Consider the following 60,948-nt stretch of genomic DNA (forward strand, 5'->3'; position numbering starts at 1 on the left):
AGTCTAAATGCCAGCTAGTCCACTGAATAGTTATATCAGACCTGCTCATTGTCACTCTTGTTTCTTGCCTGTCAACCGAAGAACACCCTGAAACAGCAATAAAGTTTGGAACAATAATGTTAAAATAATGAGAAAATAAAATACATGAAACTGTTATGCAGTTACATTGCAACAGACTTGGAACTCACTGAAGATTCACTAAAGCCCTATTTGTAGCTCATAGGGATGTGTGGATAAAACCTTGCAGAAGCTCTGGTCTATGTTTCCTCCTCTTGTTATCATTAATTGTATGAAAAACACCCAAGTAGGATCAAAACGTCATGCTAATGTTGGAAAGTCCTCAGCAAAAATGGTTTATAGCTAGTTCTCCATAACAGTATTTATGAAACTATGGCTGAACAATATAGCATAGGGATAACGCTTACAAATAGTATTTCTGCCAAGCAGAATACTTTCTTTTTCCAGAATTTCGGGCTTGCCTGAAATGACTTCCAGGATGTTAATACATGTTTTTCCCCTTTAAAAGTTATATTTCCCGTGTAAATCCTACTGTACTTTTTGTCAGCAGAAAGATTGTTTTCACATAAGCCATCCAAAATTCTCTGTGGTGCCCAGTGTCTGAGTGGGACTGACTATTGACTCAGGAGGTTTATTTTTTAAAAAATTGATTTGTATTCCATATTAAAGCTGTATGTAACTTCGTATATTGGTAATAGCAGCTAGTCACAAAAATCTTGTGGAGTATATTAGATTTAAGTTGTTTTTCCTCCTTGACAAAACAAGTAGAATCTCCCACAATTTATTATTTAAATTCATAATTTTCCTCTAACATTTTAGATGCCAGGTGCTAGTCAGATTAAATCCATCCTTCCTTCCCATCCTGCCTAGCTGTAATGGTGGAAATTTTATTGCTTTGTAAGAGCAAAAGAAACCTTTCTAGAATGCTATCACAAAAACTACTAATCAGAAGCCAAATGAATGAAAAACTGAAAGGAACTACATTTGCTGAATGTGCCTTTTTGCTTGGTGCACACCTACCTAATGTATTAGTTCCAGAGAGCAGAGAAAATGGAAGAGGGCTCTATTCTTTGTTCTCTAAATTCAGCAGGCCTCTACTGATACATTCAACCTTAGTAGCTTACCTGTAAGGAAAAGGAAAGAGAGTATGAGAATGGAGACCTAGCAAATTGAAGGAGTGAGCTAGGAGTTCTTTTTCAAGGCCAGAGAAGGATCCACATTTTATTTTAGGTGGATTTAAAAACGAAACACACCAACAAGCAATGTTAGAGATAGTATAATTTTTTTTTTAATTTTTTTTGGGGGGGGGCGGCAAAAAGTTTAAAGTTAACCTGCCTTGAACACTAATTTAGTCAATGGTTACTCTGGAGGATTCCATTTGTCAGGTTCACAGGGTAGTAGGTTTTATTTGTTGTTAGTTTAAAAGTACAAATGCAAAATAAAGTACAAAGTTGTTCTGATCTGCTGCAAATAATGAGCCTTCTACCTAAAGTTATACAGACTTCAGAGAAAAAGTTCAAAATCCTAAGAGATTTCTAAGGAAATTATCTATTTGTTCATTAACATAGCCTGAGAAAAGTATGAAGGCTGAAATTAAACATTTTTCCTGGCATGGAGACAGAGAAAATGAGATATAGCACAACAAATAAAACTTAGCACAAATTCTTCCTTAAATAGATGACTTCCTGAAGCAATCAGTGGTCTGCTTCAGTTTCTTGGGCTTCTCCATTTTCCTAGAGATTTCCAACATTAATCTGAGGCTATTGGGATCAAGGAGAACCTTGTTTTTTAATTCATCTTTTCTCTTCTTCAAATATTGAGCCTCTTCATCATCAGCAGAGGGAGATGCTTGGTTGATGTGACTCTGTACATGACAAGGAATTGCCTCTTGCTCATGGGGACATGGATTTTTGAGTCTGAGAGTTTTTATATATATATACCACAGCTACTCATCCTCTACGTGCTAAGCAACTAGAAATACAGTTGATTTCAACAAACCCCTTTCTGCAGTTCAGCCATGCTTTGCTTGGATACAGTGATGGTTTGATGTTCTGTACAAAACATACTTACCACAGCCTCTGATTTGTGGCTTCCTCAATTCTTTATGGAAGGTGATATTATGGTTTTACTATTTTCCTGAGCTAGAAGGGGAATGCAAATTCTTGTTGAGTATAACTGACTTTTTAAAATGAGACAAAGGCAAGTCCATCCTTTCAATATTGCATGAATAATGTCCAACTTTTCACCATTTTGCTGATAACCTGGTTTTTTTAAAAAGTGTAGGTGGAAGGCAGAAAGCAACAGTGAAGGACTTTCTCCCCACAGAAGACATAGCCAATTGAAGTTGAGATGATTGGTTTAAAGGAATTGAAGTGTAACACACAAATTGGGCAATACAGCTTGAGCTGGTGCAGAATGGAAATCACTATTTTTATAGACAGCCAGGGGAAAAAAACATGGTGTCAAAGCTCCAACTAATGAACTCAAGCACCTGAGACTGGGCTCCTTCTCAAAGGTCTTCTTTAAGAATACATCATATCAGCACAACTTCAATGGAAAGCCAAATCTAAATCTTTCTCACAGTTCAGTATAATTAAACTAGGAAATAACCCCATCCCCAGGTGTCAGGAAATTTTTATTTTTATTTATTTTATTTATTTTATTTGCCAATTGTTTACAAGATAATAAGTATAAATGTATACATAGTTGTGAATACATGAAATGGGTACATATAAGAAAAATAAAAGAATAAGAGAAACAATAGGACAGGGACGGTAGGCACGTTAGTGCGCTTATGCACGCCCTACAGGTCTCTTAGGAAAGGGGTGAGGTCAATAGTAGACAGTCTAAGGTTAAGAATAGAAACTCCGCCTCTGCAAAGTGGCTGAAGGTTACTTGGGGGGGAAAGCATTCCAGTAAAATCTTTCCCTAAGACTTTGGAGCATGGTGACACTCTCTTGTGGGTATGTTCCCCTGAAGGTCATAGGTATTCATTATTTTATAAAGACAGGAGAGGCAACAAAAAATACTGTTGAGGACTAGGAACCACTGGACCTCCAGTTTACTCCTGAATTACAAGTTCAGTGCTGCAGTTTACTTTGAGTTTCCAAAACTAAAGGACCATATTGAGTGCTCTTGTCTGTTAGTTGATGGTTACAGAAGCTGAAGGCTAATCATTGAACCCTGGTAAAAAGGGGACCAGAGGGAAGGGGAAGGAGAGATAAGACATTGCCGAAATGTATGATTTTAATAATACCAAATGCTTAAGACAACAACCCCAAACCGAACGAAGACGGTGTAATTCAAGGTTTTCTAGTTCTAGAATTTCAAGTCTGGTGGCATAAGGTATTCTACAACGAGTAGAAGAGTGGAGAACTCTTCTTGTGAAATATTTCTGGACTTTTCTCAATTGTGCTAATATCAGATACGTAGTGTGGGTTCCAGACTGATGAACTGTATTCAAGTATTGGTCTAGCAAATGTTTTGCATGCTCTGGTTAGTAGTGTGATATTACCAGAGAAAAAGCTACGTAGGATTAGGTTAACAACTCTTAATGCCTTTTTGGCTATGTAGTTGCAGTGGGCTCTAGCACTTAGATCATTAGAGGTGAGTATTCCAAGGTCCTTTACAGAGCTTGGGTCATCAACAAGATCTTGACTATTCAGCTTGTATTTTATTTTCTGATTTTTTTGCCAATATGTAAGACAGAGCATTTATTTGTTGAGATTTGAAGTTGCCATTTGTTTGACCACTCTGATACATAGTCAAGATCTTTTTGTAGGGTAGCAGTATTGTCTGTGGTATTGAACAGCTTTACCTCATCAGCGAAGAGAACGCAATTGCTCTTAATATGATCACAGAGGTCGTTTATGTAGAGTATGAAGAGAGTTGGTCCTAGAACACTGCCTTGGGGAACACCACTATTGACAGGTACTGGATTTGATAGTACGCTCCCGATTTTGACCATTTGTTGTCTATTTGACAGGAATGCTTCTATCCAGTTATTCAGTTGTCCAGAGATACCATAGGATTTTATTTTTAGGAGTAGTTTGTCGTGTACCACTGAATCAAAGGCTTTACAGAAGTCTATGTAGATTGCGTCTATTGCTTTGCCCTGGTCGAGTTGTGTCGTCCATATGTTTTTGCAGTGTAAGAGTTGCAGATTACAGGATAGTTTTTTTCTGAAACCAAATTGTTTATTGGAGAGTAGGTTATTTGTCTCTAAGTGAAGGATGATGGATTGGTTAATAATTGATTCCATGACTTTACAGGTGACGCAGCATAAGGAGATTGGCCTGTAATTTTCAACTAGGCTTGGGTCTCCCTTTTTGAAGATGGGGATGACTGTGGCTTGTGACCATAGCTTAGGCAAGGAGCTGGTCCTGAAAGATTTTTCAAAGATTATGCTTAGAGGTTTGGCTATGGCAGTGGATAGCTTTCTTAAGAAGTAGGCACATATTCCATCCGGTCCAATAGATAGAGATGGTTTTAGGTTGCGTAGTGCTTTTTCAACATTGTCTTCTGTGAAATCGATATGTATTAGATCATTGTTGTTATCTGTGGTACGGCTAGGAAATACTGGGCATGATCCATTGCTGTTTACAAATACTGAGCCGAAGAATGTGTTAAAGATGTTGGCTTTAATGGTGTCGTCGTTGCAGTCTTTACCATCAGGTCCTATCAAGGGAGGGATGGACCTTGAGTCTTTTAGTTTGTTGTTTACAAAATTGTAAAAAGCACGGGTGGAATTGGTGCTTAGAAGGTTTTCCTCTTGTTTAATGTGATCGTTGGTGCATTCGGTCTTTATCTGGTGGCATAAATTTTTGTATCGGTTTTTGAAATTGGCAACGTGACCAGATTTGTTTTTCCGCCAGAGTGATCTCTTTTTGGATTGAAGTTTCCTTATTGATATGGGTAATCTGCTTTTTTGTTTTGTTTTGGGAGTTGTTGTTATCTATTTCTTCATTAACATAGCCTGAGAAAAGTATGAAGGCTGAAATTAAACATTTTTCCCTGGCATGGAGATAGAGAAAATGAGATATAGCACAACAAATAAAACTTAGCACAAATTCTTCCTTAAATAGATGACTTCCTGAAGCAATCAGTGGTCTGCTTCAGTTTCTTGGGCTTCTCCATTTTCCTAGAGATTTCCAACATTAATCTGAGGCTATTGGGATCAAGGAGAACCTTGTTTTTTTAATTCATCTTTTCTCTTCTTCAAATATTGAGCCTCTTCATCATCAGCAGAGGGAGATGCTTGGTTGATGTGACTCTGTACATGACAAGGAATTGCCTCTTGCTCATGGGGACATGGATTTTTGAGTCTGAGAGTTTTATATATATATATATACCACAGCTACTCATCCTCTACGTGCTAAGCAACTAGAAATACAGTTGATTTCAACAAACCCCTTTCTGCAGTTCAGCCATGCTTTGCTTGGATACAGTGATGGTTTGATGTTCTGTACAAAACATACTTACCACAGCCTCTGATTTGTGGCTTCCTCAATTCTTTATGGAAGGTGATATTATGGTTTTACTATTTTCCTGAGCTAGAAGGGGAATGCAAATTCTTGTTGAGTATAACTGACTTTTTAAAATGAGACAAAGGCAAGTCCATCCTTTCAATATTGCATGAATAATGTCCAACTTTTCACCATTTTGCTGATAACCTGGTTTTTTTAAAAAAGTGTAGGTGGAAGGCAGAAAGCAACAGCGAAGGACTTTCTCCCCACAGAAGACATAGCCAATTGAAGTTGAGATGATTGGTTTAAAGGAATTGAAGTGTAACACACAAATTGGGCAATACAGCTTGAGCTGGTGCAGAATGGAAATCACTATTTTTTATAGACAGCCAGGGGAAAAAAAACATGGTGTCAAAGCTCCAACTAATGAACTCAAGCACCTGAGACTGGGCTCCTTCTCAAAGGTCTTCTTTAAGAATACATCATATCAGCACAACTTCAATGGAAAGCCAAATCTAAATCTTTCTCACAGTTCAGTATAATTAAACTAGGAAATAACCCCATCCCCAGGTGTCACAGGTCATAATTAATTTAATTGGCTGGCTCTTCGGGCATTCCTTTCCCAACCTTATTTGTTGCCAGTGGAGATGACCTTGATTCTTACGAGAAAGCTCTTTGTTGTGTCTAGTAATGCATTTCAAAGTCCTTTCCCCTTCCCCTCCTGTGTGGCAACTGAGGAACAGAGAGATGGCTGGGGCCAGGTTCAGTTCGAAGTTGACACATGAGTGGAGGTTATGTTCATTGCTGGCTGGAGGTAAGCTGAAGTCAATTTTTTGAGTTTCTGCTCAGGAGAAATGATGGTGGCTCCTGCTCATACTGGGGTAACTTTTGGATGTATGGATCTGCAATCCAGTAAGCATTCACAACATTTTCTTTAAAATCCTTCCAATGTGCATGCTTTTTCACTTTGTCATCATCCTTACAGTCTTCTCACATAGTTGTTAGTTAAAAACAATTATGCTATTAAGACAGTGTTATGGCATCCTGCATGATAAATGCGGTACCATTTGGGAAAGGCAGAAAAAAACTATTTACTTTGTAGCAATTGTGCACACATCTTACATGAAGCATAATGTAGTTTATTTACTTTTGGCTTGGAATGTTCTATGAACTCATTAGTTGTGTGCAAACTATAATTTATGGGGGTGGGGGGGAGCTGTTTATGGTTTGTCATTGTGTCTGAACTTTTAGTCCATGGTGGTTTATTTAACAAGCCATGTTTAAATGAGCTGTGGTTTAACATGTTGCAGAACCCTCCTGGCATGGAATTCTGGGTTAAAAAAAGCAGTAGAAGAATAGGGACATTTGACAAAGGAAAAAGAGAGAGATTTAAGACAGCATGTAAGGCTAAAAAAGCAAGGAAAGTACAATTGGTCCTGTGACTGCTTTGAAATTATGTGACTAAAGTACACTGTTTATATTAAGCTGGAAATTGCTGTTTGTTTACTCAAAGAGTCAGATGGAATAAAGGCCAGACTCAAAACTGACCTAACTGTTCAGCTGGCTAAAGGAAAAACTATAAAGAGCAATGACTTTAAATAAAAAACAGAAATATAACCCAGCATGCTCATTTGGGACTGACTGAAAGGTCATTAGAGGCAAGACAGCTATCCCATTCCAGTGATAGGAAACATCTACATTTATAATGTTGGATTTAAACTATGAGCTTGTTCAAAATAAATGACATGAAATATGGAGAGAAAAACAGTCCATTTCAGTAAACTCCGTCTCGTTTTTATAAAAGTGGCTGGAAAGGGTAACTTGATAGTTTTTTTAATTGGTGAGGAGGATAAAATAAAAGCATTCCAGTGGTTTCAATAAATATCTTTCCCTAAGACTTTTGGAGCATAGGTGATTACATATCGTTCTTGTGGGTATGTTATTTTTCACTCTCTGGAAGGTCATTAGAGCATTCATTATTTTATAAAGATATTCTATGGAGAACGTGCTATACAAAATAATATCTGAAGTTGAGGTGACTAAGGAAACACAACTGGACCTCCAGTTTATAACTTATGAATTATAGGTTCAAGTGTATTGAGAGGCAGGGAAATAACTTCAGACATCCTCCTCTCTTGCTTGGGAGAGCAGATCCCTGCAGGTGCAAATAGCAAAACGGACCAACATTGAGTAGTTCCTGCTCCTGTCTTTAACAGGAAGCATGAATGTTTACAGATTCAATGAAGGCTAATCATTGAACTTCCTGGTCAAAGATGAAAACATTTTGGTCAAATTTTACCGTCCTTTTGGGAGACCAGAGTGGAGGGGGGAGAGGGGGGGAGAGATGCAAAAACATTTGCATTGGCCTGAAATGAAAGCACATACCTCACACGCTTGTAACTAATCCCAAAAGGAGAGAGAGGGGGGGGGAAACAACAACCCCAAACTTCATTTTCTTGGCTTTGAACATTTTGAAACAGGAAGCCATTTGCTGGTGGAATTCATGCTTAGCTGGTCCAAGAGCCACCCGTTCTTATTACACCGGGGCTATAAAAAAAAATCCAGGTAAAAAAAGGCATAAGCAGTTCTTTTTCTGTCTCATTTTGATCTTTGCTCCTTTTCTGCCAATTTTGTTTTACAAATTTCGCATTTGAAAACAGATTCCCATGCTTTTATGCTCAGCTTTCATTTTATTTACTCAGCTGTAGATTCATTTCAATCGGTAGCTCTTCTTCTCACCTGGCTTTATTTCTAAACAAAATGAAGGAAGTTGCAAGATGTATTTGTGCGGTTGCTAAGCCAATAGTAATCTGGGCAAAAATGAAGTTACCCTGGAAATGATATTAAAAAATTTATAGACTTTCTCCTTTGCAGGATATTTCAGGCTATACTTAAAACAGGGGTGGGCAGCCTATGCAACTTTCCCAGTATCTTAAACCATAAAATGTCCAAATGTTGGCAGTGAATTTGGGTTGGGTTTTAGAGGATGTTTTGTAAGATAGGAATAGTAGCAATTGACTCAGAGAGCCCAAACAGCCAAACGGGCTAATTTAAGACTGTTGGTGACACTAACCTTCCCCAAACCCCAAAACAGTCTGGGGGAAAAATGGCCACATTGCTTTTGGTATCACTGCTGCATTACTGAATGTCTTCCTTCAAGCTAAAATATAAGATTCAGTGGCAAGAGTAACCTTCAAACTTCTAGATTATGATTTGGAATGCTTTATACTAAATGTTGCATCTGATTAATAATTACATTTCACATCATAACTATAATCACTTTTATTTTTTATTATTATTGTGCTATATTAGCATACTCCAAAACCTGACACCTGATTGGTCCGCACGGACCGCAACCGGATTGGTTGACTCAGCGGCTGTGATTGGGAATCTACCACGATTGGCCGAGCCGATCGCGGGAGATTCAAAGCGCTGCCATTGGCCGCCGAGCCGGGAGCAATCCCTATATAAAGGGTTGCTGCGGCTCCAGTTTCCTTGTACTGAGCTGAACAAAAATAAAGAGCTGAAAGTTACTATAGTCTCGTGTCTCTCTGGGAACCGATCCACCCCGATCTAACAATTATTAATTTATTAAATTGTATGCCACCCATGTTGCTAGAGGAGATTCTAGGCGGCTTACAGACATACTTGGGTTTTTGAACTGAAGCTACTAAGTGTTTTAAGTCTAAAGAGCATTGCATTTTCAAATTACATAATGAATCATTATTTTTATTAACAAATAGATATATTTTCAGTGTTGAGTAACTGATTCCTGGCACTGCTTGGACCCTGCAATTTTCTTGGCAAGATTTCAAAAGCGGCTTGACAATGCTTCCTTCCTAGAGCTAAAAGACAGGGACTGGCCCAAGGACACCTAACTAGCTGTGTGCTTGCCAACTTGACTCTCAGCAGATCACAACAGTTCTAGCCAATTGGCACAACATCATGATCTAAATAATATCACAATATATTGCCATCAGTTAGATTTTGATAGATGCTAGTGATATCTACCTAAGCAATTGAAAGTGGCAACAGTAATAATAATAATTTATTAAACTTGATTCCCAATGATTCTAAGTCAAACAAGAAATTAAAAAAAAAGTCAATTAAAAAATAAATGATGAAAGATGGCAAATGTGACAGGCCAGAGGGAATGAAGTGTATGTGGGAGAAGGGTGTCTTGATTTAATCTAGGGAAAGATATTTTACTCATCATAGAAGTATAAACAGGACATGACAAGGTTAATGGAATCTAGTCACATTCTAATGAAGTAGAATATGCTATAGATTTTGTGTTAGTAAAGGTAATCTAATCCTACAAAAACTCAATCAATTATGTTTTATTTCAACTACTTACACACTTAAAGCCAATGCACACAGGTAAGGTCCTCACCTTACAATCATAATTAATCCCAATATTATGATCATAAGGGTTATGCCCATTTTTATGATAGTCATTAAGCAAAATGCTATGATTGTTAAATAAATCCATTTTATCCAATGGACATTTTGGGAGTAAATGTCAGAGAAATTGGAAATAAATGTCAGAAACCAGCAAAAAAACATCACAAATTGGGTCATATGAGCACTGGATGCTACAAATGGCAATAAATATAAGCTGGTTGACAGTGTTCAACCTACTGTATAATCATGTAATCACAAGAGATGTGTAGCCAATGTAATTCTGAAAATAAGTCTTAAGTAGCTCTGTGGGTTGTGTTGTAACTTTGAATAATTGTTAAGCAAAAGTCTTAAGTTACCAAAAAATGTTCAGATCAATTCAATATTTATAAGCTATATTTTTTCATCCAATTAATAAATTAGATGTTGAGAAACTAAATCGAATCTTCTGCACTTACCAGTTAAAACATAAGAAAACCCCTCACACACACACAATATATTGAGTTCTTGCTACTTTACTGCCAACAATTCAGTCTGTAGGGAATTCATCCCACCCTCCCACACTGAAGAGGGAATAAAGATCTCTTTGGTCTGTCAAAACCTTTGCAAAACAGTTTTGAATTATGACCTTTTTCTTACAAATGATAAAAAACAGGTCACATCATGGCTAATTCAAAGGGTAAGAATTAACCACTGGGAGTAAACATTTTGAACCAGTAATTTAATGCAAGATATATGGTACAGCAGATGCTTTTTGGGGTCCGGGCTATGGACTCCTGCAATAAAATCCAAGATGTGGTAAAATGATCACCTTATCCTGCTGCCAGAATCTGCATACACACACAGACACAGATAGATATTTTGTTAATAGAAACAGACATTAATATACTTGGAGTGAAGAGCTTTTCTTTACAATGCCTTTGATTATCATTTTATTTTATTTTCTGCTTTCCTCCAAATATTTAGGATCAGGTGCATTATTGGGAGGGATCTAACTGGGGTTAGATCCCTCCCAATAATGGTTTGTTTTAAATAAGGTTTGTTTTAAATAAGAAACTCAAAGAATCCCTTCTGTTTTGATTTATATTATTGCTCTAGCAGCGAAGTTTTTCCTCTAAATTTTGCCTTTTATAGATTCATGGTTAATTCTGAAATTCAAGTCACCCTTCAGCTGTTCATATGTGTGTGTGTGTGTGTGTGTGTGTGTGTGTGTGTGTGTGTGTTAGTTAGTTAATTTCCCACCTTTAAATAACTCAAGGTACACCCAATAGACTTTCTCCTCCATTTTCTCCATAACAACAATCCTATGAGGTGAATTGGGATGAGAGAAACTGACTGGTTCAAAGACACTCTTTCATTGCTAAGACAGGTCTAAAACTTATAGATTCCTGACTTCTAGCCAGGTGCTAGAAATATAATAGAGACACTTAGGAAAAAGAAGCAAATTCACAGATAGGTGGGATATACCTGGCTTGGTAACTGCACCTTTGCATTTTTTGCTATTCAGATTGATTAAAAATTAAAGATGAGTCAGCAGCATGACATGCCTACCAAAAAAAAAAAGACATGAGTAATTTTAAAATGCATCAATAGAAATACAGTTTCCAGATCATGAGAAGGAGTACTTATATTCTACTTCAAATGGTTTATAACTTGAGTTTTGTGTCTAATTCTAAGTGTTTTATTTTTTTAAAACTTCTAAAGAAAGTTGAATAAGTGTAGAGAAAGGTGATTATAATAATTAAAAGACTAAAATCTTTTGTGAGGAAAAATATGGAAAGTGAGCAGGCTTGGTCTTTGGTGCAAGGCGAGGGGTGAGGAGGATAGGATAACATTTTTCAAATACCCGAAGCTGTGTCAATGAAGATTTGTTTTCTATCATCTCAGAATATAAAATGTAAAATAATAGCTTTAAATTTCCAGAAAGCAGAGTCAAGTTCAATATTATGATGTGCTTCTTAATTGTAAGAGCTGATCAAGAATGGAACTATTATTAAAAGAGGTGATTGGTTCCCCCATCACTGGATATGTCTGAGAAGGAGCTGAGTAGCCTTCTGTCTAGATTACTTTAAAGTGGATTTCTGTGCGAAGTAAACTGAGAAGTTTGGCTTCATTAACCTAGCTGGGCCTGTCCACTTCTTTGAGTTTATGATAGGAATTGAGACAAAACAGAATTCCCAATCTCACAGAAAATATATTTTCAGGTGAGTTGAACCCTTTTCCACTGATATAGCAAGATAGAGCTTATAAACAACTGCATATCCTTTTTAGGTGGATGAACAAGGTTTCAGTTCAGCTGACCAAAGTTCCTTAAAAGTCACACTTTATCCATCAGCTCAATTCTATTTTCCCTTTTAAACACATTTTGAAATCCCAGTTCTTCTGCAATGCTGTTTTTGGATCATATGAAGTCTTCTCTAAGCCATCTGGAGTATTAGGAGTATGTGAATTGGCCAAGAGTTGATTTGAAATCAATATTTGAGTTTTGAAGGCAAACAGGTTCCATACGAATGTGCAAGATGAGATGCAAAAACAACATTCCACTCATAATTCAATCTGATAAAAGATTTGACTGTAGCTATTGTAGAGAAGCAGCTGCTTTGGCAGAGATGATGAAAATACAGTAGCAAGAATGGTAGATCCTTTAGACCAAAGCATTTCAAGCTTTTTCAGGCAGTGAAACCTGTTTATAAAAAATTATGAAGCTTCGATCAAGTGACTTAATTAAACTCTAGTAATAGAAAACTGGCTGTATTTGAGAAAATCCCCCCATCTCTCATGGAGCCCCTTCAAGTTCTCACATAACCCTGTGGTTCTGAAGAACCTAGTTTGAAAATTCTGCTTAAGAGAACATTCAGATTGCAACACTGATCTGAATGTTTTAAGAGTTTCATCACACTAATTCTTTGAAATATTGCCCTTGGAACTCCTGTAAAGGAGAAATAGCAGAGATAAAAGATATAAATAAACTGATCTGAACCAATTCAGAAAGCATCCTACTCTGAAACCAAAGTAAAACATTAAAAACTAATTAAACTAAGTTCTTACCAAAAATCAATTTAATCAGTTTAATCCGTTTTTTAATGATTAATCTCCATTTGGTCTTCTAGGTTGCTAAGAAAGCCATTTCTGGGAATGATGTTTTGTGTGCTATTTATGTGCAATAGTTTTTATTTGAGAAGTTTAAGAAGTACACATTATCCCTTTTTATAATATAGAATTATATATATAAAAATTATACTTGAAGTCTAAAGGCAAGCATACTGTCTTAGATCTACAGTGGAGAAAATCCACCACTAATGTATGGAAGCCAGTAGAGTGACTTTGAGCCAGTCACTCTCTCAACCCAACTCACCTCCTAGGATTGTTGTGGTAGGAAAAAGAGGAGGAGAAAGGAGTATTGATATTTTTGCCATTTTGAATTATTTACAAACATAATAAAGGCAGGAAATAAATAAATAATAAAAGAGAATAAATTATTTTATTTTCAGTGGTTTCCTCTAACTTATTAAGATCATTTTAAACTTTTCCCCCCTGTTGTTTAGCGCTCTCGTCTACTTTTGTCTCATCTGCAAATTTGATAAGCATCCCCTCCACCACTTCATCCAGATCACTAGCAAAATACTGAGAAATTCTTGTTTCAGGATATAACTGTGACATCTCTATCACCCTACCTCCAATACCTCTTCTTCCAATTTAACAAGGAAAAAATTTAGTACACCTTTCAAATCATCCAGGAGCCATGGTGGCACAGTGGTTAGAATGCAGTATTGCAGGCTTACTCTACCCATAGCCAGGAGTTTGATCCTGACCAGTTCAAGGTTGCTAAGTGCTGTGGCTATTGCTAAGAGTTCGGGTGGCACAATGGTTAGAATGCAATACTGCAGACTAATTCTGTTGACTGCCAATTGCCTGCAGTTTGGCAGTTTGATTTTCACTTGCTCAAGGTTGACTTAGTCTTCCATCCTTCTGAGGTTGGTAAAATGAGGGCCCAGATGGTTGGGGGCAAAATGCTGACTCTGTAAAACCACTTAGAGAGGACTGTAAAGCACTGTGAAGCCTAAGTGCTATTACTATTGCTAATAAATCCAGAACTAAAGGAATGGGCCATGCAGGAGGTGAAAGATACAGGTGGTAAATAGGACTCATGATAGTTGTAGTCCCATTACTAAAGAGATATCTTATTGATATCCTGGCTGAGAGGAATCAAGTCTTTGAATTAAGGTCACATAGTAATTAAGTCATGGACAAAGCTCTCTACATGCGTTAGCCATGCATATGGGCATGCTCTTTGTTCCCTGATAAGACAGAATTTTGAGGAAAACTGACTTCTTTGGTATGATTAGCCTAAATGGAATGGAATGAGAATTTCAAGTTAAATGAACAAAACTCGCGTTGTTTTTTTAATTCTTGCTGAGGAGAAAATGGAAAATGTGCTATAATTTGCTCAACCAAATTATTTTGTCCAAAGATATCTCTCATATCTCTTTCACATTCACAATACTTGCAAATATGAGAAACTCCCTCATCTAACTGGAATTATGCCATGAATCCAATACCCCTGAAACTATGCAAAAGCCTGGAGCAATACCTGAATTAAATTCAGATGAAAAATTGAAAACAAAACATATTGAGATTCTTTCTTGGGGGGGAGCTGAAATGCTTCTTCTATAAGATTTTGTCCACATTTTTGGTCTCCAAGGAAATTAGCCTGTTACCTTGGAGGTTGTTTCCTTCTGAAGCACCAGAGTAGGTGAGAGGCTGTTTAACTTGGCAGCCATGAACAGTTAAACGCTAGTCTGATGAATGCAGGCCTTTCAGAGCCATTAGCCCTGGCCTGCAGGAATAAACATTCCTTTGGAAAAAAAATGTAAAAGAGGGGAGAGGGGCCTGTTGCACAGATTTTGAAAAGTATTAGAATTTAAAGTATTTCAATATTTCTAGAATCTTAAGGCTATTATACAATATAATAGTATATGTAGTGTGTGTGTTTGTGTGTATACATATACATGTATATGTATATGTACACACACACACACACACACAGAGAGAGAGAGAGAGAGAGAGAGAGAGAGAACTGTCACCCTCTCTTAGCCCTAAGCTGGAGTGTAAAAAATGTCTCTATCTACCAATGTTTGCTGGACTACTGTGGTAGATTAGGACCCATGAACTTCTATGAAGAGGTTTTTGTCCTGCAGCAGAATGTGATTAAATGTCTGGTTCTACTAACTATAGATACAGTAGCAGTTGCATAAACTGTGGACAAGCGGAGAAGGACAAAAGGAAGCTGGAATCTATTATTCTGTTTCTTTTGTTTTGTGGAGTCCTTGGTGCTCTCTGAGCTTGCTTATTTTCTTGCAGATGTTTCATTACCCAAACTAGGTAACCTCATCAATGCTAATCTAGCACTGGTGACATTACCTAGTTTGGGTAATAAAATGTCTCATTTCAACCCCGAGCTACAAATATTTTCCTTTATTGTTTTATTTTGTTTGTTTGTATAGAAAGGTGGATACAGAGAATATTTATTGGAAATGGTGATAAAGGAACTGTAGATGAGTGTAGAGATAAGCTTGAAGATAAAATGAGAAAATGGCTATGTAAACACTGGGTTTAGGAAATAGTTATTTAAGAACCTGAAAAAAAGGAGATTGCGAAAGAAACTCAAGGTTATCCCACTTCGATTCTCTTTATTATGAGAATGGGCAAAGAGAAATTCTGTTTTCAGAGTTCCAGCAGTCCAGTGAAGTGTGTTTCCTGACTGGTCTACCATGAAAGTCTGAGATGAATAATCTGAACCCAGAAAAATTTCTTATAGTGAAGGAATTAGAAAGGATAGAGTGCAGAAAAGATATAAATAAATTACACTGCCTCCATAACCTTTCTAACCCTGTTTCTAGGCTCATGGGAAATTTTTTTATGTTTCATTAGGTAAATACTACGGGCAAAATTCTCAAAATATTTATCAAAGTGCTGTTATTGTTCTTTATTCCTGTAAATGAAGTACAGGTTGTAAAACTAGATTTTAATTGTGTTTTTTTCTTTTCTTTAGCAAACTAGAATATGATCCATGCTGCATCAATCATTTGGTTTCTAAAAGATTCAGCCATTCCTGTAATGTCACAGTAGTTCATTTGGGTGGGACATGGATAAAATTACAAAACAAGAAAAGTACAAAAAGCAAAATGCTACAATTTTTGCTTTAATTTTCCAAATGGGAATACATTCACCCTGCACATCAGAAATTTTTGGGACAAAATATTTACAAGCAAAATGCATGTAAATTTTTCCTACTTTTACAAGCAGAAAAAGCTCTGCGAAACACAAATATGGATGGAATTTAAATTCTCTAAAACTCAAAGCTTAATAGTGTTATTGGGATGTGCTTAAATAACACTAAGCCTGAGACTTCTATGAGTAGAAGCGTATCAGTAGCATGTGCTACAGTTTAAGGCCAATCCAAAAGAACAGAGGAAAATCCATACTGAGTGAAAGTCTATCTATCTCAGCCCCTTCCAAGAACCCAGTTTTTAACGGTGTCTAGCAGTTTTTTCTTTTAAAAAAAAAATTGCAAACTGGTCATGAAGAGCCCATTTGTCTTGCTATTGTGCTTATAAAATCCCCAGAAGAATCTGTACCACTCCCTACCAGTAAAGACTTGAGAAGATCTTTAGGCTGGAGGCACATAAAAGAAGGTCCTTTACTCTACCACATAAATTTACTGTACCGCTTCTGACTATGGAGTATCTTCAAAGGGGTCTCTCTTGTTGATTTAATTGGACAGTTTTATAGTGGAAGAGGTAGATACTCATATGTAGGACTTCAATAGTCAGCACCAACACCTTAAATTGTGGCAGATAGCTAGCAATCCTTGTCCTTACATTGGTCAACATCCTAGCAACCTTTTTTTTGCCACCAATTGCAGCTTTTGTATACATTTTAAGAATTATAGTGTAGTATATGTTACAATAGTCAAAATGGTTGCAATTAAGACATGGATATATATTGTCAAATCTGATCAGTGAAGGGGGGATCACAACTGGAGCACTAGCCATAAGGATATGGTAACAATTGGTTTTTGTAGAGTTAGATGGTAGCGAGCAACGATCCCAATTCTGTCACATAGAGCAGAAGGATAGCATGCTTCTATAGTACTGAAAGCTGTCAAAAGGTCCAGGAAAACTATTAGGCTCATACCAGTCCCATCTAATTACCAACATAGGTCATTCACCAACATGATCAAGGCAGATTTAGTACCATCTCCTAGATTAAACCCCACTCATCTAGATAATCAGTTGCATCCAAATCCATTTGGAGTTGTATGAGGTTGCCATGTTCTCACTAGCCCAACTCAAAAATTGAATTTTTGAGGGAGGTCTACAGACAGCTTTTTCAGGAAAGGTCATAAATGCTTCCTTGAACAAAGAGGGAATGCATCCCACACTCAAGGAGGCATTGCATCCCCTCCAACTTAACCACTGACCAATTTAATCACCCAAGAGGGTCAAAGGTCAAGTAAGTAGGTGATGGTTCTCATCTTTCCAATTACCATCCTCATCCTTATGAGGGAGAGGATCAAGGCAGAAATATAACCTTTTATATCAACTTTAATGGGATGGAAGATTCTAGTACCTTAAACTTTTTAATTTGGAATATAGTCTAGTCCCCTTATAATTTTATTGATACTATACTAATCTTAGGCAAAAGGCTGAGATAATGGTAATATCTTACGATAATGGTAATATCTTATATCAACATGGACCAAACACTCTGGCCATTTCAAAGGCACCCAAGATGCTTTCTTATTTGATAGAATCCATGATAGAAGTAAAGCCTATAATCAAAGCTCAATATTTCTTTTAAAGTAGATACTTCTGGAATATCTCAAACAATGGACTGAAGAACTGTAGTCTCTGATAATGTCCTATCAATGGATGCATGTCCTTAAAAATGTTAAAATGGTATCTATAGTTTTGAGATTAAAGTTCATTCATCAAAATATTGTATTTAAAATTTTCCAGAGTCTAGAAAGAATGTATTTGAAAGGATAAGCATCAGATTTTCTTTGATGGAAGTGTAAAGGAATCGAGGGCTCATTGACCCATATGATATGGTCAAGGGTTATCTGGTACTTTTTTGGAATAATGTTCTAATGCATATAGATCTTTAAATGTTAAATATGTTAATGTGATGTTGAATTATATACCAAAATTTTGCAATCTGAATGCTCATCAGGAATTAACAAATATAGTAATCAGTTACATATGTGTTTACTACAAAGTAACTCTCAAAGTAGTTCAGCCAGAAATAAGATATTTAGGAGGACATACTGTAAATAAATACTATAACAAGAGAGCTGAGATTGTATCTGTTCAATCCCAATTGTAGTTAAAACTAGATCACGTTATTACCTCAGATGCTAATAGAGAAGAAGTGTACTAAAGCACCAGGTAAGGAACTGTGAGTTCTAGTCCTGCCTTAGGCATGAAAGCCAGCTGGGTGATTTTGAGTCAGTCACTGTCTCTCAGCTCAACCCACCTTACAGGTTTGTTGTTGTGGGAAAGTGGTGGGGGGAAGTATGCTAGATAATTTGCTTCCTTGAATTATTTATAAAAATAATAAAAGTGGGGTAAACAAAAGATGTAAGATTGTCTACAAGACTATATACCTTATCCATCTTTCCAGGACCAATCAGCACTTTGAGTTTGTTCATTCATAGTTTTATTCAGTGGTGGGATTCAAAAAAATTTACTACCGGTTCTGTGGGTGTGGCTTAATGGGCTTGGCTTGGCTTGGTGGGCATAGAAGGGGAAGGATACTGTAAAATCTCCATTCTCTTCCCACCCCACTAACCTGCTTTTCAGCTCCGTTCTCCTGTGCAGGACAACAAAAGAAGACCCAGCCAATCAGCTGGGACTCAGGAGGCAGAGAATAGATGGGGGCGGGGCCAGTCAGAGGTGATATTTGCTGGTTCTCCAAACTACTCAAAATTTGTGCTACTGGTTCTCCAGAACTGATCAGAACCTGCTGAATACCACCTCTTGTTTTATTGTTTATTTGTCTAATAATGCAATGTTTTGTATGTAGTTATTCTGAAGTGTTTTTGCCACCTTAAAAGCATCCACTATTAGAAAGCTAAGGATAAATATGTAAGCAAAATAATTTGAAATAGTTGTTTTACATGCAAACTTATTAGTAAAGGCTGTTGCATAAATCTGAACTTTATTTTCAAGATAAAGGCTATGGAAGCTATTGAACGATGTTTAAACATCTCTGTAGTCATAATACTGGGGTTTTGTTTTTACTTTCCAGAAAGTATATTTGATTTTAAAGCAATATCTTCCAATAATAACAAAACTGACTGGGAAACTGATTTGTGGTTACTTGAAAGTGAAATCCATGAAAAGGAACAGATATTTAAATATTCTGATAATTCTCTTACAGTAACTCAGCAATTAATAAGCTAATAGAAAATTTGAGCCTTAAGAATTTGTTTTGAGAAAATAAAGGACTGCTGACTTCTTTTCCTAGACAACAAATAAGACAAGGAAAACAAACAAAATGTCTGAAAAGAGCAGCAGGTGGCTTTTCAGTAAAAGCTATTAAAAATGGAAGTTAAACTTAATAAATTAAATTTACTTTTCTTTGCCAAGGTTTCCTACTCCATAACACTTCCTTTCAGGAGATGAATGGTTTCAACCACTATCCTCTGAAAACACCTGTGCAACTGGTTTGTTGGATTTTCTTGTTGGCACTGAACTGGCTAAATTCTCTATAGTTGAATATTATATATACACACACACACACACACACTTTTCTCTCTCTCTCTCTCCCTCCCTCTCTCCCTCCCCCACCCCTCTCTCTCCTTACTTCCGTAGACACCTTCTCACAGCATAGTGTCTACTGTTTGTGTACTTGGAATCTATGCTGGCATCTCTACTCAGGCAATGCTTTAACAAATTAGCATTTTCTCTGAAAGTGGCTTGTACGATGTTTAAGCAAAGCTCACAGCTAAGAGCAGATGATGGTACTGAATCCTTACCTAATAATTCATTATTGTTGTTGTGGCTGCTGCTACTTCAGTTCGCAGAGCAGATATGAATGAAGGTAGGGTTTTGATCTTCATTTCCTGCACAGATGTTTCTCTTTCATCTCCTTCTCAACCAGTTCTGAGTTTGCCAGCATAAAGGTTACCATATTTTTTAAAAAATACAAAAAGTTCTTTTACTCCACTTTTGTTCTGACCACCTTTTCTCTGGTGAAAGGACTGTATTATATAGATACTATTGGTTCTTTCACATCAGTTCTAATGAAATGGAATGTCTCATGATTGGCATACTATTTTTGTTGATAATATAGCCACCATTAAACCTCATCTTCCTATCCCTGGTCCTTGGGAAGGATCCGATAGTTAGATAAAAAAGCCAAATCTAGTTAAAGCATCTGGCTGACTGTGACAAACCATAATAAATTGGCAAGAACAACACTTTGGAAAAGTGGGTCTTCACTATCACACTTTCCCTCCAGCTGAGGTGAAAAGATCCCCTTAAGAGCCATGGGCATTATTTTTAGCAAGCAGATGGTTAAAGTAGTATGGTGCAACATAATGTAATTTAAATTATATAGTATCCAGTGGATGCCTAATGATTCATGGGCATAACCATGTGTCAGTAGCAAATGTAACAAGACATGTTGATGTTGAATGACAACACAAGCAATATGAACTTACATAATGATGTCATAAATAGTTGACACAAGCATACATGTTGCATGATTTTCAGGAAGACATAATTGCATTCATGTTATCATTGTCCATCTTGCTTGCCTCAACTACTGTATGTGCCTCCATTTGCCTTAGCCCAAAAATCAATCTAAACCAAGTGTTGGTTTTAACTACCATAACGCTCCAGAAAAATAAATAGTCCAAATTACACCAATTGGTCATGTAACAGAAGTTAATAATTCAAGTAAAAAAACACCAAGGGCCTAAAAATCAGTAATTAAGTACCAGCTGGGTTTCACAAAAGGTGAAGAGGATTTCCATGTATGTTTAAGTCATCTTTTTGAATAAAAGAGAGGGGAAAGTTTTAATATATGCCACATCAGTCAAGTGTATCCCAGCCTTTTGACTTAAGGGAAGGAGAAAGAACTATGAAAATCTCATCACTGCATTTAGTTTCAGCAGCCAAAAGCTAAAAATAGGCATGCTTTCTTATGGAAAGGTATACAAAGTTGAAGAGCAAAAACAGGCAACTTAAGATGAACTTCTCCAAGTCAGTCTGAATTTGGTGCCAAACGTACAGGGCAGCCTGATAGTTAAGAGGCCTCTTGTGCCATTTTTAGAACTTGAAAGGGGCTGATGACCAAGCACCCCATGCTGGGAAGCAACCATGGAAAAATAACCTGATCTGTAATGAACAAGCAGTCTAATAATTTTAACTGTTCTTTGAGGTTTCTTTTATGTTATTTTGCATAATGACTCTAGCAGACTCTTTCATCAGAATTCTCATTGCAATATGTAACAATGAATAGCCTGTGCAGTTATATGAAAACAGTGCACTATGATCTGAAGTCCTCCTATCTGATACAGCCTTGTGGGAAATTCAGAATAGTCTCAACTCCATATATGGATGTTTCTGCCAGCTGTTCCAAAACAAGGACATTTCTCTATTTGTTTTTTGATAGCTCCACTTTTCTAAGAGGAAAATTGCTTTACCTCTGAAAATTTGAACACATTTTATCTAATGCTGGTGCACAATCTCCTGAGTTAGTTGTTAAACTTTTGTTAATATCTCTTCTTTAATTCTTGCTGCTTCTTGCTTAGCATATCTTGAAACTGCAGCGACAAAAGAAGAAAATAGAATGTTATCAGATATACTTGTGTTAATGTGCAATTATTCTACTAATCCTTTCTCCAGGACACAAATTTGCAATATCTGGATATGTTACTTGATTAAACACTGACATAATCTGGGGCACACAAATGTGAATTGTCTAAGTTAAATTTCACCTTCTACCTTTATGACAGATGCTCCATGCTGGGGGTTAGTATTCTTCTTGTCCTCTCACAACCCAGATTTAAGAAGTACTAAAGGATCCATATCAATGATTAAAAACCCCAATATGCTTCCTGACTAGCAGATTGATTGATTGATGGTTGATTGATTGATTTCAGGTACAATATCACATTATCAAACAGCAAAATAAAAATGCAGTACAATGTAAACAAGATGGTTTCTTACCGATGCATGCATAGCACGTATAGCATGCATCGATTGAGATGGTTTCATCTAGAACAGAAGAATAACTTTATTGTCACTTTGAATGTACACTAATTGGCATACATTAAAATGAAATTTCATTGCATACAGCTCTCAAAAGGTCACCACTTCCAGTATACACTACATAACCATGACAGAATAAACAGACAAACAAATACAAAATTATGCATATACCCACATATATTATATGACACATAGAAACAACACAATCTACATCTATACTACCCCAAGGCCTCAGAGAACACCATCAAGGCCTTCAAGGTCTCCAGGACACCTTTTGAAGGCAGACACATTGTTCTCAGAAAGAATTTTTTTCCAGAGAACAAGTATTATATCAAAGAAGGCATATTTCCTGAATAGTGATAGATAGCATTGTTCAATCAAAGGGATCTGGAGTATACCAATTCTGCCAACTGATACCATCCAGGCAAAAATTATGAGAGATAGGTGGTTCCACAAAAACCTGGCCTCATGCCATGTTGAAGATGTTTTTCTTTTTAAAAACATGTTTTTAAAAAAACTTGGTAAAAGAATCTGTGTGAATAGATTAATCTGTGACTTTCATGAGACACATTAGAAACATGTTTGCTTACTTAATTTAGTATGGTTTTGACTATGCCATCAGCAGATTTTTGCAGATTATAATTTTTCCATTGTATTTGTATGCCAAAACACCATTTAAATTCTTTTGTATTTTGTCTAGGGGGACAAAAGAGGAATAAAGCATGCCAATGGCTCATGGTCATTCTTCAACTATTGTTATTTGTGGTTTAAAAAAAGTGGGGGGGGGGGAGACTGTTATTATTGCAGAAAAAGAGCTTCTTGCTCAAGTTTTCCATATTCAAGTTTTTGGGAATCTCCTAAATTTTAATTAGAATTGGGGGAAAGTGATCCAACAGAAACAAGAGCTACATATAAACAGAGAAATAATGTTTAGATAAATAGGACCTTCAAAATACTGGAGGGGAAGTTTTTGTAGGTGCAGATGAGCATTCCTGAAAGCAGGAATTTGACCTGAGCAATGATTAATGAAGCAGGATTGATGTTGGTAACATAAACAGCTTTATTTAAAGAAATTAAAATAGGAACAGAGATAGACAATTATCTAGCTAACCAATTGGCAGGGAATAAGACCTCCATGCATTCCCACTCAGGAACAATGGCAAAAGAGAATAACCTGAGATTAGCAGGACACAGGGAAGAGGTGGTGTAAATCCTCACATAACTTTGTCTCTCTCTACTGCACCGCCTACTCTGATCTTGTCAAAATATAAATCTAAAATTTCATTATTCAGATGGCATTGACTCGTATAATACCATGGGATTTTCTAATAGCCCCAAATAAGGGTATTATGTATAGCAAATTCAATGTGAAGGCTCACAATTTATGGGCATATTGGAATGCATAGGAAGGTCTTTCTGGCAAAACAACAAAAACAACACAACCTTATCTATTGCCGGCAATGGAATCACTTGATGACTGTGGCGTTCATTTAATGACTGCAGCATTTGCTTTACAATCACCAGCTTCACTGGATAAACACCACACACAAAAAAAAGTAACACTGGATGTAACATGACTGATGATCATAATTCCAGACCCAATTATGGTCATAAGTCAAGGGGTACCTGTATTTTCAGTCTTCCACTAAGAGAAAACATTATTTTTCCTGTCAAAAGTTGTTGCCAATTGCGCTTGATTCCAGCCAAGATTTTTCTCCTTGAATGTAACATTTAGGATGACTAGAATATGAATAATGTACTTTCCTACAGAACTTGAAAACGTACTTTAAAAAGCTCCTGGCTCTCTCCCTTTATGCAACAAACCATTGCTAGCTTGTTTTATTTTCCCCTATTCAGATTTAGAAAACTGCCTGCTCAGTAAAATAATGAGAACTTCATCATTGTTACATTTCACCTATATCAGATTTGCAAGAAAGTTTTCCTTTTCCATCTAAATGCAGCAGACAGATGTGTTTCAAGATACAAAGGATTAAAACTCCAAAAAAAAAAAAATAGCCACAGTATTTTTTTTCCAGATGTTACAACTGTTGAATAAAATCTAAATTGTTTCCATTTTGGAAGAACAAATAATACAGCAGTTTGATTTTGTAAACTTATCTATCCTGGGCAACATTTTTGTGATTTGGAGCAGGTTGTAGAGAGAAAAGAACTGAGCAACATGAATGCCATTTCTTACATGCTATTTGATTTAATCTGTGATTGTTTGAGGTACTTGTTCACATGGAGCCTTTTCCCTATATAATATGGATATATAGGAAAAAATTAACTATTGATACTGGCTAACCCTTGTAAGAATTGAAGGGTCCTTGGTGCTCTCTGAACCTGGTTGTTTTCTGCATGTGTTTCATTACCCAAACTATGTAACACCATCAGTGCTTCTAAGAACTTCTAAAAGCAGATGTAAATACCTCAGAGCTATTTCCAAAATATGTTGGTCCATTTCTGCTTTCAAAGTCTCTGATATCACAGGAGATTGTTCTTCTTTTGGGTCATTTAATATTTATTTTTATTCTTTATTGACCACATGTGATTGAACACACAAGGAATTTGTCTCAAGTGCATAAGCTCTCAGTGTACATACAAGCAACGAAGTAATATCCTTTCTCCCCTGGAGATGAACATGATTACATTACGTATCTGATATTAACACAGTTGAGAAAGTCCAGAAATATTTCACAAGAAGAGTTCTCCACTCCTCTACTCGTTGCAGAATACCTTATGCCACCAGACTTGAAATTCTAGACCTAGAAAACCTAGAACTATGCCGCCTTCGGTCCGATCTAAGTATGGTATATAAAATCATACATTGCAATGTCCTACCTGTCAATGAGTACTTCAGCTTCAACCATAACAATACAAGAGCACACAATAGATACAAACTCAAGGTAAATCGCATCAAACTTGATTGCAGGAAATACGACTTCAGCAACAGAGTGGTCAATGTCTGGAATACTCTACCTGACTCTGTGGTTTCTTCCCCAAATCCCAAAAATTTTAACCTTAGACTGTCTACTATTGCCCTTTCCTAAGAGGTCTGCATAAAGAGGTCTGCATAAAGAGGCGTGCATAAGTGCACCAACATGCCTACCGTCCCTGTCCTATTGTTTCTTATATGTATCTATTTCATGTATCCATAACTATGTATATACTTATACCTATTATCTTGTAAGCGATAAATAAATAAATACATAAAATGGGTTAAAGGATATGGTGCGATTCCTACCTAAATTCCTCTATAGCTGAAAGCTAGAGAGGCCAAGGTTTGACTGAGTAGGGAAATGCCTGGCTCCCTGTTAGCATATGTGTTTAAGCAAAGGATATAAAGAGTTTCAATCAGAAAGTACATGCAGTAAATATCTACAGCACCCTATTTTCTTTCAGTGTGAAGAACATTACGTGAAGTGCAGATAAATGTGAATGAAAAAATTCATAAACCGCCAGTGATTTCTAGGTGTCCTGATTCCCTGGATAAATAAGAACAAGTTGTGCTGAAGTATTATAAAGAACCTCTTCGTAATCTTCTCATATATGACCCAACCTATTTAGGATATTATTGGAAGAATAATATTGTTTTAGATAAATCACTCCCATTCTTCGCTCAAGTGAACAGCAAATGCCTTCGTATATCATTATATTTCAGGTACAATAAGCAATATAGTACAAGTTCATAAACAATATATTACAAATCTTTGTTTGTCTTCTAGATGGCTCATATTGCCTGCACATCTTTTCATTCCCCAAACAGTTGTTATATGGAGACATGTTTAGTGCTTTTTTTAGTCTCTAAGTTGTAAAGGCTACCTGATAACTTCTTTGAACAGAAATGCCCATTTCTTAGGAAAGAATGAAGGTAAGAATTCAGAGAAAAGAAACACAAAGACTTGTGGCTTTAGGTAGTCATGACACAACAACCCCCATAAATGACCTTTGAACGATAACTTCATTGCATGACTTTGTCCTTTTATAATGTCAGCCCACCAACCACGCCACCCCGCCCTTTATTCATGTCATGTATGCCATCAGGCAAATGACAACTCCCCCCCCCCCCCCTTGGAAAAAGTGCTGGAGAATATTACTAGTTACTTCCTTCTGTACTGTTGGATGAACAGTTGGTGGAAAAAACATAGATCTTTGTATTTTTACAGGTACTGTACATGATAAGTGCAGCGAGATTATTTTTATGCACAGAGATGAAAAGATTTGGCAACTCCTGCAATGGAAAAATGTTTGGTGAAGGCGAGGGAACCTGCTGAGTTGGCCAAACTGACCTGTCTGATTAGAGAAAAGACAATATGTATTTTTATTGCTGACAGGAAACTCATTATGGTCTCTTTGTCTACAATATTAAAAAATGGATGATTAAATAGAATTGATTAGAAGAGAGGCGTGGTCCATAACTGTACTTTTAAATGTGGTAAAAGAAGATCAAAAGTCACTTCTTTATCTTTTTCTTTCATTTCTATTTTCTTATAGTTTTAATTTTTATTTTCTTTGTGCAATTTAGTTTTCTATTTTATTTCTTCCTTTTTTCTCCTTCCTTTATTTTAGTTTGTAGAAATTTCTATTCATTTTTTAATAAAATTGTATTTATTAATCATATTAAAAAGAGAGAACACTAATAGTTACTATGATATACAGTAAAGCAAAGCATTACACATGGAGCTTGTTTATAACCCATCTTATTTAAATTTATGTCTGTATTTAATACAGGGGAAATATTGGCAATGATTAACATTTTACAAGACTTTTGAAAAGGTTGCTCTTACTTCAGCTGTCTCTGGACATTTTTTTCAAGGAATAAAAAGAATTATATGTATTAAAAACAAACATTTTGAAACTTTAATCTGCAAGCCAAATGATAATTTGTTTCTGCTATCTTTTTGTTTTATAATATTATGCAATTCTGATGTGTTGAAGTTAATATAAAAACCAGCAGGACATTAGAATTAATTTTTCCAGTTCTGAGAGCGATACGTAGTATTATGCAAGTATGTCTGTTCATTTTACTGCCATTCCTCTCTTGTAAGTTTTATTTAACAGAACATATTAAAAGCTCTGATAATAACACAGTGAAAATAATAGCCACTGATACCTGCTGATATTCTTATACAACTTACAAGGAGCAGGCTTCGTTTCAGAACTGTACTATACCTCTCAAACATTCATAGTATACATCTTTTGTCTCACTTAAGATCTTCCCCCTTTAAAAAAATCTTCACACTAAGTAAGGTAATTCAAATCATGAAGTTGAAAGGGGTTGATAGATGCAAAAATCCAAATTCAAATCCAAATTCAAATGCCCTAGATCCAGAAAGATACCTGAACAGCTCTGCTTAAAATCTTCCCGTGAAAGGGAAGCCCACTACTTTTTTTTGATAACTGGATCTAATGATGATTTCTTTTTTCTCCAGTTAGGTGATAAGGACAACATTTTCTTTCCTCCAGTTGCCTGGGACTTCACCAAGGCACTCAAAGATAATAACACAATGCCATGATTTTAGCATTGTTGCATTATCATATTCAAAATCTCATGTTTAATCAGACAGCCACATAATTTTCTTGGGGAAAATATAGAAATGGTTTGCACTGCAGTTGCCACCTTTTAAGTTTTTCAACAACACAATTTAGTTTACAGTTCCATCCATTTCTTTTTGGACGATCCTTATTCAAATATCAAACACACCAATTTGCCCTGGCTTTCCATCCTAGAGATGTTTACCCATATCTTCCAGTCCAAACTGGACCCGACATAATTTCCTGCATCTAATCAGATTTGATAAAATAGGAGACTAGAAACTATCCCCCACTCTCTCTCTCACACACACAACTATCATTCTCATAATGTCCCAGCAGTATTCTAATGTCGTCCATGTACAAAAATTTTATCTTGGCTTATGAAACGAATACAATGTGGATAAAGAAAACCATGGAGAAATGAATGTAATCATAGACTTATTTTCAGAGAACTGAATTATCTATTTTAATGCTGAAACCAAACCACAAACACATTTACAGTATATACAAACAAATAATGAAATCCATACATAAACATAAACATTAAGAAGAGAAAATACATCCCTGCATGACAATGTCACACCCGTGGATAATACAGTATAATGTATTACCATAGCATAATGTTTATTGAATTTGACTAAATAGATGGCAGGTATCAGACGCTTCCTAACATTTTTGGACATTCCTCTAAGAGGAAACTTCTATTGTAGAAAAAATAGCTTAGAAATCATCATTTTTTAAACCCAATAATAATTTATTGATTTAGTTTAGTTTAGTTTGTCAAGCATGTATGAGAAAACAAGTATAAGTGTGAACATAGCATATAACATATAAGTATAAACAGGTATAAGTATATACATAATAAATGAGTACGAATAAATGGGAACAGTAGGACAGGGATAGTAGGCACGCTGGTGTGCTCATGCATGCCCCCTTACAGACCTCTTAGGAATGGAGTAAACAGTTTAAGGTTAAAGTTTGGGGAGTTTGAGCAGTGGTGGGATTCAAAAAAATTTACTACTGGTTCTGTGGGTGTGGCTTGGTGGGTGTGGTGTGCCTTGATGGGCATGGCTTGGTGGGCATGGCAGGGGAAGGATACTGTAAAATCTCCATTCCCAACCCACTCCAGGGGAAGGATACTGTAAAATTCCTATTCTGTCCCCACCCCACCAACCTGCTTTCCAGCTCCTTTCTCCTGTGCAGTATCCTGCACAGGAGTAAGAAGACCCGATTAGCTGGGACTCAGGAGGCAGAAAATAGATGGGGGCGGGGCCAGTCAGAGGTGGTATTCCAAACTACTCAAAATTTCCGCTACCGGTTCTCCAGAACTGGTCAGAACCTGCTGAATACCACCTCTGGGTTTGAAGATGTAACAACAGAGTCAGGTAGTGAGTTCCAGGCATTGACCACTCTGTTGCTGAAGTCGTATTTTCTGCAATCGAGTTTGGAGCAGTTTACTTTGAGTTTGTATCTATTGTTTGCCTGTGTGTTATTGTAGTTGACACTGAAGTAGTCATTGACAGGTAGGATGTTGTAGTAGCCAATTTTGTGTACTAAGCTTAGGTCAGACCATAGGCGACGTAGTTCTAAATTGTCTAGGTCCACAATTTCAAGCCTGGTGGCATAAGGTATTCTGTTGCGAGCTGAGGAGTGGAGTACTATTCTCTTATCCAGCTTGAGGTTAATTTTAAAATTATATCTAGATTTCTGTACTGCAGTGATTAAGCATTTTTTTCATTTCCTAATTAAAACTTTTTTTTAGCTTTTCATTTGTTGATGTCCTCCGATTATATCCATATCCTAAGTGCAGAATAAAAATGAAAGTTAAAAAAAAAACAATCACGGGAAATTATTTCTTTGACACTTTTCTCTTGGCATGTAGTACATTTCCTGATCTATTATAACCTTGGGAAAAAAATCAGATTCTTAACACAATCATGATAAGACTCTTATTCTTGGATCAGATGTAAATACCAAGTCATTATTGCTTTTAGATACTCCCAGAATGTTCCTTTTCCTTATTATTCTATATTTTATATATAATTATAGGTTTTATACCACTAAAGTAATAAAATATACATTTCCATCCCATTGGTCAGAATTGGAAACTTTGCAAAACTTTAAGCAGAATTTTAATTGGCATTGCTAAAAAGCATTTCATAAGAATGTGTGCCTATAAATCCAGACTGCTTAGCATTCCTGTCCATAAAACTTTCACTGACAAATTCTGGATATTTGGCAGTTTTGATAATCTCTTGATTATTTTACTTTTTCATTGGGAGTTGAAGGCTTTGAAAAGTTGGTTATCTGTAGGATACTGAGTATTTAAAATTAGATGTGAGATTTCCCTTTGATGGAAGGCTTTCATTGGAAGTCCAGGCACGCCTTTCTATTCTGAAGCACTGAGAAATTAGGGTCTTAGACTTCACCAAGGGTTTCAACTTTTTTTGAGTTTTTGTAAAAAAAAAAAGTATTTTGGTTTGCTTTGCTTTTTAAAAAAAGCAGAGAAACAAGAAGTAAAGTTCTTATTGGACTTTACCACTTTTTTTTAAAAAAAATAGATATTATTCATACAGACAGCGACTTTACTGTAGTGGTTAAGGTATCAGGATAGAAACTGGGAGACTGTGAGTTCTAGTCCTACCTTATTGGGTTTTTTTTAAATATTATAAGCTCCCTAGCATTGCTGTTATGAGATGGCAATATAAATGAAATAAAATCAAATAAATAAACTATTTTTCCTAGATTGTCAGTCCTTGAGAGCCAGTTTGGTATAGTGGTTAGGGTAATAGCTTAGAAACCAGAAGATGATGAGTTCTAGGCCTGTTTTAGTCATGAAAGCTTGATGGGTAACTTTGGGCCAGTCACTCTCTCAACCCAACTCACCTCACAGGATTGCTGTTATGGGGAAAATAAGAGGACGAGGGAGTATTAGATATGTTCAGTGCCTTGATTTACTTATGTAAAGTAATAAAGGTGGGATAAAATCTAATAAATAATAAGTAACATTCAGTACCGTATGTACCAGCTTCAGAAAATAAAATGAAGAGCCTGACTTATCCCAAATAACAAAATGCCATAGTAATAGTAATGGAAAAGGACCATCTGAAATATTTTGACTTGGGATTTTCATTCCATTGGTTCTCAACCTTGCTGATTTGAAGATAGATGGACTTCAACTCCCAGAATTCCCCAGCCAGTCATGCAAAATTATTTGCACTAAACACCTGATGGATGTGTGGGGCAGCGGTTCCTTCCATGCAGGGGCAAAATATAATACATATCATATATTCAGTGGTGAACATGCCCAGAGAACACCTGAAGCAGTTACCTCAAAACTTTTGATTTCTTGCTTGCCCAAAATCTTCTTCCACCAGCAAAAAGACGCAGCCTAATATATGCTCCCTCTTGTGGTCTTAATTTTTTTTTCCCCAGCTATAAACACACCATCACATATTGCTGCTTGTTATAAAAAAAGAAAGTTTCCAAAGCTTTTATAGCTCTCTCATAATTTTTTTCTTTATAAGGCCTTCAGAAAGCTTCATCTAAAGGCAGCCATGACCTTCTAAAGTATCCGTAGGGCACAGTTTTCTATTGCAGTGTTACAAATTCATCAGAGCATTTAAAATGCCCAAGGGGGTAGCTTTGCCAGGCCATTTTAAGTAAAGATGTGTTCAATCCATTACATTTTCCTCCCCACCATCACTCACTCTGGCTGTGAGCTCTACACCCATTGCTTCTTAGGACAAATGAATCAGCAAAACATAACTGTTCCTCGTTTTTCTGGTTTATGACATTCAGATACCCTTTCCCTGCAAGGTGATGACCAGGTGCAATTGACAAAAATAGGAAAAACGGCACCAGCAGGATGCCTTTTTCAGTGCTTAATTGTGAGATCCCTGCTAATTAATATTTGTAAACATGAGTTGTACTAGGATGGTGTAATGATTATGATCTTGGACTACTATCAGACATATCCAAGTTCATTCTGCCCTCTGCCACAGGAAGTCACTGGACACCAAGCCCATCACTCTCTCGCTACATTTTTGTGGAGAAAACACGCAGGTTGAAATTTTTAGAGATAGCAATAGCACTTAGACTTATATACCGCTTCATAGTGTTTTACTCTCTAAGAGTCAGCATATTGCCCCAACAATCTGGATCCTCATTTTTTCTACCTCGGAAGGATAGAAGGCTGAGTTAACCTTGAGCCAATGAGAACTGAACTCCTGGCAGTCAGCAGAATTAGCCTGCAATACTGCATTCTAATCACTGCACCAACACAGCTCTTATGTAAATCTAACAAATAAATAACATTAAGGATCAAATTTGAGATCTTGTAGGAGAAGCAAATGTAGCACCAAGCCACAAATCTTCCATCGTTAGTTAACATTGCAGACAAAGAAATTCTACTTTTTTGCTTGTCAGCTGGTCTAACTGGAGTGACCAAAGCAAAAATGTAGGTACATTGGCAACCTATGGGAAAAATGTCAAGAGTTTAAAAAATATACATAGTCTTTAAATCATCTCAAGGAATGTGCATGAACTTTGTTCCTGCCTGTACTTTCAACATCATGTCAGATAATACAAGCTTATCAGTGCCATTCAATACACATATTATTCTGAAGAACAATAAAACCACTGAAAATAGAAGCAGGAGTTTGTTATTTTCTACATTGCTCAAATAGTAGGGATTTTTAAATGAAGTTGCAAAATGTGCATAATTCAAAAGGGGTTTTGCAGATTAATCTGAAATCTCAATCAGACTGACAAATATAAAGTAACCAAACTTATTGTATTGGTACTACTTGGCTAAGCAGTTAAAAATGCTGAACTTATCAATGGAAAGCTAACAACCCAGGTTTGAGACCTGAGCACTGTGTCACACGGGGGTGGGGGGTGGGACTCCTGTTTCCTGCTCCAGGTCCTGCCCACTTAACAGTTCAAAAACATGCGAAAGCGAGTAGATTGATAGGTATCACTTTGGTGGAAAGGTAACAGTGTTCCATACATCTTTGGCATATAGCCATGCTGGCCACATGATAATGGAAAATGTCTTCAGAAATGCTGGCTCCCTTGGCCAAGAAATGAAGATAAGCACTGTGCCCTAGTTCACCGTGCCTCATTTACTACAAAATTAGATTGCCTCCAGAATGCATTGGATTAGAATGAATAAGACAGTGACACACAACAGCGATATAGATTCCTTTTCATTTCTTGTTTGGAGTAAGCTGCTAAAACTGCTTACTATTCATTTAATTTATATGCCACCATTCTCACTATCCAAAGCGACTCTGGGTGGCTTACATGCAGTCCTCATGGAACTCTAATTTAAGAGTTATAGGATGAGCTTCTGAAATGTATTTAGAGATTCATGAACAATTCTGAAATTCCCAAGCAACCTGTTGTAGTAATATAATGGAAATAGGACGCATAGGTTTTCCTAGTACTAGAAGATGTGGGGAGGGAGGGGGAGGTTCCTTAATCTTGAAAGGAAAGTTCAACACTTAGTTGACCACAAAGGTCTAACTCAGAAAGGAGGGCAGAATGAGTTTCCGGTTTGTCGGCTTCGCGAGCGGCAGGGATTTACTGGAAGCTGCGCGATCCCTGCCGCGCTAGCCGTTTTTGGGGCTCCGACCCAGACAGGTACGGAGCTAGGCTGCCCTGCAGGGGCAGCTGAAGGTAGGGGGATCCGGAGAAGGGTTTGGGGGTGTTGCAGACCCCTCCCCGGCCGGCAGAACCCCTTTTCCCAGGACGGTGCAGCGGCGGTCCGTAATGGCCGCCACAAAGAAGCTGGCAGCTGGGTAAGAATGCGCAGGAGGAAGTGGAGAAAGTGCTTGAGAGGAGAAAGTCTTTCTTGGTTCCTAGGACTCTAAGACATATTTAACAAAATTCCTGAAAAGTATGACTTTCTGAATGATACCTTCGAGAAAAGGAAAAAAGCGGCAGTTTAATGGTGCTGAAAGGATAGCTTACCCTCTTTTTTTACGGAATAAAAGTGAACATTAAGAAACCTATTTTTTTTAGGTGAAAACTGGCTCTAAGCGGTGAGTGGGAAAAGAGAGGACTAAAAAAAAAATATTTGTATGCTAAGACCTTCTTGGAGGAGATGCCTTAAGGATTAAAAGACTAAAATATATTGCAATAAGATTTTAAGAAACAGATTTGGACTTTCTTTTTCTTTAATTGATACTACCCCAGGAGGAGAGTGGGAACTCTGTCTTGGTTTGGACTGACTGAGAACTTTGGGATTGTCTTATTTTTCCTTTGGAATATTCTGGCTGTTGTAAGAGAAAAGAAAAGAAAGGATTTATAATGGCTTCTTCTATCGAGGAACTGAGAAAAGATTATGAGCAAGCAAAACAAAATGGTAAAGCTGGTTTGAAAGAAGCCTTTCTTTTTTTAGAAATGGCGCTTATTAATTATCAACAAACATTGCAACAGATGAAGACGGCAGAAGAAGAACAAAGAGAGGAAGCCATCTTTAATAAATCTCAGAACTCGACCAAGAGGGAAGGAAGAGGAAAAAGAAGAGAAATAAAGGACTTAAGATTTAAAAAAACATTTAAGAAAGGGAAAAACAAGGTGCAAAATCAATATAAGGATGGTAAACAAAAGGGAAGAGGAATACGACAGAGAAGAGAAGCCAGTAAGGCAGAGGCTAGAAGAAGGGGGCTAGAAAGGTTTGTTGGGGGAAGAAAGAAAGGAAAAGGTGGAGAAAAGCTACAAAGTTTTGAAATTAAATGAGAAAAAGAAATTTTTTTAGGGATAAAGGATAAGTATAATTTCTTCAAAGAGATTTTGCAAGGTACATAAGATGATATTGTAGTATTGTATCAGAAATAGAAAATTTAAATGGCTTGAGAGTTGATAAGAGATTAAAATGTTGGAATGTTAATAATGATTGGTTTGAAAATATAATATGAGGGAGATTTAGAATATTAAACTTTAATTAAAGAGTTTATTAAGATTATGGTATTGATGTTATTATAAAACTTTCATTATAGTATTTTGTTTTTAATATTTAAATCTATTGCTTAACTATGTATTTAATTGTTTTAGATGTATTATTCAGTTAGAATGTACCAAGCAAAATCGGATTGGGTAGTTTAAAGATTAATTTGATTAATTTAGTGGGGAGATAGAAAGGCATCATACTCTGATTAGTGATTTCAGGAGAAATTTCTTTCTTTTTAAAAGGAATGAGACAAAGGTATAATAGAGAATGGACAAAAGATATAAATATAATGACTCAAATTAAGATGATTAATTAAGATAGAATTAAGAAGAGTGAAATATGTGGAGAAGTTAATATAGAAGACTTAGAATGGTAAATAAAATAAGTAATGATATGTAAGATGAGCCTGAATATTATTGAAGTCCATGAAAGAGAGATACCTGGGTCCAAGTTACTTTCAAAAAGATCTTTTTATGTTTTGTGTGTTGTGTGATTATGTTGTTTTTTTGGGGGGAAAATTAATAAAACCTTGTAGAAATATAGAATGAGAATAATGGTAACTAAGTCAGAAAGAAGTAGATGAAATAATAATAATAAAATTGAATAAGAGTGAAGAGAAATAAAGGGAAATTGGATAAGAGGTTTTTGTATGTTTATATGGAAATGGTTTAAAACAGAATTATAGTTTATCTGACTTGTTAAATTTATAATGGAAAAAGGTTTAAACATGTAATGGATAATGATGACTTGTGTGTTTTGAAAATCAATAAAACTTGTTTAAAAAAAAAAGAAAAAAGAAAGGAGGGCAGAATAATGAAGAACATATTGGGCTCTGCTATACAAGATGTAGGTGTTAGGATTCCGGCAGTTACCCCCATTTAAATCATGAGTCTCGAGCCAAACTTCCAAAAGTTAAAAAAGAATTAATTGGGAGTTAACATGCCGGCACTGCTTGGGTGTAGCCGACTCTGAGACACATAATTCATTGTCACCCTTGACCCTGGTTTCCCGCCCTTCCCCTGTGTGTAATGTAATTCTTATTCTCCAATGGAACACATCCATAGCCAAGAGTCATCAATCATAATCTCCAGTTAGAATTTTGCATGGCAGAAACTTCTGTCACCTAGTTACTATCTTTGAAAACATTTATGGAATGCAGTTTTGGTTTTGCAAGCTGCTGCACTGCTCCCCCCACTCCCTTCCTGTTGGCAACTCTAAAAGACCAGATAACTATTTTATGAGTTGACAGTAGGATTTATTTGGCCTCTTTCACTCAATGGATGGAGGACTTGATTGTTCTTGCCTCCTATGAGCGGATTGTATGTAGACATAGACTTTGTATGGACAAATGCAATGAAATACAGAATTCATTTATACAAAACATAGTAGGTTAACAAAAAGAGAGCATAATAGTTATATATAAATGTATTAGAAATGTATATCTAATTGAATATGTTCTTGAATTAGACAACTATGTATATATAGAATTGTAATTATTCACAGCCGAAATAATACACAAATAGACCTCGACTGAGAACCATTCATTGTTTGAAGTTACGATGGCACTGAAAAAAGTGACTTATGATCAGTCTTGCATTTACAACCGTTTCAGCGTCTCCCTGGTCATGTGATTGACATTTGGATGCTTGGCAACCGGCATTATTTACAAAAGTTGCAGCATCCTGGGATCATGTGACCACCATTTGTAAACTTCTCAGCCAGCTTCTGACAAGCAAAGCTAATGGGAAAACTGATTTGCTCAATGACTACATGATTCTACTCACTTAATAGTTGTAATGATTTAATAACTGTGGCCATAAAGGTCATAAAATTGGGCACAAACCAAAACAGAAATCCTAGTCCCAATTGTGATTGTAAATCAAAGCTTTTCTGTATGTTACCTTTTTCTATTTCCTTTGTTGTGGTTTTTTTTTTTCCACTTTTTATTTTTTTCCCATTTTCTATGGGGGGGTTTTTTGTGTGTCTTTTTTTGCCAATGTTTTTATCTTTATCTTTGTGTTTTGGAGTTTTTTCCATTTCTTAACGGTCTCTATTTTAAAAGCAACTCAAAAAAAAAAAAAAAGAAGTGGGATTTATTTAGCTGGGAAGAGAGAAAAGAAACTAAACAAGCAGATGAACAAGCAGTATAAACCATCTGTGTATAAATAGGAGTAAAATTAAAACCACGATCCAGTTTTCTAAAAAAGAAAAAAAAACCACCTAATTTATTTGCAGAGTTTTAGGTGACTGCAAGACCTTGGTTGGCTGTCCAGTGACACCAGAAGATCAAAATATAGCCTGCTTTGTCTCTTATGACAAAGAGAGAGAGAGACAGGAAAGGAGGGAGAGGGGAGAGGGAAGGGGGGAGAGAGAGGGAGAAGGAGGGGAAGAGAGAGGGAGAAGGAGAAGGGGAAGGAGGGAGGAAGATGTAGAGAGAGAGAGAGAGAGAGAGAAGGAGAGAGAGAGAGAGAGAGATGAGTGACAGGACAGAAACAAATGTAGAAACAATTCTGGCAATGCCTTTATACTCCAGTTTGCCTTGGGCAATTATATAAATATATGTGTGTATACTCACAGAGAGAGAGAGAGAGAGAGAGAGAGAAATACACACAGATACACACACACATACACACATACATACAGAGTATCCGTTCTTCTTAAATGGCATCCTACCAGTCTGACAGCAAGACGAAAATTAGAGCCCCTTTCCAAAGCTCAGATGAGAGGTTCTAGGATAGCTGATGGGATCAGCTGTATCTTTAGAAGCTCAGAGTGAGAAACAGTTGAGTGTAGCAGTTAAGGCAACAAGCTAGAAAATGGGAGGCTGTGTGTTCTAGTCCTACCTTAGGCACAAAGCCAGCCAGGTGACCTTGGGCCAGTCACTTTAGGCAAGGGGAAAAAAATAGACTACTTGTTTATGAAATCATCAAAAGTCAACACTTCAGACACTTGGCAACTGGCATGTATTTATGACTGATACTGTTCCCCAGGGTCATCTGATCGCCTTTTGCTAATTTCTGACAAGCAAAGTCAATGGGGAAGCCAGATTCACTTAACAACTGTTACTAACTTGACAATTGCGGTAATTCACTTCACAAGAAAGGTGGCAAAAGGGTCATAAAATGGAGCAAAACTCACATAAAAGGGAGCAAAAGTGACTTAATAACTGTCTTCCTTAGTAACAGAAATTTTGGGCTCAAATTGTGGTCATAATTTGAGGACTACTTGTAAAAGGAAACACCCCCCCCCAAAAAAAAAAGATCATCAAATTACACTAGTCAATTAAGTTTTAGAAGTAAACACATCTGCAGATACGAGCAAATTTCAGACCCAAATTAAGGCTGTTTTATTTATGCTTCACTTCTTCTAACTCAGAAGCAGAAGAGAAAGCTGTGCTCCATTTAGGCATTTTAAGTAAATACTTGTTTAATGTCTGATTAAACAGGCTTCCACAGAAAAGCGAGATAATATTTGTTAAACATTTGGGGGAAACAATCTGGCCCGCGTTTAGAGAAGGAAGCTCATGTCCATTATATCACCTGAGGCACACTAGACGTGTCGGCAGTGCAACGTATGAGCCCCTCAAGATGACAAATGGCTCAGGCCAGCGATGTCCATATATGGCTACACACTTCCTATGAGCTGACAGCCTTGTAAAAGCATTGCGTACAGTATTTGGATCAGGTTCACATTCTTCGGGCGTGTTCCTCTAGGAGCCAGCATTTGATTTCCTCTTTGAGGGCTGGCTCAGACCTCCAGTGGCTCTCATAAGAAAATAGTCATGACTGAAGGTTGAAAGTGTGCAAAATTCTTTCTTTAAGTACACAAACACTCCGAGTCTAGCCATTTTCCTGCAGCCCTGCCAGGGGTTGGGTGTGTTTTTTTTCCCCTCTTTCCCGTATGTCTGCTACTTGATCAAGCGACTTCTTTAGGGAAGAAGGTATGAGTTCAAAAAAGGAGAAGGATAAACATAAAAGAAAGAATGCCACAGATCCACACCTGTGAAGGGTTTTTTTAAAAAATAAGTCTTACCACTCATTGAAACTAATGTCGGCACACACATTCCACATATAGCTGTATAAATAAAACTGTGTTACTGTTGTAGTGAATTCCTAATTGGGTCAGAAAAAATATATATATACTGTCTGAAAAAGAACTGCTGTAGCTGCACAAAAGTAAAGGAGTCCATATGAACAATCAGATATTCATGATAGCTCATCGTTCTTAAAATGATTGAATACCTTTTGTTCATAAGTCCTGGCAAAGAAAAGCTAGTGACAATAATTACCACACATTTAATTTTAGCATGACCACATCGGCCCAACATGGATTTGATGAGTCATTCCTCAAGAGTGTACAGAGCAATAAAATTACAATCCACAGGATTAAAATACTAGATACATTGTGCAATTCATGAAACACAAAGAGAATGAAGTCCAAAATTGTTCTCAAAACCAAATTGAAATTGGCTTTCTTTCTGAAGAGTAAGTAGATATACTTAGATTGAGGACTCACAGTTAGATCACTTGAGAGAGATAAGCCATTTGGAAACTGTATTGATTTATTTATTTATTTTATTTTGTCAAGCTATTATAAGATAACAGGTGTAAGTATAAACATAGTTATGAATACATGAAATGGATACATATAAGAAAAATAAAAAGAAACAATAGGACAGGGATGGTAGGCACGTTGGTGCGCTTATGCACACTCCCTTGACTCGTTCATCTGCAGCACTGTGGACCATGAGTGAATTTGGGTATGTGATAGTACCAGCTAGTATTCCATGTGACTTCAAATAGACAGCTGGGCATGGATCACAGATTTGTCAAAAAAAGGAAAGTTTGCTGTATATTAAAAACATCTTCCTGTTCATTTCTTATATGGAAGTAGCAGAGGTGGTATTCAGCAGGTTCTGACCAGTTCTGGAGAACCGGTAGTGGAAATTTTGAGTAGTTCAGAGAACCAGCAAATACCACCTCTCTCTGGAGATTTTACAGTATCCTTGCCCTGCCATGCCCACCAAGCCACGCCCACAGAACCAGTAGTAAAAAAAAAATTGAATCTCACCACTGGGAAGTAGGAGTTGGCTTAGTCAGGAAAAACATAAAAGTATGTTGATTGTAGTGGGAATGGGGCACTTTATTTTATTTCTTTTATTTTATTTGTTTGTCAAACATGTACGAGATAACAAATATAAGTATGAACATAAACAAGAACAAAGGAAGTAAATACAGATAAATGGGGCAGAAAGACAGGGATGGTAGGCATGCTGGAGCACTTATGCATGCCCCCTTTAAGGACCTCTTAGGAATGGGGTGAGGTCCACGGTAGACAGTTTGAGGTTGAAGCTGTGAGGGGTTGAGGCTGTAACAATGGAGTCAGGTAGGGCGTTCCAGGATTGACCACTCTGTTGCTGGTAAAACAAGAACAGACAAAATGAATGTAAACTGAAGACAAAAGAAAGTGATCAATAGGAATGAGATATTTTGGTCATTCATAGAGAAAGAATGAGAATCAAACTGAAAAACAAATATATACAGAACAGAGAACAATAGAGTTGGAAGGGACCTTGGAGGACTTCTAGCCTAAGCCCCTGTTCAAGCAGGAGACCCTATACCAAATGCCTGTGAAGTCTCTTCTTAAATACCTCCAGTGATGGAGCACACCCACAACTTACAGAGGGGCAAGGCGTTCCACTGATTAATTGTTCTCACTGTCAGGAAATTTCTCCTTAATTCTAAGTTGGATCTCTCTTTGAAAAGATTCCATCTGTTACTTCTTGATCTGCCCTTAAAGACTACTATCATATCTCTGTGTGGGACTAGATATATGAAGAAAGAGTGAATGAGTAGAAACAAATGGAAGATTGAGAAGATTAAGAAGATTGTAATTGGATTTTGTTAATGAAATCCTCAGGAAGGAAGAGGCGAGAAGTTTAACGAACAGAGAGCCCTATATCAGGTAGAGTATGGCTCCAGTGAAATCAAGAATAAGATACGTAAATAAGATTTTATGTGTTTAGTCCTTTGACTGATTATGGACTTTAAGTTTAAAATTACTTGAGAAGAGATATTTTAAGTTCTTTTTTTTTGTGGGGAAAGGAGGCTTTTGAAAGTTCTGTGTGCTAAATGTAAATGATAAATTCACTGGATCTTAAAAAGTGTCATATTTATTAGCAGAATATCACATGAATATCCAGTGGTTAGCATTCATATGCTAGGCTTCTCAGTTATCTTTAAGTATGGTTGTTGTGAGTTTTATGGTTTAGTGTTGTGCAGACCTAGTCCATTCAATTAGTTTATAAAACTGGATAAACTTAGATGTTTGCTTTTCCCTTTCTCTTTTTCTTCTTTTGCCAATTTCTATACCTTTTTCTTTGTGTAAAAAGGCAATATAACATAATTCACCAAAAAAAAATTCCCCTTTCTCTTCTCTTTTAAAGGTTTGCTCAGGACATATACCGTATTTGCCGGCGTATAAGACGACTTTTTTGCCCTGAAAAACATGCCTCCAATTGGGGGTCGCTTATATGCCGGCGCTATACGGCAAATAGTAATTGGGAAGCACTGGGCTGCCCTGAGCCTTTGGCACCGTAAGATCCGTGAAGCCGAAGAGCAGCGCCTCTCCAGCTCCCAAGGAACGAGGCTCGACGCCCGAAAGGCAATATAACATAATTCACCGGAAAAAAAAATTCCCCTTTCTCTTCTCTTTTAAAGGTTTGCTCAGGACATACATACTCAAATTTGACTGATTTTGTGATAACTAAGGATGAAGATCTGTATTTGTGATGCTCATGATGAATAGGGCTTTAATTGGAAGACTTCCCAGGAAAAATGTAGGGAAACTTGAACTGGGGGTTGTAGCTGCTCTCTAGCAAACGGGCCAATTCATATGTAATACTATCCTGTATCCAGATGAAACTCCCACATAGTTCATTAAAGCATTATATAGTAAAGGGCAACCTCACAGCCTCTAGAACAGGGCTGTCAAACTTGCAGCCCACGTGCTGGTTGGCACACTGGCCACACCCATGCCCAGTTTAGTGAAAGGGGAAAAAGTCACAATACATCACGTGACTACACCATGACAATGCGAGTTTGACACCCCTGCTCTAGAACTTTTGATCTCAACAATCCTTTGCCATTTTGTATGATAGCTGGACCTGATGGGAAATGGACTGATATATTGGGAGGGTAGAGGGTTGGTTATCTATCACCAGTGTACAGTATTTAACCCAACATTTCAGTTATCTAACTCAGGTGTGTCCGAACTTGGCAACTTTAAGATTTGTCGACATCAACTCCCAGAATTCCTCAGTCAGCATGAATATAAAAATATAGCAGTTATTTGATCAGCAGTTAATGATTTCATCCATCTACTTCAAGACAAGCGGTCAAACAATTAAAATTACTTCATCATTTGTCAATGCTCATTTTGTCTTCCCCTCCAGGTTTGGCTCATGGTTACAAGCATTTTAAATTGCATTGCTTCCGGTGTCCTCAATTCAGTCACTTTCTGATTCAGTGACATGTATAATATAAACTATCCTTCCCTCTGCAACTATTTTCTACCATATTTGGGAATTTTAAAGCATCACTCTATTTACCTGGTTGCGTTTTCATTTTCTTAAGCATGTTGTACATAGTTTGGTGTGTCCATTATTGACTCAGAAGTGGGTAAATGAAGCCTTTTCTTGTAGGCATCCAAGTAAATAGAGGTTTTGGAAAGACTCATGAATTTAGAAATGTGTATTACCTACCATAGTAGCTTTTTACTGGCTTTTTACAAAAGAGGACTTTTTCCATTAAGGAGAACTCATAGGAAAAAAAAAAAAATCATTGTGGTGTCGGAAAGAAGCTATGCCTGTATTATGTTTCAATAAAAAAAAAAAAAGAGGTGGCAAGTGGCAAGTTTAATTCATTGCAAACTTCTCCCAGGAAGGCCACTTTGCATGGAAATAATGGCAAACAGCACCAATATTACAGGGCAGTATCTTTTAAAAGGCCTGAATAGCAATCCTTTATTCTGTACCTCGAAATTCTCTATTGAGCCATGTAATAAATAAGGTAGTCCTCAACTTACGACCACAATTGAGCCCAAAATTTGTGTTGCTAAGCAAGACAGTTGTTAAGGGAGTTTTGTTCCCTTTTACAATCTTAAATTATTAAATTAGTAACACAGTTGTTAAGTGAATCTGGCTTCCCCATTGACTTTGCTTGTCAGAAGGTCACAAAAGATGATCACATAAGACCCTGGGACATTGCAACCATCATAAATACAAGTCGGTTGCCAAGCATCCAAATTTTGATCACGTGACCTTGGGCATGCTGCAATGGTTGTTTGTGTGATAAGTCGTAACCTTTGAATCAGTGGTGGGATTCAAATTTTGTTTACTACTGGTTCTGTGGGCGTGGCTTGGTGGGCGTGACAGGGGAAGGATACCGTAAAATCTCCAGTCAGAGGTGGTGTTTGCCGGTTCTCTGAACTACTCAAAATTTCCACTACAGGTTCTCCAGAACTGGTCAGAACTTGCTGAATACCACCTCTGCTTTGAATGGTCCCTAAATGAAGTGTTGTAAATCAAGGGCTACCTGTATGCATTTGCAAGCCACCTTTCTCCACAAAAATGCCTTGTCTTTACAGTAAAAGCTCCCTGAGCTCAACCTGTCCAGCACTCTCTCACCAACAGCTTAAGAAAATCATGCTTGCTAATTGGATCCAGACCCAATTTCAAGCTGAAGGAGCCAAGAGCTAATTGGAACACTCTAATTCTTTGGAAGAGCCTTCTGATGAAATCCACATTTCTAAGATCAGAAGGCAAAGCAGCTTTCCTGGGTATTGGATCAAATTGTAGGCCCAGCCCAAATCTGAGGGGGGGGGAAGGGGGGGTGGCAAGCCTTTGGCAGCAGATTTGAATGTCATTAAAGGGCAACTTCATTGTTAGTTATTACTGTGTTTTTACTGCCAGGTATGGAGAAATGCAGTTGTGGGATTTTCTGCCTCATTTGCCAAAATAACTTGGCTGGCTTTCGATGGAACTATATTTCCCGAATTGTAGGCGGGGATGGCTTTGTAGGCCAATTTGATCATCAGCCAATTTTTTTTTAAAGGGACCTGTGTTGTTATAATTCTGTCTTCTCTTCTACCAAGACCCAGGGTTTTGCAAGCAAACTGCTCTTCCCTTGGGCAACTTGGTGTCCGATTTGGAGAAGAGAAAGCAAAAACCAGGGTAGAGTGATAGGGAACATTGTTTTCGAACTCAAGAGCATGTAGAAGAGCCCTAGCCTATTTAAACATAAGACAATCTCTCTGACTGGCCCCAGGCAAGTGGTGTCTGCAGACGTTCAGGCCACACCAGGACAAAGGATGTACCCAGAGGTCTGGCTTGCAACCACTCTGATGCAAAAGCATTGCCTTAAAGCAGGTGCACTTAATATCCACTTCCCAGGCCCCTCCCCAATTAGCTACTTAATTGTTTTTTTACTAAGGGAGAAAGGAAAATATTACCACATATATGGGAAATTAGGCAAATGAACTGCATTTCATTAGTTAGACTGAAATGAAATATAACCGAAATCAAATGTGGAACTCTCTTAAGAGTTCCACATTTGACCCAGTTGCAGCTCTCCCAATTTTTCAAGGATGTTCCAAGTTTTCTACGTAAAAACTAACTGCAAGCTTTTGCCTGAAAAAAGATTGACATTGTCCTTAAAGGCCCTGGGGACACATTTTCAACTCAGAATGATAACTAAATTAAGAGACTTATTCATTTCTGGGTGGAATTTAAAGATCAGGTCTTTACCTATAAAGTCCTATGTGCCTTGCATTGAAATACTGTTATATGTGTCCTGTGGGTGTTTGGGTGTGGTGTGTGTGTGAGAGAGAGAGAGAGAGAGAGAGAGAGAGAGAGAGAGAGAGAGAGAGAGAGAGAGAGAGAGAGAGATGTATATAGATAGATACACCCCCACCCCCCCACACACACTGCCGTCACCCCTTAATGGTCTCCCAAATGGATGAGAGGGAGGAATCTCTGAGGAGATTCTTCAGAGTTGCAGTCCCCCATATTATGGGGTATCTCTGGTTCCCTCATGGCTGCTCTTTCAGAAGTTGATAAAACAAAACTATTCCAGAGTGGGGGGAATGGCGACCTCCATGCCTATGTATTGTGGCATATTTTTCTTTTATCTTGATTTTAGTTGTTTTTAACGATGTGTTATGCATTTTTTATTAAGCTACTATAAGTTTATTTCTAGGTCCAAGACAATAAAGACAATGAACAAATGAATAAACAAACTGTGAAGAGTATTTATCTCTATTTTTTTTCAATGTATAAGCCACTATAATAGTTCAAGTGACTCTAGGCCAGGAGCGCCAAACTCGTGATGACACGTTGTCATCACGTGACATATTGCAACTTTTCCCCCCTTCGCTAAACCACAGGCATGGCTAGCACGTAACGCATCCGGACTGCGGGCCGTGAGTTTCACACCCCTGCTCTAGGCAGTGCATAAGGCTAAAACAACAAGACAAGGAGAAAAGCAGTAATAAAAGAAACAATTCACTATAGTAACTTGTCAAGAAAGGAGTAATGGGTTCATCCCATTCCAATTTCAGTGCATTTTACATCTGTGCTTATACCTACAATCACTAGTAGCAAAGGACAGTTTGCTAGTTGATTACCCAACACCAAAACATCCCTGGGTGTCTTCCAAAAGTTAAAAACAACCTTATATAGCTATCATCTTACAACCATTTGCTTAGCAACTATTCTATAAAAAAGGTGACTTGCAACCAGTCCTTGCACTTACAATCATTTGCTGCATTCCCAAAGTCATGTAATCAAAATTTTGGACACTTGGCAACTGATATGTATTTATGATGATTGTAGCATCCCAGGATCACATGATTGCCATTTGTGGCCTTCCCAGCCAGCTACTGACAAGCAAAGTCAGTTTGGGAAGCCAGGTTTGCTTTCTAACTACATGATTCACTTATGGCAGGAGAGGAAATCACTCCGTGCTTTTGAGTTTGCAGTGATTCATTTAGCAACGATAACAAAGGTTGTAAAATTAGAAACAATTCACTTAATAACCACATTGGTTGGCAACCAAAATCCTGGTCCCAATTGTAGCCATAAGTTGAGGACTACCTGTGTTGGTTACATTCTTAAAAGCAGGAATTCACTTCTAAGCTAGCCACTCACTGCAACTCTTAGATGAGGGGCTATGGTTATCACTTTCTGGACTCAACTGAAACCCCAGCTGTGAGCTGCTTAAGGGAAACAGGTCGTTTTTTCTCCCTCCCTGGACTGTTGCAAGTGTGGCGGGTTGTGGATCATGCCTGGCAAAACTTCTCTGAGGAAGGGAGACTAGTATGTAAAAATAGAGGCAGACAGGCAGAGAGACATAATGCCTTATTTCAATAAATAGCATCGCCTTTTTAAAAAAGCTGTGGAACTATTGAGGTAAGGCAACATGTTTAAGGAGCAAAAAATTGGTAGGGTGTGTTGCTTACAAAGGATGAGTTCATACACAGTGGCAAAAGCAGAGTGCATCTTTAACGTGCCAAGTATTTTAGAGCATGTTCCCTCCCCCTAGTTCGTTCGTTCTCTCTCTCTCTCTCTCTCTCTCTCTCTCTCTCTCTCTCTCTCTCTCAACAGAAAGTAGTTATTAGGGAAAATATTCCAGTATGATTCAGTGGCCTAATCCTGCAAACCAAGCATTGTACAATACACAATTCTGGATGATCATATAGTAAAAAATGCCCCAAATAACCTTCTTTCCACAGAAAAGTACCTAGGTGTTTGAGGTGTGCTGGTAGGAGGGAGGGAAAGTGTTAGTTATGTATCAGAAGTCTGCAAAGAAATTAGGAGGAAGCTTTTCACTGTTGTTTTTTCTAGAATCTTATGCCTTGGGTCTTTTAGTCTTAATAAGAAAAAGAGAAAGAAAATAAAGAGTTCCCAGCTTTGCTCCTAGCAACCATCTGGGCTACCAACTAACCACCCCTTCTTTTCCCCCTTCTTTCTCTTGAATTCTCTGTTCTCATTCATGGCAGGAAAGGAATCAAGTAGCACTAGATATTGAGGGTGGTGAGCACAAAAAACAAGGTTTTATCTCCATCCATTAAAGCAAATGGAGGAGTGTCATTTACTTCACCAGGAAGGAAGTATACAAAAAGCAATTCTAAACCCCGTTTATGATCTCCCAAGCAGTATTGTTAAGAGCCTGTGGGATATGATGAGAGAGGTCTGCAATCCAATTGGTGTAACTATTCTTTAAAGTGTTTGATGAATGTTAGAGAATGGACAAGATATAGAGAACATAAACTCATTATCCATTGTAGAGGCCTAACCAACTTTAGTTTGCAATACTTTCCAATGATTCAGTTGCCTAGTCTGTCTTTTTTTTCTGTTTGTGTGTGTGTGTCTGTGTGTGTGTGTGAGAGAGAGAGAGAAGGGGGGAGGGAGGGAGGAGTATGAGTATAATAAATATTGCACAGAAATATTTTAAAAACTCCCTTCTCCTCCTTATGGGTGGTGTGTGTCTTCCTCAATCTCAAGTCCTCAATCTCGAGTATAAATATATGGTATTCAGCTTTGTTCGGGTATTTTCCCACGTCGTTATAGTTGTGCTTTTAAAGTTGTAGCAATGTTTCGGCAGAATCTCATCTGCCATCATCAGGCTTCTGTATAGTGTTCGTCTATAACAGTGTCGCACCCAGTATCCCCAACCACTATCTTGATCGTGACCTCACTGGGCACTTCATCAAAAGATGGGCGCACTGACTTCGGGAAATGCCTTCACCCGGAAAAGCTCACCGCTGCCCCAATTTGATGAAAGCCCGTGAGCTTACCGAAAGCTCACCGAAGCACTTTTCATAGATGGCGGCTGCCCAGCGGCCCGGTAGGACTTGTTCCACGACGGACCGTCCGCGGACCGTGGTTGGGGACCCTGGTCTATAACACTATATCACTACGACCACTATACAGAAGCCTGATGATGGCAGATGAGATTCTGCCGAAATGTTGCTACAACTTTAAAAGCACAACTATAATTTATATATATATAAATAATGTGTGTGTGTGTGTGTGTATGTAAATATATATATTCCAAATAGAGAGGCACATCTTTTAATATTCAGAGCCTTGGTAGTGCATTGGTTAGAAAGCAGCATTGCAGGTTAACTGCATTCCCACTGTCAGGAGTTTGATCCTACTGGCTCAAAGTTGATTCAGCCTTCCATCCTTCCGAGGTTGGTAAAATGAGGACCCAGACTGTTATGCTGACTCTGCTTAAGGAGGGCTGTAAAGCACTATGAAGTGGTATATAAATCTAAGTACTATTGTTATTGCTATACAAAAATTGTTGATGGATATGCATCTCATTCATCACTCCACTGGGAAGCTCTTTCTCCACATAAAGTTTGTATTGAGAGCTATTAGAGAAGCAATTGCCTTCAAGTCAAACAGGACAATATACAGGATTATTAGATCCAAGATTGGATTATTAAATCATTTTACCATATAGGGGAATCTCCTTTTTTTTTAAAAAAAGTGTTTTTAGTATATTGACAGCCATTTAAGGAGCAGGAAATCTTGTAGTTGGACTTGTATTATAATCTTGTGGAGTATAATGGAAAAAGTTGAAGGTGATGTTTTATAATATATTCATTTGTTTTACATTTTTCCATTAACCTGGAAAAGAACTCCAATTCCCACTGATTTCACAGACATCTTTTTTGGAATCCTATGAGGTTAAGAGGGATGTCCTCCTTTTTAAAATGCCTCTTCAGAATGGATAATTGTTCACATGAAATCTCTTGGTCTTTAACAGAGCTCCTAAGGCTTTTCAAGAAATCATTTAACTCCTTTCACTTTCTCCCTGAAATGTGTGATTTTAGTGGATTTTAATGCCTTTTGAAAGTTTGACTGATCGATGCCAGTGGTGGACAGGCTGAATTTCTGAGGAATGCCGATTCGGCCTTTTGAAAGGCGGGGGGAGAGAGAGAGAATAAAGATTCCAAAGGAGACATATTTTTAACTTCTATAAATCAGGATTGCGGTGATAGGAAGAATCTAAGCTGGAAGGAAAGCTCGCTCTCTCCTCCTGCCTGCCCCCCGCCCGCCTTCCCCAGTGAAAATACAGCGCCTTTTTTGTGCGCTGAAGTGCGCCAGCTTTTTTCAGACAGGAGGAATGCGGAGTGTCAAGGGGTCAGGATCAATCCGGTGTGACTTGACGAGGCAGGAAGGTGGAGAGGAATGCGAGGAATGTCGCTGTTTGTGTGGGACTCCATTCAGCCGATTGGCGAATCCCGGACGCCTCAAGAGTATAAAAGCAGCGCCGCTGCCTGCTGGAGACTCAGACCCACCATCGCTCTCTTTCTAAAAGCAAAGAGAAAAGAAAGCGGCACTTTTCCTCATCCCCTCGAGCCGATCGAAGGAAGATCTGCCCTCGCCGGCCATTTAAAACCAAAAGGGATCCTCAGCTGGACCAGGCGATCCGCTCGGCTCCCAAAGCAGCCAGCGATTCTTGCCCAGCTCCCTGTGCCGAAAAGTTGCAAGAAAAAAAAGGAAGATGGAAGCCCGCCCTCTCGCCTGGGTTTTCCTCGCCGCTCTGCTTAGCTGGGTAAGTGTTATTTTCTGAGGCTGGCCGTCTTGTCTGCCTGCCTGTCCCGTTTCCTTACTCACCGGGCCCACCTGCTGGAGCGTTGTTTGACACCTCGCCCCCCCTCTCTATCTTCCTCTGTCTCCCCAGGAAGCGGCCGGCCAAGAGTGCAGCGCGAAGTGCCAGTGCTCCTCGCCCCCCGAGTGCCCTCCCGGAGTCAGCCTGGTCCTGGACGGCTGTGGTTGCTGCCGCGTTTGCGCCAAGCAGCTGGGCGACCTTTGCACCGAGCGGGATCCCTGCGATCCTCACAAAGGGCTCTTCTGCGATTTCGGCTCCCCGGACAACCGCAAGATCGGAGTATGCACTGGTGAGTAGTTCGTTGTTGCCTTTTGTTTGGTTCTGCTTGCCGGCGCTCTCTTCGGGACGAGCAGAGTGGGAAATGCTGGGAAAGGGGTGACTTTCCCCCTCCACCCCCAGGGCAGTGTTTCTCGAGCTCATCAGTTTTCAAATGAGTGGACTTCAACTCCCAGAATTTCCCTAGTTAGGGAAGCCTTCCGGTCTTAAAAGTTTGCTGAAATCGACAAACACTGTTTTGGGGCTATGCAAAGCCACGCCAATTCTGAGAGCTTTCTTTTTCCTTTTACGGTTCTAGTATATTTCGTTTTTTTTAAAAAGGGAGTTCTGATTGGACAGTTTTCTCCCGGAGGCTTCTAGGAATGTTTAGGACTACAATTCCCAGAATTCTAGTTATGCTTTCTGAGAATCTGATATACAGTAATTGGTACAGTAATTCGTACACATCTGGTGACTTCCATCAAAACGGGGTCTCCAACCTTGGCAACTTTTAAGACTTGTGGACTTCAACTCCCAGACTTTCTCCACTAGCAAGAAGGATTCTGGGAGTTGAAATCCACAAGTCTTATAGGGCAGGGGTCTGCAACCTTGGCAACTTTAACACTTGTGGACTTCAACTCCCAGAATTCCTCAGCCAGCTGCTGGCTGAGGAACTTTGGGAGTTGAAGTCCACAAGTCTTAAAGTTGCCAGGGTTGCAGACCCCTGTTCTAGGGGGTCTTCCAATCTTGGCAGCTTTATTAGAATAGAAGAAGTATAAAAGTTGGAATAGAACATCTTGCCCTAGTTTAGGAGGTTTGATTCAGGAGGGAAAGTTTACACTTCTACACTTGCCTGTTATTAAAGGCAGAGGAGCTGAACATAAACAAAACTGAAAGTCAGTCCTGTTTAGCCCATCTCTTGTATAGTTCTGGATTTCCTGATATCTCCATTGCTACTGACCGGGCATTGAGTATTTATGAGTGAATCCCATTTTCTCTCTGCAGCAAAGGATGGTGCTCCATGTATATTTGGAGGTATGGTGTATCGGAGTGGTGAGTCCTTCCAGAGTAGCTGCAAATACCAGTGCACCTGCCTGGACGGAGCTGTAGGCTGCGTGCCTCTCTGCAGCATGGATGTTCGTCTGCCCAGTCCTGACTGCCCATACCCCCGCAGAGTGAAGCTCCCAGGGAAATGTTGTGAGGAATGGGTGTGTGATGAGCCCAAGGACAAAGAACGCACTGCAGTTGGACCTGCCCTGGCCGGTGAGCTGACTTTCCTTCATTTTGGCTTGTGGTTACTGTACTAGCTTCAATTTCACAGATAACTTTTGCCATTCTGTTTGTCATAGCCACATTGATTCCTGAAGTCCAATTTAAGCTAACTATTCCCCTATGCTTTTCAGCTTACAGACTAGAAGATACCTATGGACCTGACCCATCCCTGATGCGTGCAAATTGTTTGGTCCAGACCACTGAATGGAGTGCCTGCTCAAAAACTTGTGGAATGGGAATCTCAACCAGAGTCACCAATGACAATGCCCACTGCAGGCTGGAGAAGCAAAGCAGACTTTGCATGGTGAGACCATGCGAAGCAGATCTTGAGGAGAGCATCAAGGTAAATAATTGACCATTTCTGCTGCTTGCTTCTGTAAAAATGTTTATCAGAATGTTATCCTCCTTATTGAAAATTAATTTGTATTAAGAGAATTTCCAAAATTATAAAAATTCAACAAATAGGACTGCAAAAAAATGTTGATTTTCCTCAGTACTGAATTCCTCTTCTTCCTGCCCACCTGTTCCCTGATTCATAGCCCACATTGGGGTTGATCTAGAGAACTTCTTCTTGTAGGATTATATCGCTATGTGTAATTTTCCAAATCCTTGTTACTGCTGCAATTCCTTTTTTTTTGTATTGGTATCATTAGTGAAGTGTAAGTGTAAATAACCAATGAACAAAATTACTTATAGTGCATCTCTGAATATCTACTGATCCATTTATAAAATGCAAGATGTCTTATTCCCAAGAAAAGTAAAATGGAATTGCAGTTTTAGCCCTATTTCTGTGGTTGTCTTTAAAAACTGCAACATGAAACAGGGTTTCTATGAATAGTAATAAAACTTTCAAGGGAACCAGGTGTGAACAATCCTTTAAAAGTTTACTGTGGAAAATTGGACTTATAAAGGATACAAACAAGGCAAATTTAAGTATGAGACAAATATGAGTTTGGCCATGAGACATATATAAGACTGGCAAAAATATACCTATAGATTGGATGCTATATTTAACCAAACATAGAAGCAATTGATACCAACATTAAAGGTAAAGACAATGGTTTCCCCTGTCCAGTCATGTCCAACTGTATGGGCTTCAACTATGACTGGATCAGAGGCAGACAACTAATGCCTTTCAAGAATTTCAGGCTGTGTTATCCATATTTTTTTGGTCATTAGCCCCGTGCTTATTGGAATTGATGAAGTCCAAAACATCTGGAGATCCCCTGGTTGATCTCTAGTCCAGAATCTACCCCCAAAAGTTAAGAAATTAAGGAAAATGTAAATGTTGGAAATGTTGCATATGCTGGTGATCTGAATGGGAGCACTGTTTATCTGATGTATCAATATAAGGAATTTTTTTTTCCCAACAGAAAGGTAAAAAATGCATCCGTACACCAAAGATCTCTAAGCCTATCCAGTTTGAGCTGTCTGGCTGTACCAGTGTAAAGACCTACCGAGCCAAATTTTGTGGTGTCTGCACCGATGGGCGTTGTTGCACCCCACACAGAACAGCCACTCTCCCTGTGGAATTCAAATGTCCTGATGGTGAAGTCATCAAGAAGAGCATGATGTTTATCAAGACTTGTGCCTGCCACTATAACTGTCCTGGAGACAATGATATCTTTGAATCCATCTACTACCGGAAGATGTATGGAGACATGGCATAAAGTCCCACAAGAGACTTTTTTTTAAACTTGACCCTCGACTTGAACTGATAATTGACATCTCATTTTGTTAAACGTGATTCTATAGCACAAGTGATTTAAATGTTTGATTTTTTTTTTAAATGACAAGATTATTCCACCTGGCCTTTAAGGTCAAATTATCTACTGACTCCAAACGTTGGTTTGAAGGAAGAATAATAATAATAACATGAATATAATGATGATAATGATGATGATGAAGAATAGTGAGAGATGACACTTAATTCGTGTCTCAGAGTATATTTGGGGAGAGGGATGAATAGAGATTAATTAAGGGACATAGGCAGCCTTGAGAAACATTTTCAAAATGTGGCGACGTGTCCTAGTTAATTGTGCAATCAAAAAAAAAAAAAAACCCTTAGCAAAGTTATTGGCACTGTTTTTGGTGACAGTAACAGCTGGACCGGACATTTTTATCCAGCAGGTGCTAAGTCATTATATTATTTGAAAATGGCAATAATTTTGCCTTTGAAACTCTGATTCAGAGGATTTCTTCAAAAAGAATCAGAATTTGACTGGAAAGCTTGTGGCAATAATTTGCTTGTCACAGACAACATTTTTTTTCAAAATGTTGTAGTGTAATAGTGTAAATACTGTATATGTTTATGTGTGTGTGTTTGTATGTGTGTGTGTATGTGTATATATATATATTGTACAGTTATCTAACTTAATTTAAAGCTGTGTTGCCTTTTTTGTTAATGCTTTGATACATCAGTGTTAGCCTCTCATTTTTATGATTCAAAGCTTGTCTGATCCACTGCATTCATTCAGCTCATAAAATAGAGTCTGTAAGGGTAGTTTTGTTGAACTAGTAGGGGGGGGGGGGAATTAACTAAACTGGTGCTTTGATGAAGAAGATACACCAGTGTCCTATCCAAACATTTCACCAAACTAATGACAAAGGGAGGAAAGTACATTTCTCTCTATCTGTATTCCCTGAAACAAAATGAGTGCTCTCAAATCTTTCCACCTGGGAACAGTTTGTTACTTATTGAGAAGTGTGACCAAAAGTTACATGTTTGCACCTTTTTAGAAGAAAAAAAAATAAAGTGTTTTATTTTTTTATATAAACTGAATTGTACTGACTTTGATTTTGTTGAGTCTAACAGTTTTGGGATATGGTGTATGTTTGCACACCACTTCTTCTCCACTGAATATTTCTGTAGACTGGAATGACTGAGTCATATCTGAGCAGGAGGATGTTTTGATAGAATGACTCCCCGTACAAGCTTGCAGTCAGAACACGGCATGGTCCGCTACTAAAAATAAGCATCACCTCGCCAACATGGCTGTGAAAAGGATAAGGAAACTGTAGCCTCACAGATGTTTTTTCCAATACAACACTCAGCATATTATGCAATTCAACGGTTGCAAGGGTTGTAATTCACAACTTGCAGGTCTAATTGAACTGAAAGTTAAGTTGCTTTACTGTCAAACAAAATCATCCTGAAGCTTGTCTGGGTGGCAAAATGCATGCACTCCATCTCCATAAAATATTTCTTAATCTCCATGGATGAAATCAACTTCTTGCCTAATGATAAAGGTAAAGAGTTTGCGCTCTAGAATACAAACGCATCAGATACACAAAAGTATTTCAACTTTCTCTATTTTCAGAGTAGAAAACTACCAATAAACTAGTTATCACCTTCATCTAGGATTCTTTCCAGATGTTACTTTAATTGAAGCCAATCTAAATGGCAATTTCACTTTACCCAAGTACAACCTTTTTACATTTAATAGAGCTCATTTCTAAATAACCATGAATAAACGGTACTGTTTCTCATATTTACTTTGCTAGAACTAATATTGGCATAGTCAAGGTTGATTAAATTGCAATTCTTTGCAGACAGAATTTGCGCAATATTTCCCTCAGGCTCTTAAGTGAACATGTTAACAGAAAGTGATGGCTTTTTTTGCCCTACAATGGACTAAACTTTATAATTTTCAGTTTGCAGTGCCTTGAGTCCTAGCTGGTGGAATTCATGAGCATCTAGGGGTCTTAGAAGTATTAGAAGAATCAACTTTGGCTGGTGAAGAACTACCAAAGAAAGTCAGGTAGATCAAACTCGCAGTCAAGTGCATTGAAAGCCCATAGCCTTTAAAGAAAATGTACTGTATGGCTTATTTTGCTGCAGCAATTCTCATGTATTTTCTACAACATTCCACAAATAGGTGCCATGACATAATAAATATCCTCTGTTCCTTCATACTACTCATATCGGGCTACGGAATTTCACTTTCTTGGAGGAAGGTGATATATTTAGCCCACCGGGATCTTTAACTGAGTTGCACTCAATTTTCTATTCCTTGATAATTAAGTTTTCCTTGAAAAGCAATGTTCAGGGACAATTCATAGACCACTGATTGTGGTGAAATCTCATTGCTATATTGATGTGGTCCCAAGAAGCAGACTTACTATAAGGAACTGCAGCTCATTAAAGCTGCTGAAGAAATTATTTAAGAGGCCAAAGACTATATCTTTCAGACAGCCGCTAGAGGATGAAATTGAGAATAGGAAGATGTGGTCTGTAAATTGCTAAATTTTCAGACCTTCAGTGCATTATTTATCCAAAGTCTGATTTGTACGTCATTGTGGTTGAAGTAAATGATATGGGTCATATTTACATGGGAAATGCCTGCAATTTTTAAGGAAGGAAATGTCTCATTTAGTCCCAGTAAAAAATAAAGAGTACATTGTCATCACCTGTTGACTACAGAGTAGGCATTGACCTTATAATTTTTCCAGTCTGGAGTGAAAATAGTTGGAAAAGGTTCATGGAAGATGGTGGGGAGAGAGCATATGGTATCAAAGAATGAATCCAATGCACATGAAACAAATGCCATAAATCTGTGTTCTCTGCTTCTTTTTATAAAGTTCCAAGATTTTACTATCCTCTCAATAAGCTACCAGTGATTTTTTTAAATAAAAAGAATCAATGTACATTGATCAAATTAATACTATTTAAAATATAAGCATAGTGCACTAAAGTAAAATAATCATAGAATTTCCCCCCTATTGTTTACATTTATTAGTGCTTAATAAACATGGTGTTGTCTGGGTATTTAATTTGCTTAACAATACAGATTATATTCTTAATCTCCACCCCTTTTTTCCAACCACTGGTAAAACAAATTCCATGTTTGATGATATTCTAGTATCTTTTTCTGTTTAATTTTCAATGTGTCTATCCATTTCTGCACAATCTATTGAAATTTTTATAGATGTAATTTTGAAAATGATATGATTGCAGTGATAGTTAAAACCGAAATCTTCCATGCAACTCACATGAACTTGCAGCAATTGTCAGAGAAAAATCATGGAAATCAAGACAGTGTTATACTTTATTTGGACATGGGTTCCATTTGCTAAATCACTGAGAACATTGTGTGATTCTGCACTAAAGATATGCCATTGATAAATTGATGCAAATAAATAAATCAGCTACCACATATCAGCAACACCAATACCTAGCATTTTTTCTGCAGGTGTAGGGTTCACTTTTCAGATCAATAAGCGGCATCTTGTATGATCAAAAGTAGCATCCAGGTCTAACTGGGTATTTTTCATGTCTGCATTTATTGTTTCTTGTCATTTTTGCTTCAGCCTTCCACATAGGTGCTTGGAATCAGCTACCACATGTACTCACAGATAAGCCCAACCCAATTTTCAACTTACCTGCAAGTATATGTGGTATATAAATAACACTTCAGTGCAAACAGGTAGCTATTTCCTTGACTTTCTTTTATTTTCTCTTCAATGCTGTGTCAGTGAGGGAAGAAAGCTAACCATTTTGTTACCATACTCCAACACAGAGTAGTTTAGAGATGCTTTTTCATATGCTATGAGATGTTGGGAACAAGTAGTTGAAATATTCAGTGAACTAATTTATTTAGTTGTTTGTATATGAAGTCATTTGTAATCTTGGTTTAGACCAGGGGTGTCCAACCTTGGTAACGTTAAGCCTGGAGGACTTCAACTCCCAGAATTCTGGGAGTTGAAGTCCTCCAGGCTTAACGTTACCAAGGTTGGACACCCCTGGTTTAGACCAATGACGGTGAACCAAAAGTGACATGCAGTATCATTTTTGGTCATGTATCTAAAGGCTGCAAGAGAAAGTGGTGTACTGTCATGAAGCCGCCATACTCTGTGGAAGTTGCACCAGATGGCCCTGCTCTCACATGGCCCCTGGACCCTCTGAATAGCACATGCATGATTCTTGCGTGATTGTTTTGAAAGTTCTAGAGGCCACACAAGAGCAGGACCTTCTTGGGACCAATGATAGTCTGGGCAAAGAATATAGGTCATAATGCAAAATTAAAGGACTGAGAAAGAACATGGACCAAAGACTGCAAATTAACATTGTCAGCAGCATACAAAGGAAATCAGTACAATATGTTCTATAGGTGGCATTTAGCCTCAGTGAGATTGGCCAAAATATATCCAAATACAAAATCAGAATGTTGGAAATGTAAACAAAAAGAGGGAACATTTTTTCACATGTGGTGGCAATGCCCCAAAGCTAGAAAATATTGGATGAAGATACAAAGATGGTTACAAGAAATTACAGAACACCAAACAGAATTTAAACCTGAAATATTTTTATTAGGAAGAATTAAGGGAAAATTTAGCAAACAAATCTGATACATCATTCTATACATAATAACGGCGGCAATAATAATTTTTGCACAGGGCTAGAAAACAGAAAAGATACCATCCAAGAAGAACATGAAACAAAAAATATTGGATTATGCTGAGATGGATAAACTCACAGCGGAATTAAAAGGCAAAGACGAATCGGAATATTACATGGTTTGGGATAGATGGTATAAATGGGTAGAATACTGAAATAAGAATTAATGTGTAGGAATAAATGTAAATATATATATTATTAATGACACAATTCTGTTAACAACGTAAACAGAGATATGCATTTTTTAAAAATAAATATTTTTTTTGTTTCAAAAAGAGCAGGACCTTCTTATGAAACCTCCCAGAGGGGTTTGGAGGTTGTATGACAGCGCACCACATTCTGGAGGCACTTTGTGACATCCAACACTGTGGGAACTTCTCACATGATTTTTAGAAGCGTTTGAGGCCACATAAGAATATGGTGTGTATGCACATGGCCTCTGAATCCTCTGGGAGTTGCACAAGAGTGCCTTGCTGTCATGCAGGCTCTGGAACCTCCAAAAAGCCTGCAAGAATGGGGGGGTGCTTTCCTCACCCTTTTTGGAGGCTGTGAGGCAAGAGCATTCTCCAAAGTTTCCAGGCCTCATGCAATTGACAGCTGCCTTAGACAGGGCATTTTTTCTCAGAGAAAATATATATTGCTGACATATATTTACAATCATGTCAGCATATCAGTATGTATGTACATATGTACCGTGTTTCTCACATAATAAGGCCGGGCCTTATTTTTTTTTTTTGAGCCCCGAAAAAACGGCTAGGCCGTCTTTTCGAGGGGTGACTTAATTCCCCCCCTTGCATCCTCGCCACCAGCCGCTCCTAACGGGCGATCATGGTGAAGCGCGGAGAGCTCCCTACTCCCACCAAACACCTTTGCTGCAGACACCTTTGGCACCCGCCGCTGTTGCTTTCCCTTCTGCCCATTCCGCTGCCACGTTTGGAGTTGCTGCTTCCGTGTTTGGAGTGCCGCCACCATTTGGAGCTCCAAACGCGGAAGTGGCAGCTCCAAACATGACGGCAGGCGATCTTTTTATTTTGGTCCGCGCAAAGTTCAGAGCGAGCAAGAGAGGGAGACTGCGATGCCTCCATCCGAGATGGCAACCTCACTAGTGGATCACAATGTGGCTGGAAGCCCGAATCGGCGAGATACGATGGCAATCTTTTTGGAGCAAGAGGAAAGGGAGAGAAGAGTTGCGAGGCGTAATTTGCAGGAGGAAGTGGGTGTACCCCACGGCAGGGAGCCCAAGGAAGAAGGGCCAGTAGGCAACGGAGAGCGTCCCGTAGCTCCGGAAGCAGCCTAGAGATGCGCCCAGGAAGAGGGGCAGATGCTGCCTTGTAGTCCCCAAACCAACTGCGTGCGCCGCCTTTAGTTATGTGCGCTCCGCTCTCTGGGCATCTCCGTGTGATCGTGACCCTGTCCTTTCCACCTGGCGCCCTTGCTGCTTTCTGGCTCTTTAGCGACCGGCTTCGCGTTTGGAGCATGTTCTCCCTTTCCTCTCGCTCCAAAAAGATTGCCATCGTATCCTGCCGATTCAGGCTTCCAGCCACGTTGTGATCCACTAGTGAGGTTGCCATCTCGGATGGAGGCATCGCAGTCTCCCTCTCTTGCTCACTCTGAACTTCGCGCAGACCAAAATAAAAAGATCGCCCGCCGTCATGTTTGGAGCTGCCACTTCCGCGTTTGGAGCTCCAAATGGCGGCAGCACTCCAAACACGGAAGCGGCAACTCCAAACATGGCAGCAGAATGGGCAGAAGGGAAAGCAACAGCGGCGGGTACCAAAGGTGTCTGCAGCAAAGGTGTTTGGTGGGAGTAGGGAGCTCTCCGCGCTTCGCCATGATCGCCCGTTAGGAGCGGCTGGTGGCGAGGAATTCCTGCCCGCTGGCCGATCCTAATGGCAAGTCTCCCCGCCCTTCCCCCTTATTTTGCATATTTTAAGATAGGCCTAAATTTGGGGGGAGGGGCTTAATTTGATTTTATGCCCAAAAAACATGCTGGGCCTTCCTATTGGTGGAGGCCGTATTGTTGGAGAAACACGGTATATGTATGTATGTATTTATTTTATTTATTTAATATACCACCCATCCAAAGTGTCTGTTTATTATGAATTGTTTCTGTTTGTTCTTGTGTTTTCTCTCTGTGTGTGTGGTGTGTATGTGTATGAGGAGAGAGGGGCAGGCAGGCAGAAGACAGAGACATGCCAAAAGGGTCAAATGAGGCCTTTCTGAATTTTTCAAAAGGTCCACTGTCACTGGTTTAGGCTGTGTTATTAGCACAGGGCAAGCTGCTGAAAAGTTGACAACTCTTCCTCTCGTAGTTTTGGGATCATTTCAGCAAAACCCTCTGAGAATATGGACAAGCTGCTTGGAGCAATGAATGCTGCCATCATTTTCCTTTGACTCTTGCTTCTTCTGATCAAATCAGCCAAGGCAGGATTAATACACTGCTCAAAAAAATAAAGGGAACACTTAAACAACACAATGTAACTCCAAGTCAATCACACTTCTGTGAAATCAAACTGTCCACTTAGGTAGCAACACTGATTGACAATCAATTTCACATGCTGTTGTGCAAATGGAATAGGCAACAGGTGGAAAGCATAGGCAGTTAGCAAGACATTCCCAATAAAGGAGTGGTTCTGCAGGTGGTGACCACGGACCAGTTCTCAGTTCCTATGCTTTCTGGCTGGTGGTTTGGTCACTTTTGAATGTTGGCAGTGCTTTCACTCTAGTGGTAGCATGAGATGGAGTCTACAACCCACACAAGTGGCTCAGGTAGTGCAGCTCATCCAGGATGGCACATCAATGTGAGCTGTGGCAAGAAGGTTTGCTGTGTCTGTTAGCGTAGTGTCCAGAGCATGGCGGCACTACCAGGAGACAGGCCAGTACATCAGGAGACGTGGAGGAGGCCGTAGGAGGGCAACAACCCAGCATCAGGACTTCTACCTCCACCTTTGTGCAAGGAGGGACAGGAGAAGCATTGCCAGAGCCCTGTAAAATGACCTCCAGCGGGCCACAAATGTGCATGTGGCTGCTCAAACGGTCAGAAACAGACTCCATGAGAGTAGTATGAGGGTCCGACGTCCACAGGTAGGGGTTGTGCTTACAGCTCAACACAGGACGTTTGGCATTTGCACACCAAGATTGGCAAATTCTCCACTGGTGCTCTTCACAGATGAAAGCAGGTTCACACTGAGCACATGTGACAGACGTGACAGGGTCTGGAAACACTATGGAGAATGTTCTGCTGCCAGCAACATCCTCCAGCATGACCGGTTTGGCAGTGGGTCAGTAATGGTGTGGGGTGGCATTTCTTTAGGGGGCCACACAGCCCTCCATGTGCTCGCCAGAGGTAGCCTGACTGCCATTAGGTGCCGAGATGAGATCCTCAGATCCCTTGTGAGACCATATGCTGGTGTGGTTGGCCCTGGGTTCCTCCTAATGCACGACAATGCTAGACCTCAATGCAAGACCACTGGAGTGTGTCAGCAGTTCCTGCAAGACGAAGGCATTGATGCTATGGACTGGCCCACTCGTTCCCCAGACCTGAATCCAATTGAGCACATCTGGGACATCATGTCTTGCTCCATCCACCAACGCCACGTTGTATCACAGACTGTCCGGGAATTGGGGGATGCTTTAGTCCAGGTGTGGGAAGAGATTCCTCAGGAGACCATCCGCCATC

At 38.4% G+C, this 60,948-nt stretch overlaps 1 protein-coding gene across 1 annotated transcript; it reads left to right on the plus strand.

Annotated features, from left to right (window-relative positions):
- The first annotated feature begins 48,830 nt into the window (after positions 1–48,830).
- On the plus strand, positions 48,831–53,649 carry CCN2 (cellular communication network factor 2). The gene is made up of 5 exons (XM_026666113.2): positions 48,831–49,288; positions 49,418–49,634; positions 50,606–50,863; positions 51,004–51,215; positions 52,246–53,649. The coding sequence occupies exons 1-5, from the start codon at positions 49,238–49,240 to the stop codon at positions 52,540–52,542; spliced, it is 1,035 nt and encodes a 344-aa protein (XP_026521898.1). The 5' UTR covers positions 48,831–49,237; the 3' UTR covers positions 52,543–53,649.
- Positions 53,650–60,948: the final 7,299 nt, after the last annotated feature.

Source organism: Notechis scutatus, chromosome 1 (genome assembly GCF_049901735.1).
Source record: "Notechis scutatus isolate UNSWTSFEM ecotype Mainland chromosome 1, rNotScu1.2, whole genome shotgun sequence".
Lineage (NCBI taxonomy): Eukaryota > Metazoa > Chordata > Lepidosauria > Squamata > Elapidae > Notechis > Notechis scutatus.

Bases quoted from the DNA above. Each gene is read 5' to 3' on its own strand.
- CCN2 (XM_026666113.2), top strand. From the start codon at position 49,238: ATGGAAGCCCGCCCTCTCGCCTGGGTTTTCCTCGCCGCTCTGCTTAGC. The intron at 49,635-50,605 runs GTGAGTAGTTCG...TTCTCTCTGCAG, and splicing joins CAAGATCGGAGTATGCACTG to CAAAGGATGGTGCTCCATGT. The intron at 51,216-52,245 runs GTAAATAATTGA...TTTTCCCAACAG, and splicing joins ATCTTGAGGAGAGCATCAAG to AAAGGTAAAAAATGCATCCG.